We start from the raw sequence: 72,089 nt of genomic DNA, 5'->3' as shown, positions 1-72,089 counted from the left end.
TTCAGTCTTTTGCAGATATCCCACGTCATACAGCCTCTACAAAAACACCACTTAACACTCATGAGTGAATGAGCTTGAAAGAGGCCAAAAACATCTCGGTATTTGTGAAAATAGCTTTGACTTCATGGGAACCCTAAAAAGTTTCCAGGGATCCTCAGGGGACCACATTTTAATTACTGAAAACCAGAACTGCTGGTTTAATTAAAATAAAAAAGCAAAATGTATTTATTTACTCAAACATTTGTGCTTTTACACTTACCCTTCCCAACCAACCAGAGAAGAGATATGTGTATATCCCACCACGTATAAGAACGTGTTTGTTAGTAAGGACATTGGTGAATTTGTTTTTAAACATTTTGGATGCATAAGCCATGACTCAGGGTCCGTGGGAATTTTTGAGCGGACACCCAATGGCCAAAGTGATGTCATTCAAAGGTGATGGACTTACTTTAGTAAGTAGTTCTTGAATGTTCATTGGGGGCAATTCATTTGGATCCGCCACTCATTCAATAGCTTACCCCAATTCCAATCCATCTGTGTGAAGTCTAGATTCCTGTTTCAGGAAGCAAGGTATTTTATTTTGAAGACTTCTCTTTTCTTGTTTGTGTCACTTTTGGTGGGGAGACAATGCCCTAAAGTTGGCATCTGCAGAGCAAGACAATTACCATATCAGTAGTCAGCTGCACAAATATCAATTTGCACTTTTCTGAGTGCTGGAGTTGAGGGTGAAGAGGACCACGGCAAGAAATGATATGTACGGTATAAGGACTGAGGTTGTGCAGTGAGATGGAACTGGTTTCCAATCTCTTTCTGCGACTTGTGCAAGCTGCAGGATTCTGGGAGTCTCAATATCTCCCTTGGTAAAACTGGGATGACAATGCCAGTCTCCCAGGGTGGCTGGGAAGTTCCTATGGGGTGATGCATGGAACGTGCCTACCGCTGCACTTGACCCACAGGAGAGCTTCATAAATGGCAGCTGTGATGATGCAGATCGTGGTAATGACAATGCAGCAACAGCCCTGTGGTTGGCACAGCCAGTTGACTCAAGGACCCACAGAGGGGCTTCGATGCGGAAAGAAGCCTCCCTTCCCTACTATGTTCTAGCAGTGAAAGCCATCTTACAGATCCTCAATTATGCCAGGCTCCTCCCACCTCAGGGCTTTTTCCTAAACACTATTCCCCCTGCCTGGAAGCACCTGAGCCTCTCTGTACTCACAGTCACCCAGTCTGCCATGTGTGTTCCACAGGAAAGCTCATCAGGTTTTCCACAAAATCCATAAACAACTAGAAAGGTTTTCTTTGACACTCCTACCCAGTCTCCTCAAGGACACAATCACCCTGAGCTATTTGCTTGATGTCAGGTAATCTGTTTGCCCAAAAAATATGCACATGAGAGCCCCTCTTCCCAGACAACCCCCTGGGGATTTGGGCTTGGGCTTCCCTCTCTCCCTGCCCTTTTTCTTCCAAAATCTTGTTTGGGAACTTTGCTAATTAAAATGACTGATCTCTTTTGCCTACAAATAAAGAGAGTGCTAATAATCCAAGTATCTCTGTATAATTCTTGGACATTACTCTGAGGGTGATGAACTGTGGTGTGACTCGCTAATTTGTCCAAATTCCCACAGGTCACAAAGCACATCACACAGCCCTCTTCCTCTCCCTGACCCATTCGTGAGCTAAAAGTCAGCAGACTGCCATTCACTTTTGTTCTCAAGACTACTGTTTTAGTTCATTGAAGACCCCTGGCTTTGTTTCAGCATATCAAGAACTAGCCTGAAAAGGGAACAGGTGAATAGCAGACATTTAGACCACAGCCATCATTTCAAAAATAAGACAGCTCCTGTTAAACTGATAAAACCACAAGAGGGAAAACTGAATCTCCACGGTGGCTTCCACAGTGATTTTCTGATCATTGCCTCAGACTTTCCCATTTAGGTTATCCACCTCTGTCCTGCTACGTTATTTTTTTAACAAGTTTTCTTTAAGTTTATTTATTTATGTTGAGAGAGAGAGAGAGAGAGAGAGCAGAGAAGGGGCAGAGAGAGAGAGGGAGAGAGAGAATCCCAAGCAGGCTCCACACTGTCAGCCAAAGCCCAACATCGGGCTCAAACTCACAAACTGTGAGATCATGAGCCAAAATCAAAAGTCAGATGCTTAACTGACTGAGTCCCCCAGGCACCCCTAAATTACGTATTAAACACAGCTCTAAACTTGCCACTCTTCTCGAAAATGTCTAATGTGCCACCACTGCCCACAGCCTAAAATTTCAGCTCCTTACCCTGATATTTGCATCCTTCTGGCTGCATCCCACTTCATCCAATTTCTCTTTCTTTGCAACTCCACCTCCCATGTGCAAATGCCAGGTAGCCCAGTGTAAGACTGTCTTGATGAAGGGAGCAATGTGCTGATTTACATTCAAGCCAAAGCTTCTCTCATTGGTACACAGACCAGCTGCTTTGAATAGTACTGCCTCATACAGTTCTCTTCCCCTGGAATGCCTTCCACCATCAAAGGTAAGATCATCTATCCTTTAAAGCCACTCACGTGCTACAACCTCCAGGAAGTCTTCCCTATTCATCCCCACTGAAAACAGTCTGTCATTCATACTGCTTCTTATACTACTTACTATCATGTCTTATATTAAAATTCTATATACCCATATCCTAACTCTTCCAATAGGCTACTTGATGGAAAGACTATGCCTTATATGCCTCTATTTCTGCCTCCCTCTCCCCCTTAACCCATACAGGTCCTGGCATACAGTGTCAATTAATGGCCTTAAGCAAATTAATTGATAAATAGGTCAAATTTGACCATGACACTCTCCTGTCTAATCTCCTTCTGCATCAATGGCTTCCATTGCACACAGATGAAACCCTAACTCCCTAACAGCAGCTATAAAGCCAGGTATGTTTGTCCCTGTTCACTCTTCCAGGCTCATGCGGCACCACTTCTGCTTGGTGCCTACATACATGTCTCTCCCCCATATGTCCCCTGAACACATAAAATTCTCTCTGGCCTTGGGGCCTTCATACATGCTCTTCCCTCTTTCTAAAACCCACTTCCTCCCGTTAATTTTCCAGTCCATAATTTCTGACATTTCAGGTTTCAACATAAAAGCCACATCCTCAAAAAGACCCTCCTGAGTATATTTTAGTCAGGTCCCTGGCAGGAAACAAATGTCACATACCAAGTGGGTGAAATGTTAATAAAGAGCCTATATACCAAGGTATGGCCAGGGTTAAGGGACACCAAGAGATAGCACAGTTAGTCATGGCTAGTAACAGCAGCAAGCCATTACCTCACCTTGGCCTGAAGCAGAAGGGGAGGGAACATGTGCCAGAGCCTGGAGACAGCAGGTGTAAGAAGAAGGCTACCTTACAGAATTGGTGGTCTTCACTTGAGGGCCACAACTAAGTAGCAAGATCTGATAGAAAAGGAACAAAGGACATAAATACCCCAGCCTCCTGCTTCTCCCACTGTCCCAGCGGCCAATTCTCAACTGAGAGTAGAGAAGCCCTTTGAAGGCAGCCCAGCCAGGGCAGCCTCCCAGGTATGGTGGAGAAGTGTGGGAAGAAGGATGACAGAAGCTACCCAGCACACCAGCCATTCCCAGGTAGACCCTCCTGTTATTCTACCTCATAGCAACCTATTCTTCTTCTCCTTTGTCTTCAATAAAACGTTCACCCTCGTATCTTTTTGCTGAATGTCTACAAGCGCTTTCAAATTTTAAGTTCCATGGCGGTGAAAGGCATGAGTCTTATTTGATGTGCTCACTGCAGCATTCCCAGAAGCTAGCCTATCATAGGTGCTGGATAAATACTCGCTAGTAAATGTGTGAACATGCAGATCAGTCAGACATAGTAATACATGTAATTAGACACGTACACATCTCAGTTTCAAAGGGAGAAACCTCCTCTACAGAATTAAGAAATGCCAGGAAATTTCACATCAAAGTCAATTCAATGAAAACAAAATGCTGCCTAGCATAGAAAATCAAACTCTAACTTCAAAAAAAAGTTGATCATTTTCTAAGAAGAGAAGAAAAAAAGTCTTTCCTATTAACCTGCTGTGAAAACACTCTGAGCCAGACTAGATAAGCTATCGTTGTGTTATACTGAACTGTTCTCTACCCTAGTCCACACTGCACATTTAAATAAGGTCAAGTGCAAGCATTCCTCGTTGAACTCTATTTCCGGCAAAACCTTGGCAGCTCCCAAACCCAATTTATAGCTTCAAGAGAAGGAAAGTGCTAGCAAACCCTCCATTCTCTCCTCCTGGTCTTAGGTTTTCATGCATCTCCCAAAAGCCTAGAATTCTATGAGCTCTTATGGTAATATTATGAGGAATACAGATACAAAACTTTTAAATCAAATTCAACTTAAGTTTGTATTACATGGGAAGTGTATTTTATAGAAAGCTGAATTTCACACCCAACCACAAATGTCTACATTTGCTTCTCTCCTCTGTCCCCCAACACATTCGCGCTTTGTCGAGGAGGGAGAAAGTCTTCTTCCTTAGGGCATTTTACACAGTATGATTTCAAATACTTCATCTTTCTTTCAGTTCCTCAAATGTGTCATGTGCCATGTTCTCTCCAACCACAGGACTTTCGTGTTTGCTGCTCCCTTTCACTGGAAGATGCATCCCTCTTTTCTCCAACTAATTCTGCAAAAATAGACTAATATTTATACCTAGATCATAGAGTGGTTATGAGGACTCATTGGGATAATAATGTAATTAAGATAGTATACATAAGACACGTTAAACAGCTCCTGGCACATAGTATGATCTTGTTTGTTTGTTTGCTTGTTTTAGTAATCTCTACATTCAATGTGGGGCTCAAATTAACCACCCCAAGATCAAGAGCCGCATGCTCCTCCAACTAAACCAGCCAGGTGCCCCATGATCTTGATAAAAATGTAATCATCATTATCATTAGAAATTACTCCCAAATTAATCTTCAGATCTGTTATCAAACGTTACTAGCTCAGGAAGACTTTATGTCCCCCAGATTAAGTTGAGTATCCCAATCATGCTCATTCCTGTGACTGGCTACCTAATTACAACCCATAATTAGATGAGATTCAAATAATCATAAAAAGAATATATATGTCCATGACTAAGCAGAAAGAAAGAAGAAAGAAAGAAAGAAAGAAAGAAAGAAAGAAAGAAAGAAAGAAAAAGAAAGGAAGGAAGAAAAAGAAACAGAATTTATGTAGCAAGCAAATTTATTGGTCTCCACTCTATCTCTAGTTTCTAGGAAAATGTTTCACACTTAGTGGTCAAAATACAAGTTAAATGAGATGAACGGACATCATCTCCTTCTCTGACTGTGGCACAATAATCACCATAATTTTCCACACATTTCCTTCATATTCATTATTTCAAGAGTTTTAAAAGTAAGTATTTGAGGGAATGGATGTATCAAGAAGCCAAATGACCAGAGATTCAAGTTCCCAGAGTCACAGGTGGACCAGAACCCAAGTATCCATACTTCCAATCATATAACATCCTGAGTACAAGCAGAAAATGGCACAAGGTGTCTGTTATGGACTGAATTTTTATCTCTTCCCCAAATTCATATGTTGATGCCCAACCCCTAATGTGAATGTCTTTGGAAATGAGGCCTTGAGAGGTAATGAGGTTTAGACAAGGTCATGAGGGTGGCATCCTCATGATGGGATTAGTGCATTTATAAGAAGAGACCAGAGAGCTTGCTTTCCTTCTCTTGGCTACATGAGATACAGTAAGAAGGCAGCCATCTTCAATACAGGAAGGGAACTCTCACCAGAACCCAACTGTGGTTGCACCCTATCTTGGACTTCCTAACCTCCAGAGCTGTAAGAAATAAACGTTGGCTGTTTAAACCGCTTGTCTATGGTATTTTGTTATAGCAGTCTGAGCAGACTAATACAGTCTCCTGTGGAGGACAGGAGGGTGTGGTACTCTGCTGCGATCAAGAGGCCCTCAATCTTCTTTATATAGTTTCTCATACAATTGTTAGAGCCAACTGTTAAAGATTAGTTCTGAGAGAGTGTATGAAGAAAATGCTTATGTTTACCACACGATTTCTTCTTCCTGGACACACAGAAACGCTGCATTTTCCAGCCTCCCCTGTTCTTAGATTGGGGTCATATGGCTAGTTCTAGCCAATATAATTCAGGCAGTTGTGGTATAAGCCACTCCCAGGCATGAACTATAGAATATTCCATGTGCAGTCTCCCACACTCTCTTCCCTCTTCATAGCCAATTTGGAGACCACAAAGGTTACCCATTCCCTGATAGACTTCATGTAAATGAGAAATACATTTTTGTTTTCTTAAGTCCCTGATATTTCAGGGCTAATTTGTTCCTGCTGCCTATCCTAGTAGTATCCTGACTAATACAAAGAGGCAGAGTGAAAAAAAAAAAAAAGGAAATGAAGAAACCAAGAGTTTGACATCAGCTTATAATGACTTTGAAAAGTCATCTCTCTGGATCTGAATTTTTCATCCATTATACAGAGACATGAATATATCATCATGTATGGTCCTTGATTTTGCAAATTACCTACCGACTACACTCAGTACTTCATATATGCTTCTCTCCCACACATACACAACCTCTGGAACTGGTGGTAAAGCACACTGTTTTACTAAAGAATTTTTGGGGCGATAAAATGGATTATACCTAGAATGACCATATGTATATGGTTTGGGCTAGGACAGTGCCCAGTTAGACCCATTTTCCCAGTGTAATTCAGTGTAATTATTAATATAAGAGTCCCTTTGGCCTCTAAGGCATCCTGGTTTAGACAATAAATTATAAGTTAAGCTGGTTATATATTACACACAATATATAGCAACTCTTACCTGACATCTCCAAGCTGAGACTCTACCATCCCCCACACCGTTTCCTGGCGTGCTTTCCTGGATCTCCTGCACGCAGCTCATTAGCTGAGAAAGAGCTCAGAGAAATATACCAACTCATAACTCCTCATCATATTTCATTGCTTTAAACTAGTCATATGGCCCACCTTATCTACAGTCATTGTAGACTTCATGGTGATCTTATGTGCTCAGAAACAAAAACAAATAGGTAAGTATGAGTGAAGGTTTACCAAAATGCCTTTGCCTTCTCTTTGGGAAAATGACTACGGTTTAACCTCAAAGCAGTATCCCCTGATAAAGGTGGGATGACATGGCTAATGGGGGAAATGACCTCTGATTAATAAACAGCCTCTATATGGGGCAAACTGTGCCTAAATACCTGGTGGAAAGCCATAGATTTGGGACTTTGGAAGCTGTGAAAACAGATATTGGTTCCAACAGAGCTTGGGGCTTTTAAAACAGAGTGGCCCCTATACCCAATGGTATAGTCTCATTATGAGGACACCTGTGTTGTTGGGGGGAGAAGGAAAATAGACCGTAGACTGCCATGAAAATGCCCACTGAGGAGACTCTCTTGGTGCTATGGTCTTGGCCTGCTGTGTTTCCTCTGCTGTGTCCTTCTTAGGGAAGTCATGTGGGTTTGGTTATCTACTCTATGCAAATAATGGCCCTTAGAGAGACAACATCAACAGGACCTGGAACTTGTTAAAAATGCAATCAGCCCTACCCCAGACCTACTGAATTAGAATCAACATTTTCACAAGATCCACAGGCAATTTCTCGGCATGAAGGTTAAGAGGGAGTGGTATAATAGATGAACCCAGGATCAGAACTGGTGGTCACTCAGAAGGGGCATAACAGTGGACACAAGCTAATTTCTGCCACTCTTACTCATCCCCAGGTCAAATCAATATCCATGCATATTTTCCTCTTTTTGTTTCTAGTTTTTGCTTGTAATCACAAAATTACTGATTACAAGTAAGAGAGGTTAGATCCTTCTATTTTAGTTTACAATTAATCAATTAGCCTTCAATCCCAATGCAGCTGAGACAATAGCTTCCACAATGTTCTAAATGTATTAATTTTTAAACACTCACAACAGGTGTTCTAGGGTGTTTTAAACAATATCAACCCTTTAACCACACTGAAAGGGAAAACAATTGCTGTCCCATTGCCAATGACAAATGAGACAGGGGGCCAAGTAAACCCCCTCCAAATTCCTCTCCCCCCAAAATGCTATCACATTAAAGCAAGAGAAAGAGGAAAGAAAGGCAAAGCCATGTGACCTCAGGGGTAGAAGCCAGTTTTGTTCAGCCCGCTCCTTTAAGGGACATTCACAGGGAAACCAAAGACAGGCTCTCACAACAGGAGTTCCGTGCCAAGAGTACTTTGGCATGCCATGTCTGAGTGCCAGTCCCTTAAGGACAGGGGTCTCATCTTCTAAGGTTTGACCAAACAGAAGGATGAGCTCCTTGGGCTGATACCTTATGCTCTTTCAGTTCCCATTGAGGGTTTCCAGCTTGTCTGGCTATTTGTCAGCTATACTCACATTTTCTGATGTGAGGGACAGAATGGGATATCCCAGAAAGCAACTTCACAGAGGAAGGAGAAAAGGGCACACAGGGCTGTGTCAACCACTCTGTGGGCTGGTTTCAGAGGGAGAAATTTAATTTTAATTCTTATATATTCCACATTCCCTAGAAAGAGGCAGTGAAAGGTAGTACATGATATTCAGACAAGGAAATAATAGATTTTCCTATGACCTATAGGAAACTACATATATTAAAACAGAAAACAACATTATATGTGCAGTATTGCCCCACAATATTGCTTGTGGTCTCCCCTCTGCATACAGATTCTAGGTTGTTTCTAGTACCCTTCTGTACCAAAAGCAACACATATTCATTGTAAATAATTTGGGACAAAGATAAATATATATAACATGAAAATAAAAGAGTAAATATGCTTAGCAAAATTGCAGCTGGGAAGTTGCGGGAGGGAATAGAAGAAGGAAGGCAGAAATAAGAACAAATGAGCAAAGATGGAGGGAAAGAGCTTGGGAGGGGAGACAGAGGGAGAATGCAAAGGGGGAATGAGGTCTTTGATGATTTGACCCGGGATGATGGAGGAGGAGTTTGGTTGCCTAGATAAACTCAGTGGTTTATGTAACTATATTGGTGTCTAACACTTCAAGCCAACAAAAGGAAGAGTCCCGATCCCTTCGACAAATGTAAACCGAGTGCTCACCATGCACCAGGAGGTGTTCTAAGGTGTTTAAACAATATCAACCCTTTAACCACGCTGAAAGGGAAAACCATTGCTGTCCCATTGCCAATGACAAATGAGATAGGGGGCCAAGTAGACCCCCTCCAAAAAGTTTCAAGCATTTACTTCATAGTGAGTGCTCAGCAAATGTTTGCTTGAGTAGTAGGAGGTGGGAGAAATGTGAAGTCAGGCCTGTATTTCCAAGACAATGCTCTGAACCCTTCTCCACCCATGCATACTCCACTACATCTTCACTGAGGGTACATTTCCCACTGAGGTGCTCCACACATTTTTCCATTCGTTAACACCTTTTGGGTTCCCTCTCATTGATCATCTCTCTTCGGACACTCACATTTTGTTCTTTCAGTCTAACAATAACCCCCTTTCTTTGTACAGCTGAAAGTTTGATGTTAAGAAGCCAAGGTTATGTTGGGACTTTTTTGTTCTCCTTCCCAGTAAAGATAACAGCCACAAAAAGTGAATTGGTGCATTCTGTTGTGGTTGACATGTTTTCTCCCCTGCTTTTTGCTTCACAACTGCAAATACGTGGCACTGCACAGCTAACACATCTGTTCAACTTGAGATGGTTTACTCGGGGAATAAATCAATTTTTGCTTCAAAAGCAGGACCCATTGAGCTTCAAATTTCTTAGAAATAAAAAAAAAGAAAAGAAAAGAAAAGCTAGCCCACTTTAAAGAGAAAAGAAAAGGTCATTTCCTGATTTTGCTAACATCAGGAAACAACACTTTAGGACATCTTTCAGTGTTAACCTCAACCCCCAACCAAGTCCATAAATCTAGCACAACCAGAGGATAGAGGTTGTATTCTACATAAAAGAAGTCTGAGTAACTCAGAAGTGAGCCATTCTTCTCGTCAAATGAAACAGATCCTAAACTTCTGAAAAGTTTCCAAATTTCTCTTTCTCCCCCCTACCCCCTTCTTTCTATTTCTCTTTTTTTTCCAAATAACTTTTGTTTGTTGATTTCTTTGCCCACCAATTATATTCCAGTCACTCTTCCAAGAAGATACTAATTTCCTTAGACATCTATGTGTCAGTTCCATCTGTTTTTATTTTGAGACATATGTGTGCCCTTACACTTAGGGGCAAGGACCAGAGTAGGGAAAGAGACAGGAGTTTGTAGAATGGAAGGCAGCAAGAGGGGAGGCGTCAGGGAAAGGATCAGGCCTGGGATCTCTTCTCTGAAACAAGCTCATATTTAGACTTCATTTAGGAAAATGGCACGGAGTCTTAAAACAAATGGTGTTTTTTGAAGTGTTAGGTATTTGAATTGGATTTATTAGGTAAATATATAATTTAAACCTTTATCGGGAGCATGCTAGGTGTGGACACATGCAAGCTGTTTATTTATTCCAGGGACATGCTGTGTTCTCAAAGTGATTACAGTGCAGGTGGGGAGACAGAGCTATAGGTAGCTACCTAGAATACAGGCAATAGGATCTCATGGTGCTTATAGCAATTTGTTCTGCAGTCAGGCAGCCCTGGCTCAGAATGCCAGCTCATCACTCAATATCAATACGACCTTGGAACAACCATTTGGCAGCTCCAAGCCTTAGTTGTCTTATCTGCCAAAGGGGAATAATAGCACTCATGAGATAATTGTACAAATTAAGTGAAACTATGAATGTAACATGCTTGGCACACAATATGAGCTCACTAAATGTAGGTGGTGGGTGTAATCATAAAACTATTACTGTCATCATTATTGACAAGAGGTAGAAATGTGCTCTGAAATCCTAAGGAGTAAAGAGAGATAGATTTCTTTCTGAAAGTCAGGGGTGGGCGCTCAGAGAAGGGACAATATTTGAATAGCAACTTCAAAAAATATGTTTTGAATTGCCAGAGCAAGAGATGTAAGAAAGGGCATTTGATGTAATGGTGAGGATGCTGCCTGTGTGAAAGCAGAGTCAGGGAAGAGATTAGTAAGCTAGGGGTTCAGAATAAACAGTGTACGTGGAGTGGAGCTAGGCTTTTGGTGGGATCAGAGCCTGAAAATGAGTCTTAGGAGAGGGTCAGGGAGGCCATGCAAGAAAACGTGACCAGGACTCCACAGACAAGGATGGATGCTGCAAGATTTTAAACTGGAAGAGGAAGGGAGTGAAATGACCTAGTACAATTTGAGTGGGTATTTATTTATTAAACTAATGTACACATCAAATATGTCACCTTAAGGAAGCCTCCCTGGAGAATGATAGATGAGCTTGGGTTTTCCCACCATGCACATAGAATGCCCTGAATTATCTGGTGTTAATATCAATTACATTGTATTGTAATTACATATTTAATTGCCCATCTCACTCTCCTGACTGTAAGCCTCGCAAAGTCAGGGATGACGTGTGGTGTTCAATGATGTAGGACACTGCCTAGCTCATAGTAGTGCCCTCAAATGCCCAATGGGTGATGCACCGTAGAATAAGTCATCCTGTCTCTCCTCACCTATGTTTTATTGATATGGAAATATCTTTTCCCAGCTTTGCAAAAAAAAATGCAGATTCTCCTCTCTTCTCTAGATGACAACATATTTCTTAAGGACCATCTAACCTAGGAGTCTTCTAGTCCTTCAGCTCTCCTGGAAGCCCCTAGATGCCAGGAAAGTGATGTTCTTTTTTGTTGTTGTTTTGTTTTGTTTTGTTTTGTTTTTGCCTTGAATTCTCCACTGCCCTAGTGTTTGTTTATTGCTAGTTCTGCATCACTGAAAATCATAAGACTATGTTTCTTTTAAAATATTCTAGTATTTTCACTTGTTAAGATTGGCTCTTATCCTGATTCATTGTGATGCCATACATTAAATTCATAGATTACCATCAGCCATTTCAGAATATGCTATATATTTCAAAGCACCTATACAAGCAGCAAAAGGTCCATTTTTCCTTTTGAACTCATCTGCTTTTTACGATCAAAGAGAGTTATGCAACCCAGTATGTTTTCTTCTTTGCCCTGGTTACCAAGAAGCTCTGAAGTATACATGTTGTGCTCAACCGCTGAAAACTGTCATCCGCCTGGGTTTCTTAATCTCTTACTCCTTTTGCTTTACTCTACTTTACGTCTTGGCTCCTACCTTTTGCCTTGTTTTAATGGCTTCAGTTCTTATACATCTGTGCATTTAACTTGCCTCAAAACCTTTTTGAAGTGGGCAGGAATAACACGTGTGTGTGCATGTGATGTATATATTCATGTATATGGATATTACATATCATTCATGAACACACACACATATTCCCAATGCTGAAAGTATACCTGTCTACATATTTTCCAAATCTCTTCTGCCATGCCTCTCTTTCAGCTCCTGTGCCCTCTCCAATAGTCTACTTGGTCACACGCAAATGAGGGTATCTAGCTGCTTTACAATTGAATCCCAAGAAAGAAACTTTTCACATGAAAACATGAGTTAGTAATATTAACATAAGTGCAGATTTTATGGAGGAGTCTGAGGAAACACATTTCTGTTCTTTTCTTCAAATCCCTTCTTTTGTAATACTGCCTTTAGTTGAGTTTATTTTAATACTCTAAATCAGGGGTCAGCAAACTTTTTCAGCAAAGGGCTAAGTAGTAATATTTTAGATTTTGTGGGCTATAAGGCCTCTGTTGCAACTATTCAACTCTGCCATTGTAATGCAAACACAGCTATAGGGACGCATAAACAAATGGGCATGACCGTTTTTCAGTAAAACTTTATTTATAAAAATAGGCAGCAGGCTGATTTGACCCATGACCGTAGTTTTCTGTGACCCTAAACCTTCCACATTCACCGTGTCTTCAGTCACTAGATTCTCTCAGTGCAGTGTCACTCTGGCCAACACCTACGTCCAATCTACTCATGTTAACCCCTGCAAGACAGAGGGCTGTCCGGTTAATGGGACAAGATCCTTCTTGTGTGTTTTATTGCTTGAAAATACCCTGGAAGAGTTTGCCCTTCTCTCACATATACTAATAGTTTTTAAAAATATTTCTTTCTACCACATACAGTGATCACCACAAGATAACTTAAAAAAATTTTTTTTCAACGTTTATTTATTTTTGGGACAGAGAGAGACAAAGCATGAACGGGGGAGGGGCAGAGAGAGAGGGAGACACAGAATCGGAAACAGGCTCCAGGCTCTGAGCCATCAGCCCAGAGCCTGACGCGGGGCTCGAACTCACGGACCGCGAGATCGTGACCTGGCTGAAGTCGGACGCTTAACCGACTGCGCCACCCAGGCGCCCCCACAAGATAACTTTAGATAAATATTACAAATATATTTCCATCTGCAATAGTATTTTTACAGCCTACAGCCATATTTGAGTTTAGAAAGTGGACTCAATCAAAAGACAGAAAAATGAATCTTCATGTCAACATTCTCCAATGACATGACCCTGATCGCTAACTTTTCTATGCCTTGGTTTTCTCATCTGCATAATGGGGATAGGACTCCATCTGCTCAGAGGCCAGAGCTTAGACCCGATGATCCCTTATAGACTCTTCCCAGAATTTAGACAGATTATTTTCCTAAACCAATGATTTCCAAATGGTTTCAGGAATTTCAATTCCCTGGGATACTTGTTAAAACAGATTTCTGGACCCCAGACTGAGTTTCTGATTGAGTAGGTCTAGGGTGGAGCTTAAGAATCTGCACCACCAAATTCCGCTAGTGTTGGCCAAGGTACCACACTTTGGGTCTGTATGATAGAGATCTCACAGTTCTTTATACAGGAAAGCAATGATGGGGCAGGGTGGGGGTGGGCAGTCTTATAGCTGGTTCCTCTTCATCTCTCCAAAATGCGGTTCTTTCTTGAAGGGATGAGAGATTAGTTCTGTTTGTCCACTAAGTCTCAGATGCTACAGCCACACCTCAGCAACTAACTACAGGCTGAAAGGAGGCTGGTGGTGACTCTCGTGGGGCCATGCTGGAACATAAAAGCTAATGGGCAGCCAAGTAACCCTGGAGAAGGACAGGGAAATGCAGAACCATTGAGAAGTGACAGACAAATATGCCATCACACAATTCCTTTGTATAAACCAAACTTCTAGAACCTTCTCTTTCCATAAACACAATATCAACACAAGCATTGACTGAGGGTTGATCATACAAAGGTCCAACACCAAATTGTGCAGGGTGGGAGGCAAGGAATCTGGAGAAGACTGCCCTCAAGAACCCTGAGTCGTCTTATGCCAAATGCAAAAGTCACACATGTTCCCACACTTGGCAGAGGTCAAAACAAGTAGATAATTGGATATAATGTTGTGTGGCAGGACCATGGAGTATTCTGAAGAGAGGTTGTTGGCAAGAGTGGGAGACCTGGGCAGGCTTCCTTGGGAGGTGGAGGCAGGTGGCAGAGGCAAAAAGGATCTGAAGCAGCGGCAGGGGGAGGAGCCTGGCAAGCTGGTTGGAATATTAGCAGGGAGGGGATGAGAACAAGCACGTGACTTTATCTCTCTCCGTATGAACCCCCTCAGCTCATCTCCACCTCTCTGCCTCAGTTTCCTGATTTGAGGAATAAGGGTTTTGAGCTGAATCACAAGTTCACAAATTTTGTTCCATCCTGGAGGTACCCCAGGCTGTTAAAAGGTAAATGAGCATGCTGGGCCCAGCCCTCTCCCCCAGTCTTGTTGCCCCTGCATCAGCCAGAATAGCTCTGCTTTCTTACATTTCTATGCTCCCTGTACAGTTTAGCTTCCAGAATGGATTTGAAAGTCACTCAGCAAGAAACTCTATGAAAGCTCTTTCCATTTGTACATTGGGTGGCCAAATGGAAAGGAGAGAGAAGCCAGGCAGCACAAGGGATGAGACCACCAGGTTGGCCCAGCTAGAGTCTAGAGCAGTTGGGCAGCCAGAGGGGGTGAGACCAGCGGGGTGGGAACCAGGGAAGGTTGCAAAGCTTGCGTGTGGTGGAGAGGCACGAGGACAGCAGTGAGATCAGGCTCACAAGCTGCTGGAGAGGCAAACGGATCTGAAAATCTCAACTGCTCAGAAGGTTCTGAGTCAAAACAAAGGATGATTTTTTTCCCCCTTGTCAGCCTTCCCTCTCAGGACATTGTACTATATGCAAAACCTGTAACTGTAAGACAAACATTTTTTTCCGCTGCCCTTCTCAGCCCCACGGGCCTTCAGGAAGACCTGCACTTCAAGCACAGCTTTTTTATTTTTCAACACCTACAGCTTTCATTCCATAATCAGAAGTTTTCCACTTTCATCAAAGAGACTGAAGACAAGCCAAGGGAGGGCTCTGTTCTCAGCAGTGCCTGGCAGGTTATGGAGCCCCCCGCTACCCGCTCGCTGCCCATGCCCATCACTGGACACAGCTGTCTCACCAGATCAGCTGGGCATGCACCCTGAGGACACTGGCTTGCTTCATTCCTACCTCAGTGACCAAACCAGATGAACAGGTGCACCCTCTTCTCCCAAAACCAGGCCCGACTTGGGGCCCAGGGGTCATCAGCTTCCTCAATTGCAAAATAGGTATACTTTATATCATTCGAGTTGGCCCAAGAAAATAATTTACCTCTTGATGACTCTTCTATCTCCAGGATCTGTGATTTTATAGATTCACAGGGGAGGAATATTCAGGCCAATCCCTAGAGCCTGACCCAATTCAGGTGATGTTCAGAAGTCTGGGTTTTTCTGCTCACAAGTCTTCAATTGTGGCAGTGGTAATAATCCAAGCTGGGCTTTGGATACAAGACGTTTCCTTATGAGAAGCTGGGGTTTCTGCTGGCTCTCAGAGATACACTGCAGCCAAAAATGAGCAGAAAGGCAGGGGAGGGCAGGCGCTACAGAGAACTGGGTACTTCCGAATGAAGTATTCAAAGAGCTACATCTGGAGGCACCAGCTATGCAGTGATTCATATTTTAAATGGGGTGTTGAAATGGAGATCATTAGTAACTGCAGATGTGACAGCTCTGTCCCCCAGAGAATCTATTATAGCGGTCCGGAGTCTAGACTCAGCCCCAGGGGACCACTGGGAATGTTTAACCAGGATGGGCCAACACCTTTGCCAAGTCTATCCCCATTCATGGATTTCCCTTCCTAGACTATCTCATGTGATGTGTATGTCAAGGCATGGAGGGGGGGGGAGGGGCATAGGACCTGCACAAGGACCCAAGGTCAATAGTGGGCAGGGCTGAGACCAGGGCTCAAGTTTTCTGTCTTCAAGCACAGTGATGATTGAATGCTTTAGCGTGGGCCATACAAGTATGGCCCTGCACCCAGGTGATCTCACTGATCAACATTTGCCACTTCGGTGGAGACAGTTTGCATGCTCTCTGATCCTCAGTTTTCCCATCCGTAAAAAGGAAATCATAGCTGCGTCAGAGGGCAGAGGTGAGGGCGGAGTGACGCAATGTGCAGAGCACTTCTAGCAACAGCACTGTGCCTGAGATAGTAGAGGCTCAGCTGTAGCAGTCACATGCACACATACGCCACACATCACACACACCACACACACACACAACGTGCACCACACACCATATGTGCACACCACACATGCGCGGCATGCACAGACCACACGCACAATGCCACGCACACACACAGCACCCAGAACACGCCCCCCACCATCTGCACCAGGGCACTTCCCCACCCCCACCCTCACCACCAGTCCTTCCCCTTTCTGTGATTTTTTTTTCAATCCCAGGTTTATATGCAAGCTTGACACATCCCAATCCAGTCAGCAGCAATTTTTGTTTAAAAGATCAGTGTTTCCATATTCCTGTTCTCTTTGAACTTGTCCCCACATTTCATGCTGCCACGGACTTGTCCCATTTGGATAAATCTCCACTATTATGGGTCCTTCCTTCCCAGACATCTGGCAGCATTTCCAGATTTCAGGAGAAGCTGATAGGATCAAACTGAACCCTTTGGAGTCATTATACTCCAGTCCAAGGACTCCAGCTTCTCCGAGGCCCAGCAGAGACACATTTTCTGCGGAGGTCTTCTGAGCTGCAGGCCTCACTGAAGAGAATGTGCAGCTTCTCAAGCAGGAAGACCTTTTGTGGCTGAGTCTAAATGAAACAGAAGTTGCTTTGTGCACACACACACACACACACACACCCCGGAGTAGGGAAACCGTCATTTTCCTACTCGCCCTCTGACATCAACCACCTTCTCTGTAGCTACAGTTTCTCTGCACTCAAATTCATCCCTGGCAATGAAAAATGAGCCTCTCCCCTACCCTTGCTGCCGCCTTTCGCCTCACGCCCCCAGAGAAGAGTTTCTTCGTGTGGCAGCCGGTGAAGGTTTTTTTCCAAGTCACATGATCCAGGATGCAGGGGGAGAATCCTTCTTGGAACAGAGATGGGCCCAGAACCGAATGAGATGAGGAGAGATAGGGTGTGCTGTGGGAAGACTATATAAGAATGGACCCACGGCTGCAGCAAGCACTCAACCGAGTGGCCCCTTCTCAAGACACAGCCATGCATGTGCCAGAAGGCTCCGTCGCCAGCCATTTGGGAACCACGAGTCGTGGTTACTTCTATTTCACCACGACCGTGCTGGCTTTGTGTCTCGTCTTTGCTGTGGCAACCATCATGGTGTTGGTAGTTCAGAAGAAGGTAAGTGGATTTCTCTTCATCCCCTTTCCTTTCTGACTTATGTTCGGTTTTCCCCAGAGAGAGAGCCTTGAGGATAAAGTAATAAATTAGTTGAGAAGAAAAAAAGAAAAGTACATCTATCATGTAGAAAGAGGGTGAAAAGAAACAGGAACTTAAAACTCTCAGAAATGATTTGGCTTTTAAGAGAAAATGTGTTCAGCCATCATCTCAAAACTTTCCGGACTCGTATGGGCCAAAAAAAGAGAGAGGAGCTATTAGCATTAAGAAATTAAGATTTAAATTTTGCTGGGCCAGAGACGTATCAAAGAAGGAAGTGATAAGGAAATCTGATAACAGATCTGCACAACGTGTCACCATGTCTTCAAGGTCTTCTGACCAGATTGTAAGGTTCTATATTCTCAGTGCAAATGTTCCAGAGATCTCTGGGGCCTCCTCCATTGCCAAGAGCTTTCTCAACAAGGAGCTAAGTTTCAGAAGCCAAGGTGCATATGGGAAGGAGCAAGACAGAAGACCAGGCTTAGCTCCTCAGAGCTAATTAAAGCCCACAAGACAAAGCTCGCCCTGAGCACTGCTTGGAAGAACTTAGGATGTCACAAAAAACACAGAGCAGAGGAACACAATGTAGAAATGTTCTTAACACCTGTTCCCTCTGAAACTGCTCAGAATACTAAAACTACAAGCAATTATAGGTACCCACTGTAGAGGCAAACTGTCTCAAGAAATTGACTTTCTTTGGAGGAAATGGTAAGATTTGTTGTAAAAACAGAAGAAATGAAGGAGGACACTTCTTATTTTAGGAAATCGGTGTTTACAGACAGTCTGCCAGTGCACATTTTGTAGAAAATACCATATTGATGGTATATGTTGCTCATGAATTTTTTTAATGAAGTAGAGTTTAGGTCAATTTTGATAATTTGAGAATCTGATCTCTCTACACACCCTGCCAAAGTGGGACTGTTTCTGGTCCTTCCTTCATAGCTCCCATTTTTCATTACAGTCCTGCGGAATTTGTTCCGGTTTTCCTTCAATTGTCTTAGACTGAATGTTCCATAACTTATAGATTGATGAAAAGAACTAAGCTTTAAAAGATTTTGGTATCTGTGTCTCAAATGTCATCAGCTTTCAAGTTTAAATGAAGCTTTGAAGCTCATCTCTCCATAAAGGTGACAGAAAACAGAATTGCCAACATTTGATTTAAATATTACAATTTATGAAACTCATCCTTGAATGGGCTCATCTACATCTGCTAAAGAATAACACTCTTGAAAATATTCTAGAGCATTTTTTTTGGTAGAGGGTATATAATTTCTGTAATTCTAACTTGAAGTAAACCAGAAGTATATCATTTTATAGCAGTGGCCAAAAAAAAAAAAAAGAAAAGAAAAGAAATTGAGGTGGCCTTTAAGAAGTTTTTAGTTAAATGTTGCAGTTAGAACTGTTAAATAGTAGGGAGGGAAGGATGAATGGAAGTAAGGAGGGAGAAAGGAAGGAAGGGAAGGGAAGGGAAGGGAAGGGAAGGGAAGGGAGGAAGGAAGGAAGGTAGGTATTGGAGGTGATGGTGATATATAAAGATGGAGAGAGTTCTAGAAGGTCCTTATTCAAATCCATTCTTTCTAGGAAGGAACTAGAGTGGATCTTTCTGCCCCGTTTTTGTGTATGTGGAAAATCAGGAACAGAAAGGAGACAGGTCTTAACTAAGCCATCCTGAGAAAGTGATAAAATCAAGACTGCGCTTGATTGTTTAATGAGAACAGAATTCTCTTTGCCAATACAGCCAGCCACAAAAGCACTAAGAAACTTTGCTCCTGCTTTTCCCTTGGGAGCTTTATTTTCTTGTGCATCCATTTCCTTGACTTAACTCCTCACATTAGGATGTGAAAAGATTCACTTCACAATCTTATTTGTATGGTTTGGTGTGCTGTAGTTTTGTAGCCTGGGAGATGTCAGTTACTTGCTTAAAAGCTAAGGCTTGCAAGACTAATTGTGACATTAAGTGTTAAATGTTTTGCACATATCATTTTCAATAAATTATTCAAGCATTAACTATTGCAAGAACTAGAAAGAGTTATCCCCTTGAGTTAAGGCTTCTTGTAGGAAGAGGGAATGCAGGCTGACTTTACGAAAGGTAGAACTTAGATAAACAGAGAGATTCTAACAGAGACCTCTGGTAAAGAAATCAATGGGAGAGACCCAAGAAACTTAAACTCATATCCCAATTATCAAAAAATGGAATGGGTTGATGGCTATATAGCACTCTGTGTGAGGATGGATGGGGGCAGTGATGGAGTACCATGAAAATGGTTTCACTGGCCTAAGAAGTCACAGTTCTAGGTAAGAAGCACATGAACAGACAAAATTTAAAACAAGATAAGTCATAGTATATAATAAGTGTTGGAAGGTAGCCACATAGGGTTTCCATGACACCACAAGTTAAGGAGACAGAGTGTTTTCCCAGGTTTAAGAAAAACTTAATTGGAGATTGGAGTTCCAGACTAGTTTAAGATATTTAAAGCTGCTGGGGAAGTGGATGGGGATGAGAGGGCACTCCTGGCCAATGGAATAGCATGAACAAAGTGTTGGAGAGGGGAAAACACAGGGAGTGTAGGAAAACCAACAAAGATTGCCTTGAGATTTGGACTGAAGATCAAATAACTCCAAGGTCAAAGTCCTTGGGAGAGACAAAGAAGGAACTTAGGTTTCAGTCTCAAATATTTATTGGGCATCATCCGTATGTGGGACATTGTTCTAAGCAGTGGGGATATAGCTTGAACAAAGCCAATAAAATTACTGCTTTTGTGTTGCTTATGCAATGTACCATCTACTAATGTCTTTAAAGTCCCTGTGGTGGCTTTTCTTAATCTATCTTTAGGCCAGTATATTTATTTTAAAATATTATATTCCTATGGCTTAAGAAAAGTAAACAGTACATAATGGAAAAGAAATTAAAACTCACTCACACCCTTCCCACCCAACCACCAATCCCTCTTTCATGAGATCATCACCATTAACAAACTCTTCCATGTCCTTCCAAAAATACATGCATCTGTAAATGCACATGTCATTATAGTAGACTCATGATTTTGCACTTTGTTTTACTGACTTGACAGTCTATCTGGAGATCATTCCATGCCAATACATGAAAGTCTGTCTCATTCTTTGGGAGAGTCACATAGTATTCTATTGTATGACTGCTTCATAATCTATTTTATCTGTGTCTAGTGAAGGACACTTAATGTTTTTCTCTAGAAGTGTTACTCACTGTGCACGTCTGCAAGGATATCTGTGGGATAAATTCCTAGTGATGAGAATAGAATGTGTATTTTCCACTTCAATAGATATTGTCAGTCAGCCTCAAAAGATATTGTACCAATATACTCTTGAAGAAGTAAAAGTCCTACCAACAAGGAGACACCTATTGACATCCATATGGGAAGACAGAAAACTGCTTTAAAAAAATTTTTTTAACATTTATTCATTTTTGAGAGACAGAGTGTGAGTGGGAGAGATGCAGAGACAGAGAGATAGAGAGAGAGACAGAATCTGAAGTAGGCTCCAGGCTCTGAGCTGTCAGCACAGAGCCCGACGTGGAGCTCGAACTCACAGACCATGAGATCATGAGCTGAGCTGAAGTTGGACGCTTAATTGACTGAGCCACCTAGGTGCCCTGAAAACTGATTCATTATTAAGTAAACACAACAGAGTACATGCATACCTCAGGATGAACTGTTACACAATTTATATAGCAAAGCAAATGAAAAAAAAAACAATAAAATTGATCTTATCTCCTCCAGAGACAAAAGGTTATATAAGAAGATAGGCTGCAAGGTTGACAGAGGTGTCATTTCAAAAGGTTCTGAAGTCTTCAGTCTAAGGGCTATCTCTATAAACCTGGAGACTGGACTTATCCAGTCCCCGAAGTGATTTATTTACATTCTAAAGGTTAGAACAAGGGGTCAGGATCTTCAGGTTTTTAAGGAGACCCTTTCTAGAAAGAAGAGAAAGTAGCTGCCTCCTTTCCCTTTATAAGTAAAGATACTTTTAAAAAATTTTTAAAAATGTTTTTATTTATTTTTGAGAAAGAGAGAGAGAGAGCATGTGCACAAGTGGGAGGAGGGGCAGAGAGAGAAGGAGACACAGAATCAGAAGTAGGCTCCAAGCTCTGAGCTGTCAGCACAGAGCCCAACGTGGGTCTCAAACTCATAAACTGCGAGATCATGACCTGAGCTGAAGATGGGTGCTTAACAGACTGAGCCACCCAGCTGCCCTGTTTCTTTTCTTTTCTTTTCTTTTTTAATGTATCCTCCCAAAACCACTCTACCTGCCCACCAAGAGTGGACTGAGCATCTGGTTAGGAGTAGTGATTGCTGGTGGCAGTGGTATGGTTTTTTGGTTTGCTTTTATGTTCAGATACAATATAGGGATGAGTTGAAATGATTCATGATGCTTCTCTCTACCCCTGATACTGTCTCCAATGCATTCAGTTTGTCAATTAAAAAAAATCCACTGGAGATGGCTCGGAGCCTGGAGCCTGTTTCCGATTCTGTGTCTCCCTCTCTCTCTGCCCCTCCCCCGTCCATGCTCTGTCTCTCTCTGTCCCAAAAATAAATAAACGTTGAAAAAAAAAATCCACTGGAAATCTTCTAAGGGGCAAGCCCTGTGCTAGGGTTGGGTAGGGGAGGACCCAAGTGGACAGGGCAGGACCCTGGTTTCCTTGAAGTTCTCTAAATGTGGCCCAAACACCCAAGAGCTTGAGTTCAGGGCAGAGTGGCACAGAAGGCCATAGATAGAAGGAGAGGAAGTGTTTCTGCTTGGGATGAGGGCGTAGCTTGCAGAAGAGCTAGAACGGAAGCTGAACCTCTTTAACACCCATATAACCTTTCACCTAAATTGGCCATGTTAACATTTTGCCCTATTTGTGTTCTTTTTAGATGTGTGACAGTAAGGTGCAGACAGTGTGGCCTTTTACCTACACATGTCTCGGCACCCATCTCCTCCTTACTGCAATGCCATTATCACAGCCAAGAGAGTCAATGTCAACTTAGAGATACCATCTAATAATAATGCACAGTCCATATATCAATGCCCCACCCTTGTCCAAAAATATCTTTTACAGCAGTTGTGCCTTGTTTTGTTTGGGGATCCTAAATCCATACTCAGGTCACACATCACATTTGGTTATGTTTTTTTTCACTCTAGAACATTGCTGTTTAAAGGGTGATCCCTTAAACAAGCAGGTGATCCCTGCTTGTTGGAAATGCAGAATCTCAGGCCCCATTCTAAACCAACTAAATCAAAACTTGCTTTTTAACAAGCTCATATGCACACTAAAGTTTGAGAAGCAATCATGTAGCAATCCCCCCTGTGCTTTGTTGTTTGTTTCTCAAGACATTGACTTTTTCAAAGGGTCCAGGCCAGTAAGCTTGTAGAATTGGCCAAGTTTCAGATTTGTCTTAGTGTTTGCCATAATTACATTCAGATTAAACTTTAGTACAATAAACAATAGTTTGTAGGCAGTGTTACATACTTCTTACTGTGGCATGCCTAGAGGCACATTAAGTTGTCCCATTATTGGTGATGATGTTTAATTCCTTAAGGTGGTGCCCACTGGTGAACACCTTTTGCCTTCTTATTAATAAGTAATCTATGAGGTAATACTTTAAAGACCTATAAATATCTTTCACTCAGCAGTTTGGGCATTCCTTGATGATCCTTGTCTAAATCAGGGAATGCACTGAGGGTTGAAGAATGATGGTTGCCTAATTTTATCATTCTTTCTGTATTTATTAACTGGCATTCTTCAGTAAACAAGAGCTCTCCACTGGAACGATGGTGGCAGGTGGAGCTGGGGCAGGGCTTTCCAGGTGAGGCAAAAGAATGAGCAGAGGCACAGCCCAGAGGAAGGCAAGCCCAGGTTTCAGGAGAGGAGTGGCAGGGCCAGAACAGAAGTCATCCCACACTGCACAGGAGAACAGCAGGAAAAAGAGGTAGCTGGAAAGAAGCATGGATAGAAGTAGGTAAGAGAGTAGGATGCTATGTCCATCAGCAGACAAGGAAGATTTCCTAAACCCATGTATGAGCCCAGCTTCCCATGGCCATTCTCCATTCCTTGGGGAAGGAAGACCTCAGGTGTTCTGATTGCCTGTTGAGTAATGTCTTTAAGCCCTTGCTACTCAAAGTGTGGTCCACAGCCCAGGAGCACTGGCATCATCTAAAAGCTTATTAAAAGTGAAAAACCTAAGGGTCCATCCCAGAACCAGAGTCAGCATTTTAACAAGATCCCTCAGGCAAAAAACACTGCTTTAAGCCACTCTGGTCCAGTTCCCACTTATACTACCCATACCAAAACAAACACTGCTTCCCAAAATTGTCTTTCTCCTGAGGACTTTCCGTGACCTCCATCTACTTTCTCATTGACTTTCAGGAGAATTTGCTGCCCTGGCTTCATCCTGTCCTATTCTAGAAAAGCAGCATAGTATGGTATTAAAGAGCATTGCCTTCCGAGTCAACACACTTGATTTGACTCTTTTCCCTGCTATTCACCATTTGTAGAACCTTTTGAAATCATTAAGTCACTTCTCTAAGACTTCATCAATCACTAACTCTTGGGTAAAGACCAAATGAAAAAAACACATGGAAAACATTAGCCCTGGAGGACCAAACACCTTCATGAAGTGCTTACTCGTGTTGCTTGAAAGTAAAGGAGACATTCCTGAAAAAAAATCTCCAGGGCCCATCTTACAAGACAATGTGAGGCCAGTAAAGAAGGGGATATGGAATCTCCCCAGCATATTCCAATTAGTTGCCTTGGCATTTTTAATCAGAGAGGACATCTTTAATCAAAAGCACATTTGGTATCTGCCTGCCTCTGTGCAGCATTATTCATGAAAAAAATGAGCCTTTCAAGGTATTGGGGCAAATTAAGCACATCATCAGGATCAAAAGATCCAAAATAGCTATCATTTTCGAGTACTTGCCAACATTTTTTTTATACAGTGTCTTATTGTGTCTGCAACAACCCAGTAAAGGAAAGGGTGATTAGCCCTCTAATCACAATAATAAAAGGAAACAGGGAAAAAGAGTCATAGGCAGGGAACATGATTGAGATTGGGTCATTTCACCTGGGGACAAGCAGATTAAACATGACCGTTCCTCCCTCCGTCCACAGAAACATTGTTGGAAATACTAATCAGATACCTGGAGTCTGAAACTAAAGAAGTACAATGAAAGAGGGGTGCCTGGGTGGCTCAGTCAGTTGAGCGTCCGATTTGGGCTCAGGTCATGATCTCACAGCTTGTGGGTTTGAGCCCTGCATTGGGCTCTGTGATGACAGCTCAGAGCCTGGAGCCTGCTTTGGATTCTGTGTCTCCCTCTCTCTCTGCTCCCCCCCTGCTCACGCTCTGTCTCTCTCTCCTTCAAAAATAAATAAACATTAAAAGAAACAAAGAAAGAAGTACAGTGAAAGAAGTGTAACTGGTTGGTAACCATGGAGATAAAGTTTTCTGAGCTACTCAATGGAGCTGAGAATGACAGCCTGGGAGGGTCCATTAGCTTATGTCTATGTCCAGCCTATGTGCTATTGACCTGAAAGGCAAGTCGCTGGGCAAGATGGGCCACATTTCCCCAGCCAGGACCCAGAACACCAGACAAGATTTGGGAGAGAATTCTAGGACTGAGAGTCATCTTTGCCAAAGAGGAGTTGGTGGACAGCACTAGATCATGCCAAGGGCATAAACAACTCTCAGCAAATTATAAAAGTCACCATCTCTTTACACCTTGCCGTTCTACGGCAAGGATTGCTAAAGGGAGGGGAGTGTAGGGGAGAATGAGCATCTCCATCCTTAGCTTCTGAAGCTAGCATCTCTCTCGGGGCAGTGGAAAGAACACCAGAAAATTTCAACCCAAGATCTGCCTCTGACTCATGAGTATTTCAATTTCTTGTTCTATTAAATTAACTTGATGGACTGAAAGATGTCTGGGTTTGCTTCTGGCTCTGCTTCTCTGATATTTTCTACCATGGGCAGCCAGGAGAGCTATAGAGACCTCATCCCAGGAGCCCTCCAAAATAGGAATAATCATACTTCTATCTTGGATGCCCTCGGCCCTGGGTGAAGGTTTAAGCAACAAGATTCTTTCTTATACAAAGATGTGCTATTTTTGACATTCTCCTGCATAAAGTTAGGAAACCAGAAAGCCCTCAAATGACAGACAGAGGCCTCCTCTGACCCTCATATGAATGAGGTCCTCCCCCCAGATATTATCTCTTACAACCTTGTTATGTACGTGAAGTGTGTTCTGTGGATCAGGAGCCTCAGCATCACCTGGGAGTTTGTCAGAACTACAGACTACAGCCAAACCCACTGTATCAGAATCTGCATTTTAACCAGCTCTCCAGGTGATTCACATACTCATTAAAGTTTGAGAAGGGTTATCTTGAAACACTCTTCCTTCACAGCCCTTGCCTCAACTTGCAGTTCAGTTATACATTTATTTGGATATTTTAAGTGACTGCTTTAATGACTAAGCCATAAAATCCACAGGATGTCTTCAAGTGACTAACATAGTTCCTGGCACACACCAGATCAGGTGTTCATTCAACATGTGCTGAATGTATGACTCTCTGGTATTTCCCGGACTACTCGCAGAGTCTGGAAATGGCCCCAATGGTTCTACTATGCCAGTCTTCTCTCACTGTCCCTGGATACTTTCCTGGATGGCCAAGAAATTCAACTATCTTAGCATTGCATTTCAATGTAGATGTTCTTCTTTGTGCATTTGCACATCACACTAATTAATGAACATGCTTGGTAGTAAATTGGCTGTTCATTAGATTTCGAAATGTTATTTGCAACCTTGAAGAGGCAACAGAGGGGAATTTTGTGATGTCAGGTTTTCCTATGAACTGAACGCATAATTTATGAGAGACCACAAATGTACTATTGTTACTTAGGTTAAGAGCTTTCAACTAAAGCACTAAAATAATAGACTATTAGAGCCGAGAAGGAAGGCTATTCCAAGCCAAGTTCACTTCCTTTGCCCTGAAAAGCTGAAGCCCAAAAGTTTACACTGACTTCTGCCGTCTCCAAATAAGGGCTATGCCAGGGCTTTGCCTTCAGGAGTCTTCCTCCACTCACTACAACCCACTTGGAATGGAGAAGAGATCCATGTATCAGAAAATGAGCCATCAGTGGAAGGCAAAGGACAGCACCTCCAGGGAAATGATGGAATGAAAGGCAAACTCCAGATAGTCCTAGCTGTTCAGACAGAACACTAAGGAAGTAAGATGTGCACAGCTGCTAACTTCTTGCTCTGGACAAGGTTGGGGAGTTATTTTCACCCATGTCAATGTCACACTTCTGTAGGTCTGTATTAATATTTCAGTCCAGTGCACTACAGGAGACCCCCACCCTGACAGTTCAAAAGAGAAATAAGATACCTTATACCTTCTTGGCAAGACACCTGAGGTGTGGCTCCATGGGTGAGAGGGGCGGGGAGAGAGCCTAGGGTGGGAATGTCAGTCTCTAAGGAATTTATTAGGGGTGAAAAATTTTGCCCCTCTGCTTCTGTTCTCTGCTTGCTCAGAGCACCCCAACAAGAACTCCCTATCATTCCCTCCATTCCCCCAGGTTGGAGGCCCCTCCTTCAGAACACAACCTGCTTCTATCAACCTCTTACTTACCTGTATAAATATTTATGTATATATTTATGTTTATTATACAATAAATAATCCAAAATATAATGTGAATTTATAAATATATAATATTCCTATGTGTTTGCTTTGTTCTATCATTATAAATATTTGGATATTATAATCATGTATAAATTTATAATAAAGTCATGAGGGCAGGGAACCAATTTAATTATTTATGGTATCATCACAATGCTTGGCATATAAACATTCAATTAATTCAGAATTTCCAACCACAGGAAATATAGAGATGTACCTTCCTAGGTATGTTTACAGCATACTTTCACTATTTGGTGAATCAAATACGGAAAAAAACCCACATGTATTTATACATTAGACTTGCTTGTTCTTTTATTGACCAAAGGGGGGAAAATATCAAATGCAGAGGTGAAAACAAAAGCCCTGGACAGGGTGATGAGTTACAGATTCTGGATCCTGACCTGCCATAAACTTTTCATTTTACCCTGCTCAGCCCTGACTTCCTCACCTGTGAAATGTAGACAGTAAACCCTGGCCTCACCTTGTGTTTCTAGTAGGCAAGCTATCAAGCAAATGGGTGAGTTTTCAATGTAAATTAGGCCTGTGAATTAATTTTTTTAACTCAAGAGTCAAGTGGAACACAAATTCTAAATTGCACAGCACTTTGAGGACCAGAACGGAAAAGAAAAAGATAAGTTCTTTCCATTGAATGACAATCTCACACTGCCTCTCTTTTTCTTTCTTCTCTTCCAGGATTCCATTCCCAACCCACCTGGAAAATTCCCCCTTAAAGGAGGTAAGACCTTGGAATTAGGAGTAAATGTGTAGTGAATCATCCATGTGACATCATAGTGGAGTAACAACCAGAAGCATCATAATATTGCCCAACAGAAAAGTGGGTGGAGACAAAGGTGGAGGCTGCTCAGATCTGAGCTGGTGCATCTGGATTCATCCTAGCAGCCTCTGGCAGTCTGGTGCCTACAGCTCTCCCACTAATGAAAGTTCTACCAGTGACCTAGATTATCTCGTGGACATGGATAGGAATGCAAAGCAGTGTTGTGTTAAGAGCTTGATATCTGGACTCAGACAAGTGTGGGTATGGATCTTGGCTCTACATCTCACTGGGAACCTTAGCTTTTCATCTATAAAATGGGAATAATAATATCTACCTCATGAAAGTATTAGAGAAGCCAATCAGATCTCATCCATAAATTGCTTGTGGTGGCTACTGGCATATAGTAATCATTAAATAACTGGTAGTAGCCAAAATGCATAATGAAGGTAGGATTGTAAAAATAAACTTTCTCCTCACCCCATATGTTTCCTATCATTGAAGTCACTAATCAATGCATTGTCTCTATGAGTCCCAGAGTTAGCTTAACACTGAGGATGAAAAGCTTTGAGATCATCAGGCAAACATTTTGCTTGCACAGAAGAGGAAAAGTAAGACTCTGTGAAGTGTCATATCCAAGGTCATTTGGAGCCAAACCCAGAACCCCGATGTCCTCATCTTTCATCCAATGTTTTATCCACCCCAGAACATGAACCCATCTCAGTTCTGTAAACTCTAGAACCTAGATAGTAACTACAGCTGGATAACCAGACAGATCAGAAAAAAAAGGTAAAAGAGAAAGGGTGGGACAACATAGGCACCCAGCTAGAGACAGCAGAGCATCGTGGGATGAGAGAACACAAGGGCGTGAACGCAGCCCAAAATCCCAACACCATCCCACTAGGAGTTTGGTTTAGGATGCCTCAGTCATGCCCTTCCTTCTATCTGTCACAGAGAAATTTAGACAATAGAAGCAAGTGCCCCAAACAGACAAGCATTCTGGACCTTTCAAGGAAGACTAATAATTATAGCTTTGTCAACAATAAGTTAACTTTGGCTGGAATTACTTCGCAAGTGACCACAACTCGCCTATTGCCTCTGTAGTGCAGAAGCAGCCATAGACTGTACAAATGAGCAGAGAGCTGTGGGGCCATAAAACTTTATTTACAGAATGAGGTGCTAGGCTGGATTTGACCCACAGACCCTGTTACGGAAACAGCACAGGCTTTAGCATCAGAACATGTAATGCATGCTCTCATGGAACCTTGCCAAAAAAAAAAAAAACAGGCACACTGACTCAGTGTCATTTTTCCTTCTCTGCTCCCACCACCCCACCACCACATCTACCCGGATCCTCTAAGGAAGACTAGAACTTCTCATTTCTTGAGAGAGAGAAGTCATCTGTAACAGGAACATACTTCAATGATGAGGATAGTATTGATTAGGCAATGGGACCTCAACCATTCTGGACCTTGGTTTCTGTACCTGTAGAGCACTGCCCATCATGGGTTTGCCAAGCACAGGGGGCTCTAACTGCTGGTTTTGTCCCTATGATGTTTTTCACCAGTCCAGAGTGAAATAGGAAGAAGAAGGACAAGGTAGCTCCTTTTTATCATAGCCAACTATTTTTAATGTAAGGGGCACTATTTTCTCTAAGAGTACATCCTTCCCTAAAGCATTAAAATGTTCTTTCTTATACAATACGAAGCTGATATGGATGCAAGTTGAGTTATTTTGTTTTGTTTTAGTGGGCACAATAGACAAAATCAAAAGCTGTCTACTCTACACTGGTCACTGAATTTTCATTTGGGGGTAATATTCTTTAGTCCATGAAACACAAAATTGTGGGAGCCATGAACTAGGTCACTTACCAAATCCCTTCTTATCTTAGCCATCACTGTGTCAGAATATACACTAATCCAAAACCACCCTCAGCTGACAATTCCATATTTCTGCAACCAGATTTTAGAAATGATAATAATAATCCCCACCAGGGCTATGAAACTTTTGTTAAAGATCTTCCCATGCCTCCCCTGGATTGACTTAGCCTCACTCCTGTGAGCAAACCACACGGGGGTTAGTATTTCTATATTGCAGGTGAGAAGCTGAGGTCCAAGCCATCAAGGTGACTCACTTAAGGTCATCCAAGGAGCTGATGGCAGAGCAGGGATCAGAATCCAGGACTCTTCTGTGTTCCCTGTATGATGTGCTTTGGCCATGAAATGTTAGTGACCAGCTATGTGTGGTCCCTGGCTGTCTCCTATTTATAATGCACATCTACATTTCTCTTCACTTGGCAGACTGTAGACACAGTAGTAGGGTGAGGTGGAAAGCATATTACTTGGGCTCCAGAACTGATTTTCATCCCAACAGTCTGTGTGTCTCTGGGCATCTGTGTGCTAAAATGTGTGTATCTCTGTGTATCTATGTGCTAAAATGAAATTAATGGGTCGTTCCAGCTTTGACACTTCATGATGCTTTGATTCAGTATATAAATATAGAAGAAAAAAAAAAGTCTAACAATAATCTTGAGGAAATCTGTAGCCACAACCTCCTTTCCCCAATAAGCCTCTCTTAAACAGATACAAGCAGCACTTTTCTCCTTTTGAAAAGCCATTGCAAGACATCCAGCAGGGGGGAGCCATCTCCCAGAAACCCCTAGAAGGAAGCTCCAGAAGTAGCATGTGGTTTGTCACTGGGGTGGACAACGGCAGAAGCTAGACACTTTCCAGAATGCCCTCTGCCGGCTAATGCAAATCATACATCATGAGCAGGAAACCAGCAGCAGCCCAGAGCCTAGGAAGCAGGGCTAAGGTACCTTAACACACAGTGACACTTAGCTGCAGATTAACCACAGGAAATCAAGCCTCTTTGTAATGAAGGGATTTCTGAGTCCCAACACAAGCTTCCCATTCCAGTCAGGAGATTGGTCACTAGCAGAGTTCCAGCTCACACTGATTCCACTGTGCTTAGGACACAGTGGACCATTCTGGGGGTTCAGCAGGAAGCCCCATTCCTGTGGGCCAGGAAGAGCACAGGGAGGAGAACCTTGCCCCACATCCTTCTCCTCTCATCTAGAAAATAGTTAATAAGAAACCACACACAGAGCCACCAAGAGGGTGACATGGGACAGCAAACACGACCCTTGTCTGTCCCCTGGCTGGGCCTATGTCCTTTGGACACAGAGTCCACTCTGTTCTTTCATCCCCAAATAAAATTACTCTGTCCCATCTCACTAGGGTAAGGAACCAAGGTAGGGCTCTGGGGAGAGCCCTGGGCTTCTGGGCTTTTTCTCCTCATTTCTTGTTCCAATTTTCTGCTCCTGCCACATTTTGAATCTCACACATGCTCATGTAATGTGGCATATTTGCCCAAATCACAACACAGGCACCTTTGCCTTCCGTTCCAACAGCACCCCACCTCTGTGGATAACTATGTTTGCCACACCATTTAGGGTACACAGAGAAGTTGGTGGGGCAGTGCTTTCCATCACAGAGATGATGCACATTGAGTACTAGGTGCCTCTGTTCTTGTAAGACCTCTGCCACTCCAGCCACTGGGAATTTCTCAAGGGACAGCTTCCCGCCCTGGGGTTCAGCCCTCCACCACCTGTGTACTAACCTTCTTTACTTCTGTTTTTTCCTCCTGTTTTCACTTCCACCCTCCCCTTTTCTCCTCACAAACTCTGCCTTTATTTTATAGAATGTTTTTGGATACCTTGGTATCAGCCACAGGCTTTCCCAATATCCCAACATATAAGTGACAGTTCTTTCCACACCAGAGAAATTCTGTAGACAACTTTTCAACCAGTTTTTCTTTTATTCCCACACTACATACATAGGAGGCTCTGGCAGAGTGAAAACAGTGGACACTGATGGGGCACCCACCTTGTGCCAAGCACAGGGCTGAGTGTTTCACCACTCACCAGGCGGTCCTCACAACATGCCCCAAGGATGTTACTATGCCTGTTTTATAGGGATGGAATCTGGAGCAGAGCGGTTTACTCACTTGCCTAAGATTGCACAGCTAGTGAGGAGTGGGGCAAGACCTCAAAATCCAGGCTGCCTCACCTTGCACTTTTGCTTACGCAGGATTACATTGCCAGATGCTTAGTAGAACATCACTGTGCTTCCTTCCGGTGCCCCACCAGTTCTCTAAGGTTGGGCTCCCTTCCAATACTATGGCTTCCTTGGCACCTGTTCCCACAGCTGTTTGTTCTCTTGTTATGGAGCTCTGGAGTGGTGGGGGACATACAGAGCCCATGACAGGGAATCTACAAGCCATATTGAACCCCTAGCTTTGTGGCTGAGATGATATGGGACCCAGAGGATTCCTTCCCTCCCCACACCCTCCAGTTAGAAGTTGGCCTCTCCTGTGAGTGTCATGGGCCCCTCATATCCAGAGGTTCCTAGGGGCCCTGAGGAAGGGGAAACAGTGGATATACCACGTGTGGGTCTTGACAGCCCCTTTAGCGCCTTCCCCACCCTCATCTGAATACCCTCTCCTTAATCCTGTCCCCAGCTGGAGATGGGCAAAGACAGAGAACAGGGTTGGGCTTTGGAATACCCACATTCCAGTCCGGGGACTTGAAGCAACACACTTTCCCTCTTGGGAGCTGGAGTTTCCTGTTGTTGAAAATATCAGGAGTGAGGGGAGAGAGCCAGATGACCTGACCCTGGCATGGATTTTACTTTGAGGGTGACATTGCTGGGATTAGACAAATTGACTATTTACCATTCTAACAACTTACAATTTTACATGGCTTGGCAGACTACCCTCCTCCCCATTCCCTCTGCTAAAAAGAAAGTGTGGGCCTTAAAAAAAGAATGAAGTAAGTTTGGCTCTTTAATTGTACCTAGTAAACCCACCCACAGAAACAATAAAAACCTCCCATTTGGGGGCAATGAAACCAAATCACGGAGGCTGGCTATTCACCGATCCCCAGCTGTCCCTGATGTCATAAGGCTCTCTGTGATCCAGGTGGTCACAGCCACACCAGGACACCACACTGGTAGCAAGAGGCAGGTAGAGAAGCAGCACCGTCCCCCATCACCCAGAATGACTGAAAACAGCAGAGACCTTACTTCCATCAGATAGATTGAACTGGTTCTCAATTGCCCAATTCAGCAGTTGTGGTGTACTTTTTTGTTTGGTTTTGTTTTAACTTTTCACAGCAAGATGGGGCACTTCTGCTCAGGGGGAAAATTGCTTTTCAGATAGCCATAGTCCTCAAAGATCCTATTTATTCCTCCATTTACTTTAAACACACGCAAAACCCACTCTTACGCTGTCTTTTTCTCAAGGCAGAGACAATGGGGATCGGGAATCTGTCTACAAGAAATAAACTAGAAAATGGGCCACTCAGAATAAAGTGGAATAGGATCCTACAGAGGCAATCCAGAGTGCTAAAGCAACTTATATGTAATCTCTACCTCCTCCCACCAAGAAAAGGGAGCGGGGGGAGAGAGGAGTTCCAGGGGAGGTGAGGAGAGGGGTAGAAACAAGAGGAGAGAAGAGGGGAAAATATTCACATCACTAAGAAACATATTAAAATTTATACTTGAATTTAGTGCATACAAATTGCAAGGCTCTAAATCTAGAGGAAATCCTCATCTTTCCAATACTTCAGAGAAGGAGAAAAGGAAAGAAAAAGAAGAAAAGGAAGGAAAGAGGGATAGAGGGAAGAAAGGAAGGAGAGAGGGAAAGCAGGACTTGGATGATATAGCCCATCCAAGCTCTCTGGATGCCACCTGTGCTGGCTTGAATTTCTACAAGTCCAGCAGCGCAAGCCCTTGACCAGGGAACGGGAGCCAACCATCACCTAGCATCCCTTGGGCGGTGAACGCCAAGCTCATGGCTATGCATTATCTCGTCTGACCTTCCAGCAATTCTTAAAGGGAGATTGTAATTATTCTCACTTTGAGGAGAATTCAAGGAAGCTGAACGACTTATGCAAAGCCACACAACTTAGTAAAGTAGTCGAGGTAGAATTTGAACCCAAGCCTGTTTGGGTTCCTAAGTGTGCTGTCTAACTTCCTAACTTCCTAACTTCCTAAGTATGCTGTCATACTTCTGCATCTAGAATAGCTAGGAGATGTTTTTAAAGTTATTTGAAATGTTAGCAGAGTTCACCATGTGACTTCAGATTCACCTTGCCTTTAAAAATATTTTTTATAATGTTTATTTTTAAGAGAGACAGACAGGCATGAGCAGAGGAGGGACAGAGAGCAAAGGAGATACAGAATCTGAAGCAGGATCCACACTCTGAGCTGTCAGCATGTAGCTTCACACAGGGCTCAAACCCACAGACCGCAGGATCATGACCTGAGCCAAAGTCGGAGGCTCAACTGATTGAGCCACCCAGGCACCTCTCAGCTTGCCTTTTAAAATCTAGACTTTAAAGATGCTTCTTAAATACACCTCAATAACATCAATTCCACCTGCATTTAAATTAAGTGAATTCCAAGCCCACACAGATAGTCAGATAGGTTTAGCTTAAATACTGCCACAGGATTAAAAAGACACCAAAATTCCAAAAAACTGTCAAGAAATTCAAATGGATTTCAGCTTGATCTCAATTTGTGTCTACTGGTCACTCTTTATGGGCTTAACACAGAGCATGCCATGCCAGGATGAGTATTCTCCAAATGATGTTGTAAATCCAGAGTTATCTAGTTGTCCTCTGTTTAAGAAATAACCCATCTTGGACCTTTTCCACTACTAGTTGGCTTTGTGGCATTAGGGAAATGGTCAAGTTAAAGCCAGTTGAAATGACCCATAGGTTAAGGATCCACTTCAATTCCAAATTGTACTGATAATGGAGAGACTCTCCCCTAGATGTCACTGTTGGGACCCCCCTGGATATTCCGCCAGATGGAGGGACTACCAGGACATGGTAGATGCAGTCATTAAGATAATGCCTCTCCTTCTTGGAAGGCTTAAAATATTTTCAACAGATGGAAGGAGCATTCTACACGCTTTTCTGGAAGTGTCAGATGGTCTCAAACATTTATGCACATAGTTGAGAAACTTCAATCCACCATCTAATGCCATGAGCTTTGCTTTAATGAGCATTTCATCAGCCAGCTCACTCTGCCAAGTGGCATTGCTAAGCTGTCTACTATAACCAGGAAAAGGGGAGTAGGGGAGGAAGGGACTACCATTTCCTGAATGTCTCCTCTAAGCCACATGCTGCACTGGCCACTTGACTCTCATTGCATCTTTGCAACAGCCATTGGGGTTGATTATCATCCGATTTTACAGATGCAGTAACTGAGGGTCAGTAAGGAAGGTGACAGTTAAAAGCCTTGACCAGAGCCCAGATGCTCTTTTTGAGATGCACTGTGTTTGTCTCATCCTAATATCAAACTGGAAGGTGCCTGGCACTCTGACCACATACCATCTGGCTGGAATGGTTGGCATGGTTTCTTTTTCCACCTTGGGCTTTGTTACATCTTGATGGAAGCCTCATCAAGACTTTTGACTTATGGCTTGGCAGGGTTCAGCACATGGGCCTGAAGGCATCTGTTGGCATTCCTCTGCAAGAGGGAGCTCATCAGTGCTCTTTTCCCAGTACCTCCAGCTTTTTCCTCAGTTTTAGTCCAGTGTGTATGGTGGCTGCAAACCCACTTCTTCCTACATTTAACCCTCACTCTTCCATGGAAAGACATATAAACAGAGGACATAGCCCTAGACTAGGAGTAAGGAGACTTGTGCTCTGGACTCAGCTCTGCCACTAATCTATGGTGACATCTTGGGCCAGACCCTCAGTTCCTCTGGGTTCAATGACCCCAGTCATAGAACTAGGGTCTTGGTTAAGTTGGCATCAAATGGCCCTTTCAAGTCCGACATTTTGAGATCTCAAGGGGGGGGGGGGGGGGTGGGCCAGTCTTTAGGCTGCCATTATTCTGATTTCTAGAACATGATCCTTTCAACCACCTTAAGCAACATCTCTGTCTCCCTAGCTCTGTCTTCTGTGAAACTAGCCTAGAGGGTTTCATTGGCACTTACTTCTCTCCAGGCTTCCAAACAATGTCCAGAAAAGTTCCATGATCCTGGAGGAGGCCAAGCTTGGGCTTATAAATCTTGCCCATCTAAAGGCCTTGGTCTTCAGAAAAATTTACAGAGTGCTTAAGTTGTTTGAAAGAGGGAATGCTCCACAGAAAGAGTAAGATGCTCAGGCTCTGGTTCTGCCTCTGTAATTAACTCAAGGAGTGACCTAGGACAAGTGTGCCATGGGAGTGACATTGTGGAACACATGTATTATATGATTACCAAGCCTGGACCAAGTGACCTCTCAAGGAACTTGTATTTTTACAAACCACGCAAATCCTTACAGATCCTGGCTGTATATAACTTAAGATTGTACCCAGACCTGAAATGTTCTGTTCTACCACTGCAGGTGTTTGGAAATCTAAATGTGTGAACATAGCTGCCTGTATGGGGTAGAGCAACATGCCCACAAAGACAGACAGCCAAAACTGGGACTGAATTTCTCCCTGCTGCAGCAAGCCTGGCCATGCATAGCAGAGTCTACACAGTTTGCAAGGATAAACTAGAAGGGCCCTTCTAGATCATCAAACCCATACTGCTCTTCACTTAGCTAAGGACAGTAGAGCCCAAAGAGAGGAAATTCCAAGATTCTAACTCCCAGGTCATCAACTCAGCCATGACTTACAGACAATTCTCATTTCTCCGACCCGAGTGGTCAGTTCTTCACACGAAACCCCTCCAGACATCACATTCATCTAGGAAATAAATGAAACAGTGGTGTGTTCTCTCAGCATTCAAAATTCCAGGGATATCACAGGGTTCCCACTACAGGAAACACCACCTGTTTGTAAGTCACTCCTTCTTGTCTTCATAATCAAAACAGAAAGTCATATCATGGACTCATAAGGTGACACATGGCTGGTGACCCATGAAATGTCCATTTGGCTCTTGACAAGACACTCATGACCCTCAAATCAGCCCAACATGTCTTTGAATAGCACTAACTGGTCACATATTTGAGCTACCAGCCCTGTGATTTACAATGTGATGTGTGTGTCTTTAGAGAAGGTCTTCCCATAGCCTTATCTGAGAAATAGGGACAAGGACAGTGTTTGTTGTTAGCCAAGTGCATCATCTCTTCAAACTTCCACATGGAGCCTTAGTGTTTGGGCCCCCACAGAGCAGGCTGCACTGCCTTCCTGCTGACAGCCTATCAGATGTAAAAGGCCAAGAGCTGCCTTCCTCTGGGCTCCTCTCCACATTCAAAATCCCCTTCCACCAACAGCTTCCCCAGTGTCCTGTTCCCAGTCCCCTTATTCAGGTGGCTCCAGCAATGCCAATCTTGAAGAGGGTTGCCTATGTTTTTCCTTTTGTTGGAAGCCATGTAAAAGATTCGTAAAGAAAAACTAAAATACACCTTGCCTTTTGACTTCAGGAAATGCAAATGCTTCAGAATGAGGTGTGTGTGTTTTTTTTCCATCCTTGGGTTTCTCAGAATTACAGCTGAGGTCAACCAACCAAACACACAAAGACTGAAGGGGAAAGGAAAAACAGAACGTGCATGTGTGAGAGGCCAGCCCAGACTTGTACTTCTCCAGCCACTTGTTTACAGAAGTTTCCCTGATAGATGCCACCGCAAGTGACATGATGTCAGGGGGCCTCTGACCAATGAGCAGAGCCTGTTTTTGTAATTCTGATTCTCATGATGTGTGTTGGCCTCAGCCCAAACCCAGGGCATGAGTCTTTTAATGAGTCTCTATCCTCCCATTTAATCTAAGCTCACCTGAAGAACTATGGGAGAATGAGGTTGGTATTCCAGCCCCAAGGGGAAAGCAAGCCAAGCATCCCCATTCACCTCACTCATGCCAGAACTCACCTGATATCCATGGAGGGAAGTAAGAGGGACAGAGTAGATGACTCAATTCAACAAACATTTACAGAGCATCTTCGGGGTGAGCAGTGGGGATATATAAGTAGCTGTCTCTGCCCTGAGGGTTCACAGTCTAATGGAGGAGGCAAATAGGCAAACAGGGAAGGTCAGAGATGACTTCCAGGCTATGCATTAAATAAGGAGTAAAACTCCAGTGAAGGGAGATTCCAGGTGATGAGGCAAATTAACCAGTACGGTCATCAACGATCTACCTGGGTGTTAGAGTCAGACAGCCTAGGTTTGAATCTCACTCCACCACTGACTAGCTGTGCAAATGTGAACAAGTCATTAACCTTTTAAAGCCTTGGATTCCTTGTATACGGGACAGAAATCATTGTAGTACCTTTCTCATGGGGTGGTGGTGAGAAGTAAGTGAAAGACAGAATGTAACACACTTAGCAGAGTACCTGGAAAATAGCCAGCACTCATTTTGTACTAGCTGTTATTTTGTCTACTACTGCTACTGGGATTGAGAGTCTGAGGGAAAGAGGGAAGGTGGGGTGTGAGACTGGAAAATGCAGTAGGGACAGAATGCTAGGAACCATGAACTCCTGTGGAGGATCTTGGCCCTGATCCTGCAGGCACAGCAAAGTCAGAAAGGGATTCAAGCAGAGAAGAGACACAGGCAGGTATGCCTCACTGCAACTTTTTCTGACTTGATGTTCCACATACTGGCCAGAGGGACCCTTAACACCATTCACAGTTCATTAGAAAATAAGCAGGCCTCACATTGTAATTTTGATTCTAACACCTCAAGAGTGTGGGCTGTGGTGGAAACAGGTAAGAGGTGGGATCAAAAGAATGGCAGCTGGCCTACCAGTCCTCATCACCAAGGAGACCTTTGGGCCAGAGCATCTTTATGGGTTGAGGGCAGACAAGGATGAAAACTGTTCCCTGCTTTTCTGGAGGTTGTGGTGATGTGGCAGGGGTGAGGGTAGGGGGGAGTTGTTGTTGGCAGTGAGCTTGTTCAGACAGCAGAGGGAACTCTTCACTTAACTTTCAACTTTTCCAAGGCTCCATGGGGAAATGAGGAGGCCAGAAGGGATTTCCTCAAGCCTGGGGCAGAGAGGGAAACCTGAAAGATTGTGAGCCCAACAGATACCAATCAGAGATCCAGGGAGCAAACACATCAGGGTATGACTGCTTCAACTGAACCGGCCCATGGCTATCTAGTCTCTGATGGACAGAATGAATGGTCACTCCAGAGACACCATCAAAAAGAGGTCAGTGTCAGGGCTTAGATCTCCCAGATTTATAGATGGGAAACCAAGATCCAAAGACAAGAAGGAATTTACACAGAGTACGTCGAATTCATGAGTCATTGCAGGAAATGTATAACTTGGTTCTTTGCATATAAAATAGTTTCTATAATAAGAAGCTGCTAAGCCAGCATCACCAGTGAATATATTAAAAATATTTTTATTTCTTAAATACCAAGATGACATAAACACTGTCATTTTCCCCTGCCAAGGAAACTCCAGATAGCAGGCTTCCTGCTTAGATCTCTTTAATCCTATATCCTCTTAAAATTGAGCACAAGAATGTGTTTATTGCCACTGTCCAGCAAATGATTTTGAGGAGGAAACCTGGTCTCTGGAATCAAACATGGGGATAAATCTCAACGTTATCACTAACCTCCTTGACCTTGTATCATTGACTATGTCTAGGCATCAGGATCAATCTTGCAGAGTTATTCTGAGAATTACATCAGCAGAAATATATAAAAGTACACAGACCAGTATCTGGTGCACTCTCAAAAGAAGGATAGCAGTAATTACTATCAGTCTTATCATTCTGACCATCCCTGCCTGACTGAGTGGTGTGGGACAATGTGCTTAATCTGTCTGGTCCCTAGGCTTTTTTCCATCTGTAAAAGGGACTTAATAATACCACTCTAATAGAGTTGCTACAAAGATTAAGTGAATTGAAGTATGTAAACCGACAGGAATGGCACCTGGCACTTAGGGGAATTCAGGTCATTAGTTTTCTTCCCCCAATTTCCAGTCTTTTGTAAATGTCCAAGTGGAAGCAACCAATTGAAAATAACCTTAAGATACTTGGTGGCAAAAATGATAAACAGGTTTCCTTTTAGACCTCCAAATGGAAACAGAATACTAATTGTCTCTATCAAAGGGTCATGAAAAAAGATCTGGTGTCTCCAGTTCCCAGAGTAGAGTAAGACATTTAATGTGTGATCTCCTTATTTTTAGGAAATTGCTCAGAAGACATCTCATGTATACTGGAAAAGGCTCCATTCAAGAAGTCATGGGCCTACCTCCAAGGTCAGTAACTGAATCTAGGAACTCCATCCATATGAGGGCCACTTCCTGTGGCCTTTCTGAAACCTCTAACCCAGAGGTCACAAGTAGAAGCCCATGGCTAAATGTGACCTGCAGATATGGTCTATAGCCTGCATGCTATTTTTTATAATTTGATTTTAAAAGCCTTAGGGGGAGAGGAACCTGGGTGGCTCAGTCAGTTGAGCATCTGACTCTTGGCCTCCACTCAGGTCATGATCTCACTATTCATGAGGTCGAGTCCTGTATCGGGCTCTACGCACTGACAGTGCAGAGCCTACCTGGGATTCTCTCTCTCCCTCCCCATCTGCCCCTTCCCTGCTCACTCTCTCTCTCTCTCTCAAATAAATAAATGTACATTTAAAAAAATATATTTTAAAAAGGCCTTAGGGGTAAAGGGGAGAACTCACAAGACTCTTCCTTCCTCAGCCTCCTTCCCAATTTTGCATTACCAACCTGGTCTCTGAAGGCATTTGTGTCCCACCCCCATGCTCTCTCTCTATTCAGCCACATACAAGTTTTGGGCCAAGTGTACAGTACTTTTCCTCATGAAAGAGAAGCAGGCTTTTAGTCTTTGTCTCTGTCAAGTTATTCACAAGGGAACCACAAAATTGCCTTGTCCCCCGATTGACAGCTTAATGAACATGCTGGCACATAGCCTATTTGCATATTGCAGCATGCATCAGGTAAGAGGCCCCTTATAAAGGAAACAATACAAGGCACTTACACTGCGAAAGCTGAGATATGGAGAGGATGGCCAAGATTCTCTGAATAGCCATTCTGCCCATTTTAAAAATTCAATTTTGCAGCTAGATTAGTTCTCACTCTTCAGTTGAATCGCAATGAGGTCTAAAGGGAAGGCAATTAAAACGAATGCCAGCTTTCCAGTTCTGAAAGGCACCCTGACTAATCAGTGCTGATTTTCACTTGTTAGGACTCAGAGAGACTTGGCTTTCCACACGAAAATGTCTGCCACATCGTCTGCTTTTCTATAAATCCCAGCTGGGAAGAGCTCTTTATTGTACACTTGTGTGATCTATACAATTATGTTTGGCTGCCCTTTTAAAGAGAGGACTACTTTAAAAAATTCAGACAATGAGTTGTTAAGGACACATCTTAATATGAAAATCAACAGACTGCAGTTCTGCTGGACACTCGATGCCTAAATTGGTTACTAAATTGAAAAAAACTAAATATCATATCTCAGATACTTTATGCAATGTCTACCAAATAGTACTCCCTTATTGATGAAGCATTCATTGATTGATTGAATAAATCAACATGATGGTCCAGAACTTATGGGGGAATACAGTACAAGAGCTCGCAGTCTCAAGAGGGAAAGATAGTAATAATAATAATATAATGTAATATAATATAATATAATATATAATTAAGTGGAAAATGATTCTATAAGAGGTAGCAGTCCATTACCATGTATGTTCTGACCCTTCAGCTTTAAGCATTAGAGAAAAAGGAAGAGGGGTGTTTTGCACCTGTCCCTTGAATGTTAAGCAGTGCCTAGGATGAGTAACATGTAAGATATTCCAGATGGTTGGAACAGCAGGCAATACTATAGAAAACACGAGTCTCAGATGGGAAACCTTGAATAAAAACTTCACATTTCCAATCTGCCCCTGAAATATGCCCAATAATTCTGTCTTCTTATCCTTCTCTTTCTAGTGTCAAAGCATATAAACAAATCCAAGTTGTCTTGGAACAAAGATGGCATTGTCCATGGAGTCAGCTATCAGGATGGGAATCTGGTAATCCAGTTCCCAGGTTGGTACTTCATCATTTGCCAACTGCAATTTCTCGTGAAATGCCCAGAACATTCTGTTGACCTAAAGTTGGAGCTTCTCATCAACAAAGATGTCAAAAAGCAGGCGCTGGTGACGGTGTGTGAATCTGGAGTGCAAAACAAAAACATATACCAAAATCTCTCTCAGTTCTTGCTGGAGCATCTGCAGGTCAATACCACCATATCAGTCAAAGTGGATAAATTCCAGTATGTGGATACAAACACCTTTCCTCTTGAGAATGTGTTGTCCATCTTCTTATATAGTAGTTTAGACTGAACCATTTCTCCTGGCCTTCAGGAAGAAAGCAACTCTCTACCATACAGTATTCATCCATCAAACAGTTGGGCAAAAAGAAAACTCAAGACCAAGACTAAAACCACAAAGGGTATTAAATAACACGCTTCTCCTTCTTGTCTCTTGGGAAGATACAGCTCCAGGGTTAAAAAAAAAAAAAAAGAACAGTTTTGAATGAAGTATCTTTCAAATAGAAGGCAGGGAAGCAAGGCAGTGTGGTGGGAAAAGCCTCACATAGGTATCAGAAGGGATGGATTCGTGCCCTGGCCCAATCACTAACTCACTGTATGACCTGGAGCTATTCCTTTCCCCTCCCTGGAACTCTGGATCCATGTCTGAGAAGTGAAGGGGCTGGATTTGAATCTATCCAAAGTCTCTACCATCTCAGAAGACCAGGATCTCTCATCCCAGACCTGTGAACCAAGATCCCAAGCAGTGTTCTAGAAGCCCCGTAACCAAAGGAAAGGCCCTCACACCAATATAAATCCAATGATACTAGTAGTATCTGGCTGCATGTCACCTCAGCACAGTCAGAATTTGGGGACAAGACTCAAGGTACCTTGCCAAATGATGTGAACAGTGGGATCTAAAATCTATAAAAGAAAGGACTGCCCAACTGACCATCCTGAATCTAAGAGGCCTCCTGGTATTTGGAAAACCACCTGAGCAGGCTTAACTCCATTCAAGTTAAGATTAACAGTAAGTCAATAGCAGACACCTTTTGTTTCTTGTGGGGAAGGGCTGTGCATTCTGCAAATGCTCCATCAGTGTGCAGTGGTTATGGTGATGCAGCCATTTGGTCAGGCAATAGCTGCCACCATTTCTCACATGATCTCTCTTAGGGAACCATTTCTGTGGAGGGTTATTAAGGCCCCAAAGTGTTGTTGATAAATGATTATGGCCCTGTAAATGGTGAGAAGGACTTCTGAACAATGGTAAACTCCTCTCCTGAGTTGGGTAACCATGAGATTTCTCTAGCTCCATCAACCTACCTTTACATCCATCCATCATTTCCAAGGAGCACCTTATCTGTTTGAAAGAAGGACCATTCAGCTTGAAGTATAAATCCTCAGAATTTATGCTTCAGAAGAAAAAAGGGACCCTTAACTGCCATGCCAAAGACTGGAGCAAAATTTGCATTTTTCTCAAAAAAAGAGGAGGGAAAAGAAAAATGTAGGAAGTCGGGTGCATTTGTCAGAGAAAGACTAGAAAAAAGTGTAAAAGAAGAAAGAAAAAAAAAAGACCCAGTCTTGTTGGTATGGATGAGAAAGAATTGGAAAAACAAAATAGCTAGGGAAAAAATTTAAGTCATTTGCTGAGCAGCATAGTATGTTAACCTCCTCTTCAGCCTCCTCTATGAAATATTCAGTAAAGTCTACATTTCTCATAACACTTTCTATGAGTAGATTCTTTGGGAGGAGCGGGCATTAGAAGTTTTGAATTGAGCAAGCCAAGTATGTTGCAAACACAGAGACAGGTTTCGAGGACCCAAAACTAGCAAGTAAGGGGGTATGTGGCATTTGAGTTATACTCTAACTCAGAAGGACAAATGAATCTTGTTTAAGCCAACTCATGCATTCTTGAAAAGGTATCTCCAATCTAAGCTTGTATAAACTAAGGAAATTTTCTACTGTCTCATACTCAAACTTCAGAAAGAATCCCATTCCTTCTCTGAGCAGAAACACCTGACTTTTGCACTTGAGTGATTCCTGCTCTCAATCTCTGTCAAGCAATGCTCTGAAAGCCAACAGCTGAAGACACAGGACATTTAAAGCAGTTCTGTAGCAAGACAGAAAAAAAAGGTAATCATTAGCAACTCAACTGAAAATAATAGGGAGTGGATAACCTGGAAAGTTTAAAACTAGATTCTCTTACTCTTTGAGGGTTAACCAGCCCTTGGGAATGTGATAGTATCTATGCAAATAAAATAAATAATTTCTCTAACTGGGAACCCAAGCTACCCAAAACATATGTCCCCTTGGGCAAAACCCAACTGGAGCTCACACACACACACACACACACACAGTATACATGCGGAACTTGTATAGAAGGATGATGTGTGAGTTGATAAGAAACTATCAGTGTAGATGTGTTCCTACCCTTGAGAAATTTATAAGACTTTCTTTCTCCAAAAAGTTTGGTAACTTTTTCTTCACCTAGTCTGTCTATCACCCACTGATGCCTCCTCAACTTACCCCAGTTCCCTCTTAAATTCCCCAGTCACACAAAGGTTGGCTCAGAGGAGGGCACAGCACGCCCAGGAGGGTTGATAGGAACAATCTGTAGAGGGAGGAAATACCGAAGGAAATTGGGTAGAATTTACCAAACAAGGGAGCCTTCCAGAATCCCTGGAATACCACTGATTATTCTGGCATGGGGGGACAAAGCCCTTAAGTTAAGAGGATTGAGAAGTCAGTCCCTGTCATGTCTGGAAAAAATCCTGAGAGATGAGCTAAGCCAAAGTTTGAATCCAAGCCCACTAGAGGGCAGAGACATCAAGTCCTCACATGTGGTTAGCAGCAGAGCTGGGATTTGAGCTAGCTGGTGAGCCCAGACTCCTGACTCCCCTCTCCATTATTTCCCACCAGCCTTTTTTGGCTTTGTCCTGTAGTCTTTCTGTAATTCCTCAGGTCATATCTTTCCAGCCCTCCACCATGGTGGTCCCCAGCATTCAGGGACTTCCTTTGTTCTTCTTTGCACCACTTGGATCCTCCAGGATCATCATTCAAAATGAGACACAGATAGTCTGTAGATTCATGGTCAAATCACAGAAAAAGGTCAGGGTCCCATATAGAAAAGTATAATCTCTCAGAAACTGAAGAAATAATTTAAAAATTAAAAGCTTACTGTTTTAATTTGAAGTTATGCTTGTGTGTATATATGTGTGTGTATAATGTATGTATACATGTACACGTATGTGTATGTATGTGTATTATATATACACATGTTTGTGTTATATATGTGTGTGTTTTATATACACGTGTGTGTGTGTGTGTGTGTGTGCTCTAGTAGTTGTTTTACAGGTCACCTGCTTAACCTGTTATCAGGGGAGGAAGCTTGATTCTTGCTCTGGGCATTGCAAAATGTATATACACTTGTATTTATTTTTAATTATGAAAAGAACAGAAAATAATTTCTTCCAATGCCTCACTGCTTATTTAATAACTATTAATATTTTGCCATATTTGCTTCTGCTTCTTTTTAAAAAGAAAACACTGCAGATAGAACAAAGTCTCATTCCTCCATCCATTTCCCTGTAGCCTCCCCCAAGAGAGCCACTGCCCAGAAGTTTGCACACCCCCTTCACTTACATAATTTTTTAGTTTTTTTTCCCATAGGTATGTATAGTACAATTTTGTGTGGCTTTAAAATTTTTAATAAATGATATCATACTTCATATTACATTATGTGACTTGAAATTTTTCATGTAATGTTAACTTTTTGATATTTATACAGATTGACACACGTAGATCTGGCTCACCTATTTAACTGCTTTATCCTATTTCATTGTTTGACTATGCCAGGTGGTCCATGTTTCTATGGATGAACATTTAGTTTGCCTCTTGATATTGCTACAATGAACATATCTCCCTGAACAGCTCCTTCTATTCTTCTATATAGCAAAAATACTCTTTGAAAATTATAAATAGTACCCTGACACTACTGAGTCAACCTTGACTGATGAGGTTAGACCCGTCTGTGGTCACAGCTCATGAGCTGGAGCTTTGGAATCTAAAAAGCTCTTTCCATCTTTCCTAGAACTTATGTGCTCTGAACATCCATTCCACACACAACTCCTGAATGCCAGTGTGGTGTGCTCCTAGGACCCCATGCCAGGTGCTGGTTCATGACCCAGCACGGTATGAGCCATGGCTCCACCAGGCTGCTACAGAATCAGCTCCAATTAACATGGGGTCACAAGGCACTCTGGAGCTTCCCTGGATCCAGTTCTTTCTCTAGAGAGTAAATAAAAAACACCAGAAAGCATGAAGGATGAGCACAACCCCAGGAGGAAAATTCTCCCCCAAAACCAAATGTCCGTATTCCTTGTGGTCTATTCCAGACCTCTTTTCTCTTCACACTCCATGCTATCTCCCTGCATGGCTTAATCAACTCCCCCTGGTTTCAGTGGCATCTTCTTGCCAATGACTGCATAATTGGTCTCTCCAGCTTTGCTTTGCTCCTAAAATTCAACCCCACATATTCAGTAGCCACTGGGCTCTACCCATTAGTTATTTCTGAGACCTTACAATGGAAGATTGGCACTCCACATCTAGTGTAGTGTGTGTTTACCATGACTCAGGAGAAGAAATGCTCTACTCTGCAAACAAAATGTGTACACACACACACAACTCTAAGACCAAGGATACATTAAGCAATACTTACCCTAACTGCTCATGACTAAGAAAAAAAAATCTTGTTGTGACCACCTGAATAGATTTGATGATGCTGTCATGAGTCACAACCCACAGTCTACAAATACTGTTGTAGTGTGACTTTCCCTGCTCCACAAGTTGGAAGATTCAAAATACACTTTGCTAATTCTATTGCAGCTTGGGTTCTAGAACAGTTTAGTCCAAGATGGACAAGATTTTAGAACGTTGTCCACTTTTCTAGCAAGCCCACTTCTGTGAAAGTGTTGGGTTTTCTGCAGGTGGCATTTGCAGAGGCTCCGGTGTTCAGATATGAGGTTGGTGGGTGCAGTGAGTCTGAGCGTAGGGACAGGAACATCCACTCTGCTGACATGTCTGTTGCAGATTAGCAGTGGTTCTAGATCTGGCAGCAGTAGCTGCTTCCTGATTATGGTGGTTTCCTGTTTGAAACAGTGGTGTTGTGGCTCTAGAGGGGCAGCTTCCTGATTGCAAGATTGTTGAAAAGACAGCAGCCAACCAAGCAGCCCTGTTCTGTGGGACAGCATTAGAGGTTGCTCCTGAAAGCCCAACCTAGATTCTGTGTCTTCAGCCCTCTTGGCAAGTCTGTGATAAATGCTTTCCTGCTAAACAAGCTGGCATGACGTCTGTTCTCTGTAAATGATCCCTGATGGATACAATCTCAACATGTAAAACTGACTTCAAAGTACTCACCCCAAACTTGTCACTATTCCTATGTCCTAAATCTCAAGGATGATCTGAGTCTTTCACAACCCTTCTTTCCTATTATTTATCCAATCAATATCTGTCTAGTTCATCAAGTTCTCTTGTCCTCACCAGCACCATCTCACCTGTGTCACCCTTGTCACCTCCTAACTCACACCCTGGCTCCTATCTTACCTCTTACAAATCCCATTTCTAGATACCACCATCATTCTGGGGACTGAGTAGTAATGACCACCTATCAAGCTCTTCCATGTCCTGCACTTTTCACAACACACTCACTGAATCCTCAAAACAGCCCTGTGAGGCAGGTATTGTTATCCCCACATTGTGCACAGTGACATTGAGACTCTGAGACATTGAGTAGCACGGCCAACATCACACAGCCACTGGGTCATAGAGCTGGAATTCAAGTCCTGATGTGTGAACATCTCCCACTCCAACATTCCATTCTCCAACCACTGTGGACCCAGCAGCCTTCCTAAAATCTAAGCTCTCTAAACCAGCTCCCTCCACATCAAGATCTTTCTTTCCTCTCTCACTTCATGCCACCTCCCACCTTGTGCTTGATACTCAAATCACATTGAACTTCTCCCAGTTCCTCAAACCTTTCATGTTCAGTCTTGCCACCAGGTGTTTGGAAGTGTTCTTCCTTCTGCCTGGAATATTCACTTCACTCTCTCTCTCTGGCTAACTCTCATCATTGTTCTGATCTCCTTAGAGAAGCCTTCTTGACTCTTCTGGCCTCACCTAATTCCCTTCTGTCTTCTTCCCTATTTGTCCTGTCCTTATGGGCATGATGCTATTTACCCTGGCTCTCTTTATGTACTTCCTCCCTGGCATCTAAACTCCTAGAAGGCAGGAATCCTGTCAATCTTATTCAGCACTGGGTCCTCGCAGCCCAGCCCAACCCCTGGGACATAATAGCCGTTCAATAACTATTTCTTAAATGAATAATCAAAGAAAATCTCTAAAAACACAGACCATATTCTAGGGAAAAGATACCAAACAAGCCATCCAAAAGAGAAAAAAAAGACTAAAAATTCTCTAAAAAGTATAGAAATGTGAATTGAAAGCCACCTTTTCTCCTAGAATGTTTCTCAGCACTCAAGAGAGTAAGAAAGCTATTAAAGAAAGGGGAAATGTCCAGACGCCAGAACCCGTCTGTGCCATCTGAGAATTTGGAAGGCAAAAACAAAAACAAAACAAAACAAAACAACAAAAAACAAAACAAACAAACAAAAACCCTTCACTTGGATTATTGAACCCTCTCTATGAGCTAGGTGTACCATATTCGCTATATAATCCATTTCCCTTCCTGTCCTTTTAAGATAGTTATATACTATTATAATCATTGTATAGGTGGGTATACCCACACTAGAATTTAAATCAAATTTTTCTGCACCTTAGAATTAACTGAAAGACTTAAAAGAATTTTTTTAATGCTTATTTGTTTTTGAGAGAAAGAGAGAGCACGAGCAGGGTAGGGGAAGAGTGGGGGGACAGAGGATCCAAAGCAGGCTCTGAACTGACAGCAGAGAGTCCAATGCAGGGCTCGAACCCACAAACCATGAGATCATGACCAGAACCAAAATCCGAGACTTAACTGACAAAGCCACCCAGGCACCCTTCAACTAAAAGACTTTTTAATGCCTGATCCCCAGCCCACAGCCCAGACCAATAAAATTAGAATCTCTGGGGTTACTACCCAGGCATCAGGATTAATTTAAACTCCCAAACTTTAAGTTAAGTTTGAGAGTTAGTGGTTTAAATCCTCACTATCTGTGTTGTGCCCTGAACCCATGCCAGAGAGCTTGCAAAAAATACAGAATTTCACATCCACCCAGAACTACTAAATTTTGATAAAATCTATGAGATTGTCATTCAGGAACACTGAACAGTTTGAGGACTGCTGGTTCAGATGACTTTCCCTAGTAAGCATAGAAGAGTTCTCTGAATCCATTATGCTTCCCCGTTTCCCCCCAGATGATTTTGGGAAATGGATTCTCCCTCCCCTTCTGCCATTTATGCAAATATGAGGGTCTAGACACTACCAAAAGCAACATTAAGTCACAATGATGGTATTCAGTTGTAATTATCACTGAGTTTTAAAAAATTGCTTTTGGTCCAGATCTTTACCTTGGGCAGCTTGGGCAAGAGCTGGGACAAGATTGTAACCAATATGTTGAAAGCTTGGGATGTAGTCCAATGTAGGGGATGTACTTGCCCTATAGTGGAGGAAAGAGAGAACCAAGTCTGGGGGTGGCACATGGGAATGGACGGTTTGGAAACCTGAGTTTGAATCCTAACTCATACAGTGATTAACATGAGAATCTTTATGAGTCACAGACACTCTCTAAGGTTCCTCAACTGTAAAATAAGAAGCATAATCCTTTCCAAAGCTGTGGGAAGAACATACAAAAGCTTGGAAAATGTACAAATGTGAGGTCTTTTATTACATTCAGTATCTTCAAAGGAGTTTCACTGTGGGAGAGGAGCAGGAAAAATCTCAAGGGCAAATATGAGGGCAATGATATTTCCTCAAACTCACTGAAGTCATCTCCATCTGCCTCTGGAAAAACCAGCCATTGGACCAACAAAGGTGTTCATGAGGCAAACACCCAATGAATGCTTTCATACTATTGGGAAAACTAGCCTGGATAAGCCTATTGAATATTTGAGAGATGGAGTACTGGGGGTCACCTCCCTGTGTCTCCCTCATGGCAACACTATTCACATACTGGAGTGTTGGTGTTTGTGTGTCTTTTTTTTTCCACTTAGGATTGAGCGTCTAGGGGCAAGAATTCACCCCAAGCCCCAGCATTTAGATCAGTGTCTAGCACAAAGTCAACACTCAAGAAATGTGTAGATTCATTTTCAGTGAGATAGGGAATTACCAGCTGAGGGTATCAGCTCAACTAATCAAAAACATGCTGCATTACAGTCTGATCCAGCTGCACGAACAGAAAGCTCCAAGTGAAAACCAGCTGACATATCTCATCATTTTGTTCCCACTGCTGGGGGCCAAGGAAACATAATGGCCGTGACCTTTCTGACTTTGCCTTCTGCTATCACAACTAGTTCCATTTTAACAGCTGGCCTGGTGCTCTCAGCACCAGGGGCCGAAGTAGTCAAGGGAAGAAAGGCCACCACCCATCATGGGATTGACACATCAAGATGAAGAAAAGTCAAGAAAATGCTTAAGGAAGCTTCATTCCTACTGCCAAAGTGACTTTCATGCACTCAAATATACAGCCCTCAACTGAATCTGACATTTTCATGCTTCTTTTTCATTAATTACGGTGTGTTTACTTAAATAGCTTTATATCACATAAGTGTATATCATCACTGACACTGAGTGCCTGCTTGCCAGGTTCCAGGCATCATTATTTAGGCCCTTGATACTGTTGTCTATTTCATTCTTACGCTGTTTTATGAGATAAAGGTTGCCATTCCCATGTTACAGATGAAGAAATGGAGGCTCAGAGAAATGCATACATATGTCTAAGTAGCTCAGAAGCCAGGGTGTAAATGCTCACAGTCTGACTCCAGAATCACATCCCTAATGACATTGCACTACTCCCTCTGAAGCCACCTGATTTTGCATATGCTGATCCCTTTATCTACATGGTTCTTGCCCTCCTTTCTCTGCTTGGTTAACCTGACCTCATTCATAAAATCTTAACTCAGACCTTATTTATCAAGAACCATTCCCAGGCTAAGTTAGGCATCCAATTTCTTCCTTGACATCCTCACTTCTATCTGAATACTTACCATCCTGTACTACAATTATTTGGTTGCAAGAACAACATTTAAATATAATTCTCTTTCTGCCAGTATCTACAAAATAAAGTACTTCTTGCTTCCAAATTGTTTCGGTTTGATCCTGCACTATTCACATCCTACTCTGGATTCTGGAAGGGACCTTGCTTTTTTGAGGCCAGTGACCCTACAACCCTGAGTCTTCATGCTGGCTGCTCCAGAAATGCTGGCTGCTTCTCCTCTTGGTCTCTGGCCCCTCTAAGTGGGAAATCATGAACTTGATGACACCAATCACTGTATGCCTACTTCCACATAGCTAAGAAACATCTCACTCCCCACAACCAGAATTACCTAGGCCTTTTCATGACTTAGAATCTTGGCCCAACTCTTCCTGGTCCCAGAGAGAGAAAGAAGTGTGACCACCCCCAACCCAAAGTGCCAACTCATTTCCTTCCCAGAATTAACCACTTCCCAAAACGAGTGACTATATGAACATCAATTCCCTTCAGGGGAAACCCCCCCCCTTCCCACTAGGCTGTCACCTTACCTTATGACCCCAACCTGACAATCACCCAACAGCCTGACATTGGTACCCTCCCCAAAGTTTATGTGACTCATCCTTACCTACTATCACCTTGTTGTTCTGGGACAGTTCTTGACACATGGTAGGCATTTGATATACATATTTGTTGAATAGATGAATGATTGAATGAATACCATATTAGATGTCTGCATAGTACTTTAGAGCTTATAAAACTATTCTTTCAACTGACATGAGAGAATTAAGCCATGCACTCAGCTGGTAAGGGGCAGAGCTGGGATCCCCTGGCATTATAATTTCTTGTCCAGACTATACTATATTTTGAGGTCAGAAAACTATAGCCTCTGGGGTGTCTGCATGTTTTTGTGAATAAAGTTTTATTGGAACACAGCTGTCTCCTTTCATTTATTTACAGTCTATGGCTGCTTTTGTGTTATGATGACTACAAGTTAAGTAATTGTGCCAGAATGAAGGACAGCCCCTATAACTTGCAAAGCCTAAAATTCTTACTATTTGGCTCTTTATAGAAAATATTTGTGGGGCACCTGTGTGGCTCAGTCAGTTAAGCGTCCGACTTCAGCTCAGGTCATGATCTCATGGTTCGTGAGTTTGAGCCCCAATATCGTGCTCTGTGCCGACAGCGCAGAGCCTAGAGCCTGTGGCTTCTGTATCTCTCTCTCTACCCCTCCCCTGTCCACACTCTGTCTCTCTGTCTTTCTTTCTCTCTCTCAAAAAATAAACATTTAAAAATTTGTAAAGAAAAGGAAAATATTTGTGGACTCTACTATGTATTACTGATGGCTCCATATGTGTTCAGATATGCACACTTGTACACCATACATCAAAAATTTGCCCACAAAGAGTACCATTTGGCCACTGCCTTTACCTGAACTTCTCAATGTTGTCTATGAGAGGGGAATGTGAAGTGTTTTGGCATCATATAAAGACCATGTCTGTAAGTGCTGAGTGAGAGGTTCTATGGACAAATGCATGGGCTTTGACCATGGTAGTATCAATCCTAACAATATGAAGAAGTGACAAACTAAAATAAGGTCTTAGATTCAAGTCCACCCAAAACAGTGACAAGGGGTCACTTCCAATAAGAGAGGACAGAAGAACCATGAAAAACAGAATAATTTTAAAATCACAACTTGGACGCCTTAGCTTGAGGAAATTCCTACACACCATTGTAATGACCCAATTCAGTCTAGTTGTAGATAATACAGTAGCTGACTATGAAACAGGGTTCTTGTTGTAGTAATAATAGTAGTAACAGTAGCAGTAGCGATAGTATATAATCTTGATGAAAGTTGCCAGGAGCTTTCTAATCTCAGAAGCTTAAATTAAATTTTGAGCACAAAAAAGGTTTTTCTTTGTTTTTTTTAAAAAAAACACATTAATAGACCTCTTAGTTACACACAAAAAAAGTGAAGATCATATTTTACATAAAAGTGGTTTGAGATGTGAGGAGCTGCGCTTCTTTATAATCGTGAAGACATTTTTAATGGAAATGTCCCCTTCTAAAATAGGGATTCAAAATGTACTGCTCCAGGACAATTTTTGGTTCTTAGATTTGTATAGTTTTCTTCCATCAGCTACCCAGGGGAGTTTGGAAGCAGAGGCAAGATGGTAACTGAAAGGTCTTCCATTTACATTAGTAAAGGGAACTTAAGTAACTATCTTTGAATTATGGAACCTCATATATGGCTATTTTCTTTTTTTTTTTATGAAATTTATTGTCAAATTGGTTTCCATACAACACCCAGTGCTCATCCCAAAAGGTGCCCTCCTCAATACCCATCACCCACCCTCTCCTCCCTCCCACCCCCCATCAACCCTCAGTTTGTTCTCAGTTTTTAACAGTCTTTTATGCTTTGGCTGTCTCCCACTCTAACCTCTTTTTTTTTTTCTTCCCCTCCCCCATGGGTTCCTGTTAAGTTTCTCAAGATCCACATAAGAGTGAAACCATATGGTATCTGTCTTTCTCTGTATGGCTTATTTCACTTAGCATCACACTCTCCAGTTCCATCCACGTTGCTACAAAAGGCCATATTTCATTTTTTCTCATTGCCACGTAGTACTCCATTGTGTATATAAACCACAATTTCTTTATCCATTCATCAGTTGGTGGACATTTAGGCTCTTTCCATAATTTGGCTATTGTTGAGTATATGGCTATTTTCTAGACTAAATTATCTATACTTCCAGAAATATACTGTCAGGCACGGGATTCTATGCAAACATGGGGCCAAACCCAACACCATGGATGGTAGAACATTGTAAGTGCCCAAAAGACAAGGTACCATTCTTGTTCTTTGAATCAGATGGTCGGTACTATATTTATTGATTTGAATAGAAACTAAAATCACCTTTTAAAGAATTTCCTATATTGAAGTTTTCCCTTGTAGTTCAATATCTTTCCATCTGGAGATGTTCTATATTCATTAAATGAGCTATCAGTGCATATATTTTTTAAATAATTAACCCAAGGCTCCTTTTACATCTTTTAGGTTTTTTTAATCTTTATTTATTTTAGAGAGAGAGAGAGAGGCAGAGCACGATCAGGAGAGGGCAGAGAGAAAGGGAGACACAGAATTTGAAGCAGGCTCCAGGCTCTGAGCTGTCCACACAGAGCCTGATGCAGGACTCAAACTCATGAACTGCAAGATCATGACCTGAGCCAAAGTTGGACATTCAACCCACTGAGCCACCTAGGCGCCCCTTAAAGCTCTTTTCAAATAAAGGACTAGCGAACAGAGCTTTCTGTTTGAGAAGACATGTGGTATCGGGAAAAATTGTGAAAGACTGAACTTTAAACAGAGTACTGACTAGCTCATGAATTCAGATTATTTTAAGCTTTCATTGTCTCTGAGATTTTTTACCACGCTGAAATTGTAGAAAATTGATAGTAATGCAAATAATTCTCGTCCATAAAGATGCAAATTTTGTCCCATGCATTGTAATTGATTATAATTCTGTGGAAACTGACCAGTTTTTGCAAGTTTTTCATTTATTTGTAACTCCCTCCCTGACCCAGAAGCATCTATTAGCATCTCCAGAGAAACTTCTTTGATAAACATTGGTCTATAACTTTTCTGCAACTAACTCAACAATGCCAGATATAGATAGATGATGATGATGATGATGATGATAGATAGATGATATAATACACACACAGTAGTGAGTGCAGTACAGATTTACAGTATTCTAGTGGTTCAGCTACTTTTAAATATTTTTGTTGGAGAAATATTATTTTGGTATTTCAATCCAAATATTGAAATACTGAATGAAGGTAAATATTGCATTAAAAAGGAAGTATTACTAGGCTCATTTTATTGACACAGAGAAATCGAGACTCAGAGATGAAAATCACCCAGCTAATAAATAAATGGAAAGACCAGGACTCCAACCCAGATATTCAGGAACAAATTAGTTTTTATTCTATTTCCTGAAAGTTTTCTTCATCTTTCTCTGAATACTTAAAGAAAGTAAAATTTCTGCATATTAGAGACACATCCATAATATCACAACTTCAAAAAAGATTAGGCCAGTGCTATTTCAGAAATATAGTAGGAAAAGATCCCAATATTAATATTTTACTGTGCTATTGCAGACAGTAAATTTGATTAGCACAAAGGAAATGTGAGGAAAGTACAAGACCCAGATTTGCTTTTATAGAGCTTAAAAACTAATTTGGAAAATAAGCTATATGTCCCCAAAACATCCTGATTAAAGTATAAAATGATATACTGAAAAGCCCAACAAATGCAATAAAATCAGCTAATAATAATAACTAACACATAATAAAGTCTTACTATGAGCCAGACATTAGTGTTAGTGCTTTTACGTTCAAATAACTCTTTTAATCTTCATAGGTATCCTATGCGGGTGGCCCTCATTGTATTTCTCATTTAAAGATTTGGAAACAAAGTCCTGAGAGGTTCATTTACTCTAGGGTCTCTCTGGAAATGTCCAACTAATGGATGGAACACCTATGATAGCTGTGAGGTTTGGCTTTGCAGAACCTCACTCTTGGCCCTTCAGGGAAGAAAGGGGATCCAGAGGACAAGTTAGATGTGCATACATGGTGGTGCTGAGAGAAAAGCTAATGCCTTCAAGAAGGGAATGGTGTTGGACAGCTTCCTGTTGGAGGATGAAGCCTGGCTAAAGCACAGCAGGAAGATTGTGGCCAGGGCAATGATAATAGAAAGAAGGCCAGGATAAGCAGAATGGCTCATGAAGACTATACCTTGAAAATATCTTGCTTTAACAGAATTTCTTTCATTCTTTGTGACAAATTTGTTTTATTTAAAAATAATGCAACAAATGGTATGGTGACAAATGGTAGCTACACTTGTGATGAGCATAGAGTAATGTATAGAGATGGTGAATCACTATGCTGTGCACCTGAAACTAATGTAAGATTGTGTGTCAACTATATTCAAATTTAAAAAATTAATAGAAATGCAAATGATAAAAAACAATGCAATAAAAAAGTAAAAGTATTGCTTGCTACCACTATTGACATTTTAAGGTACAGAAAGATAAAAAGTAGCAAGCCTTTTTTTCTTCTGCATCCAGGCTCTGAAACAAATTGAAAATTAAAGCAAAGATTAAGGTAGATAGGAAATTAAAATATCAACTTCGTTATTCTGAAGGGCCAGGTTGGGGGATGTAGCTTAGCTTGAGAGCCAAATGGGCCAACCCTGCTAGCTAGGCTAGCTGAATCCCTGATCTAGACATACTGGCCTGTCATAGCCAGTATGAATCCTGGACAAGAGCAGGGGTCCCCCAAGAGGAAGATGAAGAGAGCAGTCAAGAGGAATATACCCACAGTAGTCTTCCCAGACCTACCAAGCAGATAAGCTACTCCACCAATCCTCATGGCAGGATAAGCAAAGAGAGACATGAAGTTGTACTAACTGAGCTTCCTTCATGAGAAACATCTGGAAAAGAGATGAAGCGTTCCTCACTGATACCCATAATTCTTTAAAAAATTTCATACTAAAACACAAAAGAAATATATTTACAAATGCCTACAATTAAAATCACACTCAGTGGTGAAATAGCAAAATTTGTCCACCGGTTGGTAACAAGGCAAGGAGGCCCATTATTACCACTTCTATGCAATACTGAACTGGAGTCCTAGCCAGAACAATAAGTGAAGAAAATGTATAAATAAGTATACACACACACACACACACACACACACACTGTAAAACCTTGGTTTAAGAGCATAATTCATTCTGGAAACATGCTTGTAATCAAAAGCACTCATATATCAAAGTGAATTTTGAGAACCACTGGCTCATTTGTGATCATGTGACATTCAGTGTCACATACTACTCATGTTGCAAGACATCGCTCACTTATCAAGTTAAAATTTATTAGAAATGTTTGCTTATCTTGTGTAACACTCACAGAACAAGTTACTCACAATCCAAGCTTTTACTGTATATATATATATATATATGTGTGTGTGTGTGTGTGTGTGTGTGTATACACATATATATATTTTAAATGTCTTTAAATGTTATTATTAAAATTTTTTCTATAGTATATCAAAGACACAACCATAAAAGAATGATAAATTGTCATTAATCTAAATTAAGAACTTCTGTTAATGAATAGACACCATAGTGGATAAAAAAGCCACAAATATTTGGGACGATTCATAACATACATGTTATATATTATATTATATATAGTATATATAGTATATGTAATATATTATATTATATATATAATTTATATATGACAAAGGATTCACATCCAGAATATATAAAAACTTCCATAAGTCAACTAAAAAAACAAACCAATCTAATTTTCAAATGAGCAAAACAGGACTTCAAAAAAGAGAATATCTGTATGGCCAATAAGGATATGAAAGGTGTTTGATATCATTAGTAGTCAGAGAAATGGAAATTAAAACCACCATAAGATAATACTACACATGCTCCAGAATTGCTAAAATTAGGATGACAGACAATATCAAGTGTCGATGATGGTGTGAAGCAACTGGAAATCTGATAAATTGCAGGGGGAAGTGAAAATGGTAAAACCACTTTGGAAAATTATTTGGCAATATCTACTAAGGCTAAACATATGCTTGCCCTATGATCTAACCATTCTACTGCCATGCAGTCAGTCCTAAGAGAATTAAGGTCATATGTCCAGAAAAAGACAGGTACATGAATGCAACAGCTTTATTTTGTAATAGTCCCAAAGCAAAGATACCTCAAATGTCCCAACAGAATAATGGATAAATAAAGAATGGTATAATTACACAATGTAATCCTAGGCAACAAGGAAAGAAAAGCTACTGCCACGCAAATAATGTGAATTAAACTCAAAGACATCGTGTTAAGTGAAAGAAGAGCCAGACACGAAAGAGAACATCTCATTTTATTCCATTTGACGAATGGAATGCATAAATGTATGATTACATTTATTTAATGTCCAGAACTGGTGAATTAATCTGTGTTGATAGAAGGCAATAGAGTTTATGGGGAGGAGGGGTGACTATTGATTGATTGGGTATGAAGGAGATTTCTGGGAAGATGAAAATATTCTAAATCTATTCTGAGTGATGGTTACACGGGTCATATACATCCATGAAAACTCATCAAAGTGTTCCTTAAGATTTGGTCATTTTTACCACAAATGAAAATTTTAATTAAATTCAGAAATTTTTTAAAATTTACATCCAAGTTAGTTAGCATATAGTATAATAATGATTTCAGGAGTAGAATCCATTGATTCATCCCCTACGTATAATACCCACTGCTCATCACAACAAGTGTCCTCCTTAATGTCCCTTGCCCATTTAGCCCATCCCTCCACCCACAACCCTTCCAGCAACCCTCAGCTTGTTCTCTATATTTAAGAGCCTCTTGTGTTTTGTCCCCCTCCCTGTTTTTATATTATTTTTGCTTCCCTTCCCTTATGTTCATCTGTTTTGTATCTTAAATTCCACAAATGAGTGAAGTCATAAGATATTTGTCTTTCTCTGACTAATTTCACGTAGCATAATACACTCTAGTTCCATCCACGTTGTTGCAAATGGCAAGATTTCATTCTTTTTGATTGCCGAGTAATACTCAATTGTATACACCTATATGACATCTTCTTTATCTATTCATCAGTCAATGGACATTTGGGCTCTTTCCATACTTTGGCTATTGTTGATACTGCTGCTATAAACATTGGGGTGCATATTGAAACAACCCAACGGTATCCTTTGGATAAATACTTAGTAGTACAATTGCTAGGTCATAGGGTAGTTCTATTTTTAGTTTTTTGAGGAACCCCCACACTGTTTTCCAGAGTGGCTACACCAGCTTGCATTCCCACTAGCAGTGCAAAAGAGTTCTTCTTTCTCTACATCCTCGCCAACATCTGTCATTGCCTGAGTTGTTAATTTTAGTCATTCTGACAGGGTAAGGTGATATCTCATTGTGGTTTTCATTTGTATTTCCCTGATGATGAGTGAGGTTGAGCATTTTTCATGTGTCTGTTAACCATCTGGGTGTCTTCTTTGGAAAAGTGTCTATTCATGTCTTGTCCATTTCTTCACTGTATTATTTGTTTTTTGGGTGTTAAGTTTGATAAGTTCTTTATAGATTTTGGATACTAACCCTTTATCTGATATGTTTTTTGCAAATATCTTCTCCCGTTCTGTCAGTTGCGTTTTAGTTTTGCTGATTGTCTCCTTCGCTGTGCAGAAGCTTTTTATTTTGATGAGGTCCCAACAGTTCATTTTTGCTTTTGTTTCCCTTGCCTCTGGAGACGTATTAAATAAGAAGTTGCTGCAGCCAAGATAAAAGAGGTTTTTGCCTGCTTTCTCCTCGAGGATTTTGATGGCTTCCTGTCTTACATTTAGGTCTTTCCTCCATTTTGAGTTTATTTTTGTGTATGGTGTAAGAAAGTGGTCCAGGTTCATTCTTCTGCATGTCGCTGTCCAGATTTCCCAACACCATTTGCTGAAGAGACTGTCTTTATTCCATCGGATATTCTTTCCTGCTTTGTCAAAGATTAGTTGGCCATATGTCTGTGGGTCCATTTCTGGGTTCTCTATTCTATTCCATTGATCTAAGTGTCTGTTTTTGTGCCAGTACCATACTGTCTTGATGATTACAGTTTCGTAATACATCTTAAAGTCCAGGATTGTGATGTAAGAAACATCCTAATTTCAGAGACATGAAAATATGAAAAATGTAAGTCTTAGAATTGGTAATATACATATACACACACACATATAGCACATACACACTTTCTTTTACAAAACGCAGTCCTGCTATACATACTGGTCTATGATTTGCTTTTTTGCTTATGCGTATAGCAAAGATATCCTTTCATGTTAGTGCCTGCAGATCTGTCTTTGCTGTCATTGTTCTTTATTCTTTTAAATTACTGTCTAGTATTTCTTTGTGCAAAGGTAATTTTCAAACCATTTCTCCATTGATGAACAGATTGTTGAAGCTCTTGCTATTTCAATAAACCTGCCATCAACATCCCTGAAAAATACATTATGTACCTAAAATACAGTGAGAATTTTTTTATGCATTAGGTTACTAAAAGTGGAATTTAATGTCAATGGATATGGGCATTTAAGATTTTGAGATATCATAAGTTATCATTCACAAATTTTAAACAAATTCACTCTCTATCCAATAGTGTAATGTGGTACCCACCTCCCTCACTTCAACAGCCATGAGTACTACCAATATTTATTATCTTTGCTAATCTAAGGGGGATTATATGACCTTCTATTGACATTTTATTTGGCATTTAAAAATAACTTACGGGTGCTGGGTGGCTCAGTTGGTTAAGTGTCTGACTTCAGCTCAAATCATGATCTAACGATTCATGGGTTTGAGCCCCACATCAGGTTCTGCTCTGACAGCTTGGAGCCTGGAGCCTGCTTCAGATTCTGTGTCTCTCTCTCTGCCCCTACCCTACTCACATTCTGTTTCTCTCTCTCTCTCTCTCTCTCTCTCTCTCTCTCTCTCTCTCTCAAAAAAATTAATAAAACATTAAAAAAATAACTTAGGTACATGTCTATGCTAATATGAACTAGACTTTAGAAATATTGCCATATTAATTAAACATATTTGAACATAAGCTACTGACTGTGCTGTAGAGAAGGCTTCTGTCTTGAAAAGTGGTTATGATTGGATAAGGTTTTCTATGGGAATTCGTTGCCCTCAGAGTACTTGCCCTGTCCTTACCCTTTGCTGAGGGACATAGTTCTAGGTACCTTCTTAAGTACAGGAAGCTACATTCAGTACCCAAGTCATTGCCATTTGGCTTTAGGGAATTTGAGTAGAGACAGGTTACCCCTTATTGAGCCTATACAAAGGCTGGTTACCTATAGTGCAAATTTGGCTCTGCAGAGACAACAGGGAGTAGATGGGTACACATCTCTATACTGCTTTGTACATCTCCTAATCTCGCTCAATCCCTCTCCCAACAAACCCTTCCATGACAACCCTCTAAAAATCCTACTCTGGGGTCAGCAAATATTCATAAATCATCAACTTTTCTTGGTAAGTTCTCTTTGCCTTAGCTGAAATCTGGCTGTTCTCTGAGACACTATTTCTCCTATAGTCTCTTGAATGGAAGGTGCTTTGTTCTCTCATACCCCACACCATCAGAGTCTTAAGATGGGGAAGGTGTCCTCCTTGTTCCCCATTTCTTCTTCCAAACCCTCCTCCCCCTTACTCATAAAACAGTCTCTGGTGAACACACATCCTTGTTGATATTATCTCTTGACCTCCTGACCACTCCCTTAACCCTTAAAGAACTGAGCCTCTGACTGTTTCCTCTTCATTCCAATTTCTGTATCATTCTCACTGGTATCAACATCCACACATAAACCTGTCCAGCACTTTGGTCTCCTGCTCCTTCACGTTTTCCTTCCCCCTATCTAGGCTACCCACTGCCATGGTCACATCCTCAATTTTTCCACCAATAGAAACGATATTATATGTAAAATATCAATGTGGGGCACCTGGGTGGCTCAGTTGGTTGAGCGTCTGACTCTTCATTTCGGCTTAGGCCATGATCTCATGGTTTGTGAGATCAAGCCCCACCATGTCAGACTCTATGCTGACAGCATGGAGCCCACTTAGGATTCTCTCTCTCTCTCTCTCTCTCTCTCTCTCTCTCTCTCTCTTTCCCCTCATCCACTCGTGCTCTCTCTCCCTCTCAAAATAAATGAATAAACATTTTTTAAAATAAAAAATAGGGGCACCTGGTGGCTCTGTCAGTTAAGCATCTGACTTTGGCTCAGGTCATGATCTGGTGGTTCGTGAGTTCAAGTCCCACATCAGACTCTGTAATGGCAGTTCAGAGCCTGGAGCCTGCTTCAGATTCTGTGTCTCCCTCTCTCTGTGCCCCTCCCCCACTCACACTGTTTTTCTCTCTCTCTCTCAAAAATAAAAATAAACATAAAAAAATTTTAAAAATAATAAAAAGTAAATAAAAATTAAATAAAATATAAATGTATACACTTCAAACTCTGACCACCCCATTCCATTGTTCCAAATCATATGCTCTAGAACAGCCCCCCCACCCTACCACAATTCTTTGAGTTTATCCTCCAATCCCTACCATTTTCTCAGCACCCCTTAGTCTCTCCTGACTTTCTCTTCTTGCCCATCCTAGATTGCATGAGCATTTGTTTTAATTACTTCCTGGCAAATCTCCTCAAATTCCTTGCCCATGGCCCATCCATCATTCTGGCCTTCACATACCTAATATCCACTTCCTCTGAGGTATCACCCAGCAGCTATATGTTACTGGAGAAAACAATCACACAACTGGACTGACAGGGTTCACATTAATGTAATGGTCCCAGGTATCAATGGGGTTTCACAACTGCCCAGAGGGCTGACCATCTTTCTCTCACAGGCTGACTTTCCCACTCACTGAGGTGAATAATTTCTCTCTCCTCATGTCTCCCACACCTCTTCCTCCAACCAGTTTCAGCTTATGACCTTGCCTCATACTTAGTTGAGAAAAATACAAATTACCAGGAGCAAACTCCCTCAACTTCTCACCACCCATGCTCAAGCCTAAAGTATTTGTACTCATTCTCTCCTTCTTTTAGGCTATTATGATGAAGGAAGTGTCATCAAGCCTACTAAAAGCCTCTTGGGCTCTGAATTCCATCCTATGACTTCTCTCTCAGCTTCCATAACACCACAATCACCTGGGTTTTTTCTTCCACCTCACTGGGACATTTTATTCAGTCCCTGGCTGCTCCTCCTCAACCCCCTGAGCTTAGAATTCTTTGGAGGATCTTTCTTATTTCCTTCTATAGTCTTTCCCTCCATTATTTCTTCTGTGACCATGGCTACAAGTGCCAGCTGTATGCTGTGACTACCAAATTTATATCTCCACTTCAGTTAACTAACTCCTCTGAGATCCACTCTTACAAATTCAACTATTTGACATATTCTCCCTGATATTTCAAATATAAAACGTTTCAAACTCCACATCTTCTATTCTCCATACCACTTCCCACTCTCTGGACTTCCTCAGAGTTATCCCATCAACTCAATTGCTCAAATAGAAAATTTACCCTTTCGCTAACATCCAACATCCAAGCAACCAATAAGTGTCTTGTGCTACTCCCTAATGAGTGCTCTCATTTTCCCTCTTTCTTCATCTCTACTATCAGCACTGTAATCCAAGCATCATTCTCACCTGGATTACTAGAATAGCCTCCTGCCTCCCCTCACCTCTCCCTTGCTGCCTTCTCACCACCCCAATGCATCTTCCACCCATGAAAAATGATCTTTTTAAGATTAAAATTGGATTGTGTTGGTTTATTAGGCTCTCTCTCTCTCTCTCTCTCTCTGTCACACACACACACACACACACACACACACTTTAGGACCCATGCTATCTCATTAAATTTGGAAACTCCAGAACCTAGCTCAATACTGGCACTTAACAGAGGGACCATAAATTGGATGAATCAGGGAAGTGGAGCTATCAAGGAAGTCTATAATCATCTGAAATCCAGGCACAGTGAGCTGAGACATTTATAACAGAATCAGAAACCAAAGCGCAAATGTAAAGGAAGAACAGTCCAGAAGTAGCAGACAATATGAAATAGAGAAATCATCAGAATTGGAAAGTGTTTGGCATAGTGCCTGACATTTAACAGACATGATTATCATTAAAGAGAAATTTGTACATGGCAGCTGAAACAGTGGCAGTAGTCAAGTGCCATTCTGGGAAGCTCCTGAACTTTCCAGTACTTTCATGATGAGCCAGTCTTTTGGGAGTCAGCTGTGTTACTGAGATTCTTCTTCCTTATTCCTATGCATATCGTTGCATCAGGCTGAGGGATCTCTTGAGTTTCCTGAGTTTGAATTGCCTATCCAAGTATTACTCTAAGATTGAGCATCTCCTGAGTTGACCTGGGAAAATTTCCAGTTATAACTGAAAAAATAACACACGAATAAAATCTATATGGTCCTTCCTGGAGTTACTGTTCTGTCTTTTTCACAACTCTGTCCCTGGTGTCAATGCACATTAGGAGCCTGGAAAGTATATGTTGAAGTGGATTCAACTGACTAGAATGTTCCAAGAAATTTGTTAATTCTGGATTTTCATATGATTTCCCCCTTTCTCTTAAAATAAAAGATGGAAATGAATTCTGGCAGTTTATTTTGTAGCTAATGAAGCTTTAACTGCAATGTGTCCAAATGTGAAGTCACTATTAGAATGTTACTTGGACAGACAACCCAAACTCCAGGGAACTCTTAATAGGACACATGTCAGGAGTGCCCCCTACATGTGACTGCATGCAGTACCATGATACGAGGGCTTTTCTAGCAGAAACCAATAATACCCACCACATACTAGAAAAGCTGACTTGTCCGAAGTACCTCTCATTGCTACTTTCTGAAAGGGGCCTTAAACAATCACCTACTGTTGTCTTATAAAGTTGAAGTTCCCAATACTAAACCAAGATATGCCAACCAAATCAAAGCAAATGTGATGGTTTAGGTTTTTCAATTCTCTCACCTCCAAATTCCTATCTTATAACCTGTGGACTTTCAATCATGTAGCTGAACATTGGAACCAGTTTCATGAACTGGAAACAGCATGGACATCAGAGCCAGAATCCCAATCACGCATTTACTGCTTTGCTTTGAGGTCTTAAACAAAGCCACTTAACATGGCTGAGTTTGTTTAGTTATCTAATAAGTGGGTATAATTATGCTAACCTTGTAGTGGGTTTGAAAGGATTACAGGTAATGTGAGATCCTGCAACCTGGCTCACAATACGCACTCAATATTAAGAACAATTAGATATCCATTGCACAGGGGTAGGTTTCTTTCACCAACTTGACTGTAGACCTCTAAGACAACATAGTTTTTTTATTTTTCTAATTTCCTTATTTTCTACAATGTAAGCGCTCAATAGCCAGATATGAATCATGGCTACTATATTGGACAGCCCGGGTCAATACTATCTTTCTTTGAAGAAATTATTAGGATATTTTTAGGTTTAAAATATTGGTGAGGATTTGTTCCATAGATGCTTTTTAAAAGATTTTTTTCTTTGTTTGTAGGGTTCTTTGTACACTGATACTAAAAATATTTCCTAAATTATGTCCATGTCCTCTTTACCTTTGCATCTGCTGGATCTGCCAAAGATCCAAAGAGGTGTAACAATTTTCCCCCTATAAATTTGAGTCTGTAAGAGTTCTTCCTTCCTTCCTTCCTTTATCTTTCTTTCTTTCTTTCTTTCTTTCTTTCTTTCTCCTCTTCCTCTTCCTCCCCTCCTCCACCTCATTCTTGCTCCTTCTCCTCCTCCTCCTCCTCCTCCTCCTCCACTTCTTCTTTTTCTTCTTCTTCTTCTTCTTCTTCTTCTTCTTCTTCCTCTTATTCTTATTCTTATTCCATGGATTTTTTGAAGATTTTTTTTTCTGTATTTTACTATTATGTTATTTGATGCATAACTATTCATGACAGTGTATTCCCTATGGACCGCATACTCTATCATTTCAAAAGGTTCCTTTTTGACCTATTCAACATCTTCGGCCTTGAATTACACTTTCCTAATATTAATACTGAGATCTCTCTATATTATTTTGGATGGCCTTGGCTTTTACGCCTCTGCTCAGCCTTATAATTTCAATTCCCCATGTCCCTTTATTTTAAGTCTGTTCTCTGAATCACTTTAAAGTGAGTTCAGTAGTGAATCTGTGAGGCTAGAGACTCTGATGAAAGAATCTTCTTTTCTACAGCCACATTATCTATTGAGTTTTGAAGAACCATGAAGCTCCTTAGCATATTCTTAATAACATTAATTCCCTATATATTTATAGCACACTGCAGCCTAGAAATAACTTTTTATTTATTATATTTATAATCTTCACAACCACCTTTGGAGTAGAAAAAGAAGATGTCACTCATGGTGATTCTAAACATAAGGTAGTACAAGCTGCTCAAGCATTATGAGTATAAATTAGCTCAGGTATTTCCAGGACAAACTAATTCAGTGAAGGAAAGTAGATCAGACAGACATGCAGATCAGGGGAATGGGGTAACTCTTGGAGAGTTGTGCCTTTGCACTTTTTTGTTAAGTATAGGGGTTTGGCCTTTTATTTATTCAAAAAATATTTATTGACCATACCATATACTAGAAATTTTGTCAAACAGTGGGAATATAAAGTTGAATAAGTCATAATCCCTGCTCCATGACACCCACAGTCTAGTTTAGTGGTTCTCAAATTTGGCTGATTACCAAAATTGACCAGAAACAATTTTTTTATTACAGATTCTCTTGGTCCCCCATCCAGGCACGCTCAGCAATCATAAGGCTGAAATCCAGTACACGTTAAAGCTCCACAGTTTCGACCAGAAAGAATTTTTTCATTACAGATTTCCCTGGTCCTCCCTCCAGGCACACTCTGCAATCATAGGGCTGCAATCCAGTACGGGTTAAACCTCCACAGCTCCAGATGGAGTTGAGAACATTAGACCTTCAAGTAAACAATAAACTATTGGTGCACTTAGCAATTCCTACAACATTTTGGCTCATACCATTTCATTTAAGTCTCAGTGCAACACGGTAAATCAGAACTTGGTTATATCCACTTGATAAGGATGATAATTGAGAAGCAGAGTGGTTTTCCAAGTCCACAGTGAGGGAATGACAAAGCTTAGTCTGGAACTAAAATTTATTTCTCTAAGTCCTATCCTCTTCGATCTCCATCCACACATCATGAAACCAAAGAAAGGAATGGCAGTACCAAATAAACTCACCTGTCTTTGTCTAAGACTTTGCTTTCAGAGGGGGGTGGGGCAAACTTCTAATACTAGATTCTTGGCAAGTAGCTCTTAATAATATACAAAAATATCAACTTATGGAAATTTGTGTCATTCACTTCCAAAATGTAAAGAAAGGACTCACATGTGTTTCTTTCTGAGGCCTTCAGACAGATCCTCATGGCTCACTGGAGACCTATAGACCACACTTGGAGAGCCACAAGCCTGAGTGACAATCCTGTGAAAAAGAAAACTTGCTTGAGTTCTTCGTATCCCAATAGGTGGGTGAGTCATGCCACATACCATAAATGGAAGACACCTAGGATTTTATGTGCAGGTACCTTGGGTTAGAGGCAGTGATTCACAAGAACAACTCACCTTTGGCTTTTCTGAACCAAAACCTCTGGGAGTGAGGTCTGGACCTGTGTGTTTGTAACAAAATGCCCTTAGCTACGTCTGTGCATCCGTTGAAACCTGCCCATTTAAAGGTGCAGATCCTGAGAGAGGCAAGAGATCCCTTCAAGGATCCATGGGGAATAAGAAGCTGAAGAACTAGGACTAGATCCCAAGTCTGGAGCCCCAGGCCTGACACATAACAGCTGTGTTGCAGCTGTGGACTCCTCAGCACCATTGCTCCACTTCAAAGGACTGTGCTGGGCGGGTGAAAGGTGGAGGGAAAAAAATGGAAAGCCTTGATTGTTGCCCTACTCTGGGAAGCTGCCTTCCAGAGAACCTGAATGTCCTTTAACTCATGCCAGTGATTTAAACAGGAAGTTCCTAATCAGGAAATGATAATCATAAAGCACAGTGCTGGGGGTGGAGTGAGGGGGCTGGGTAACACTTCATCCAGAAACCTGCTTCCCTTCACAAACCTTGGACTCTACCTCCATCTTTGACAGAATAAAATAATGGTAGTTTGTCACCTGCTTTGACTCTTACCATCAGGTATGTTATTTTTCTTTAAAAATTGACTCCTGGGGCACCTGGGTGGCTCAGTCGGTTGAGCGTCCAACTTCAGCTCAGGTCATGATCTCACAGTCTGTGAGTTTGAGCCCCATGTTGGGCTCTGTGCTGACAGCTCAGAGCCTGGAGCCTGCTTCAGATTCTGTGTCTCCCTCTCTCTCTGCCCCTCCCCCACTCACGCCCTGTCTCTCTCTGTCTCAAAAATAAATAAAAACATTAAAAAAATTTTTTTTAAATTGACTCCTTAAGGGACGCCTGGGTGGCTCAGTTGGTTAAGTGTCCAACTCTGATTCAGGCCATGATCTCATGGCTCGTGAGTTTCAGCCCTATGTCAGGCTCTGTGCTGACAGCTCCGAGCCCAGATTCTGCTTCAGATTCTATGTCTCCCTCTCTCTCTGCTCCTTCCCTGCTCATGCTCTGTCTCTCTCTCTCTCTCGAAAATAAGTAAACATTTAAAAAATTAACTACTTAAGAAATATTTCCTTTCTTCTTTCCCTTAGGTGAACTAAGCCTAAATATTAGAATAGAAAGGCAATAAAGATGCATTAACAGAATGAATTTATAACAGTACCAAAGGACACACCAAGGAAAGGAGAAAACACCCATTAGGACCAAAATTATAAGAGGAAAATAAGGATATCTAATTGTTATTGAAACCTGAAGTATATTATCTACTTGTCAGAACAACTTCATGAGACAGATATTATTATTATTATTATTATCCCCATTTTGTGAATGAAGAAGATAGATTCCATGAGAATAATTCACAAGCCCAAGACCGTACAACTCAATAAGGTGTTTAATCCAGAAGGCCAAGTTTCAGACCCTTTCTTTCTTCAGAGTATCAGAAAAGGTTTTCTGAATGCTAAGAGTGTTTTTAGGTCTCTGAGTAGATCCTGTTCAATTTGGCCCACATAACAAATATAGTTCTTTCTAGATGCCATGGAACATCTATAAACGAGGTGTCCTTTGTCTAGGAAAGTGCCAGAACAATGTCACAATAGAGTCTTATATTTTTGCAAAGTCCCAGCTGGAAGAGCTCAACAAACTAAAGTACATCTTTCTTTGGACAAATGGGGAAGCTGAGGCTTAGAAAAGATGAGGAGCTTGCCCCAAATCACACGGCAAGCCAGTGCCAGAGGCAGCTCAAAGTTCACATCTCCTGGTACCCAGTCCTGGTTATATGAGGAAGGAGAGAGAGAGAGAGAGTAAGCAGTAGAGCCAAGTGGCCTCTCAAATGCCTTCTGGCTCAGGAACTTCCCAAAACTTGGAGTCCATGATTTCATAAATGGAAAAATACAAACCTTTTCCCCAGTAAAAACAGAATTGATTTTCCTGTGGGATGAAACAGCACATGCTTTGCATTTATTCAGAAAGTATTCAGGAACAATGAGAATTCTAGTGCAATTTTTGTTCTTCTGCTTCATCCCATAGGTTCCAGCTAAGTGGAACCAGGAAGATTATTTCCCACATGGTCTCAGTGGGCTACTCTTAACATTTGCTGCGATCTGAACAGATACTGAGAGCCCAGGGGAACAATAAATGTTCTTTTATTTTTCTCCAAAGTAAGCTATGTCCCTCCCCACCTACACCACCACCAGCAATCACACCCTAGTTTGAAATGCCATATTCTTAGCATCTTAGAACAAGAAAAAACATGTTTAATGGAGCCAGATATGATTTTCCTAGCTGATTCTGGGGCTATGGAGAATATAGTGCAATTGAAGGAACAATTATAGACAAAAATTGCGCATAACTTCATCTGGTTATTGTTAGTTATCTTCATTTTTACCTTTATTATTATTATTAATTATTAAATTAGGTCACTGAGAGTAAGACCTGAGCCTTACTAAGGTTTTTGTTGTTGTGTGTTTTTGTTTTGTTTTGTTTGAGTTTCCCAGTTTGCAGCTTCAGGATTAGAACCATTGGTAATGGGTTGAGTTACATTTTCCAAACTTACCTATAATAAAAAAGGAAAAGACAATCACCTGACATGACTGATAATGGTAAAAAACAAACAAACAAACAAACGAAAAACCTCAGGCCCCTCCCTGGATAAGTATACTTTGGGTGGAACCCTGGAATCTGTTTCCTTAGCTAGTATTTCCAAATAATTCTTGTTATTTGGGAAAGTTTAAGATCTGGCAAGTTTGGGAAACACAGAATGATGGCATGAACTTTTAATCACACCCAAGAGAGACATCCATTGACCAATAGTTTAGAAGACATAGGAGCTTTCCATCAGTACAGAAGAAAACCCAGTCTTGGACCAAGAGTTCACACCATAAGACTCTTTCTCCATAGAGACAGGCCCTTGCCCTTCCCTACATCCTACGCAGTGAGCGATGACCTAACTCTGCAAGCCTGCTCATCTCTTCTTCCCCCACCCATTCTGGCCCCTTCCACTCAACTCAGCTGTCTTAAGTCTATCTATCCTTCAGGGTTTAAGTCCAGTACAAGAATCCCTTGTCCCACCATCTGACATTGATTGATCCCTCCTCTGAGCTCTTGCTTCTTGAGAACTGCTAATGGTGACATCTTAATTTCTATTCATTCTGATTTTCTTGAAGATTCCACACAGGCATCTTGCCTGCCTGAATTACAAGCTCTTTCGATGTTGTGCACAGACTGAGTATAGCTGCTAAAGGGAAACCTGCAGGAATGAATGCCAAGATTAGGTTCTGGGAGAGGAGGCTGCCTCCCCAGCAATGTACCCCAGTGCTTTACCCAGCAGCTGGCACACAACAACTCTTCAATATACATTCTTTGAATACATGAATAAACATATATATATATATATATATATATATTTCAAGCTATAAATAATTTAGCAAACACAAAGTTAAAATTAAGATCCTAGAAACTAACCTAGATACAACTCATGATTTGGGTTTGTTCTAGTGTCTCTACCAGAGGTTCTCACAATTTTTGGTACCAGAAGCTCTTTTCATTCTTAAAAATTATTGAGGATCTTAAAAAGTTTCTGTTTATGGGGGTTAAACCTATTGGTATGGACTCTATTAAAAATTAAAACTGATCATTTAAAAGTATTTCTCTTAAAATAACAGTAATAAACCCACTGCATGTTAATGAATTAACACAAATAATATACTTTGATGAAAAAAAATTTTTCCAAAACAAAAATAAATTAATGAGAAGAGTGCCACTGTTTTACATCTTGCAAATCTCTTTAATGGAATCCCAATGGAAGTCAACTGGATTTTCAGGTCTGTTTGCATTCCTGTTGCTTATGGAAAACTCCACCGTGTACAATGTGTCACTGAGAGTGACAAAGGACAATGATATCTTAATGTCATTATGGAAATAGCCTTGGCCTTGTGGGCCTCTTAAAGGGTCTTATGGACCCCCAGGAATCCCCAGACCACACTTTGAGAACCATTTCTCCACACATTTCCTAGTGTGTACAAATTCTACACACAGGAGGGAAAATTGATCAAAGGATCTGTTACCGTGCTTCGAAAGAGATATAAAGGTTTATCTCACTAAGATAAATCCTTATTCACGAGGGTGTCATAGCAGAGAGACTCAAATGCACATTCTCATTAAATGACTAAAATACCATAGATGATAAAATTCACAAAAAGCTTATCTTCATGAAACAGAATATTCATAGCAGCAGCACGAAACCATAGATTCTACAATGGCTCTTCTAACTTATACCTTACCATCTTTCTGTGTCTTTTCCTGAGCCTTCCAAATGATCAGGTGTTTTAGCAAGGAAACCAAGTGCGGCATAAGATGGCAGATGATTATGGTTTTTAATTCCCATAAATGCAGATGGATCCCAGAATTTTCACCATCTAGCTCTTCTCTGTTCTGTCCTCCCGTCCCTTATAGCCTAAGGTTGTTAAAAAGTAAATTTGTATTGAATGGCCTCACATGGATTACTTACCTCATGGGTGGTCAGTTAAAATATAGCTTAA

The 72,089-nt window shown here is 41.5% G+C and overlaps 1 protein-coding gene across 1 annotated transcript; it reads left to right on the top strand.

Annotated features, from left to right (window-relative positions):
• Positions 1-16,815: 16,815 nt before the first annotated feature.
• On the top strand, positions 16,816-42,635 carry TNFSF8 (TNF superfamily member 8). Its single transcript, XM_043565411.1, has 4 exons — positions 16,816-17,681; positions 28,099-28,141; positions 40,310-40,381; positions 42,077-42,635. The coding sequence occupies exons 1-4, from the start codon at positions 17,487-17,489 to the stop codon at positions 42,469-42,471; spliced, it is 705 nt and encodes a 234-aa protein (XP_043421346.1). The 5' UTR covers positions 16,816-17,486; the 3' UTR covers positions 42,472-42,635.
• Positions 42,636-72,089: the final 29,454 nt, after the last annotated feature.

This window comes from Prionailurus bengalensis, chromosome D4, assembly GCF_016509475.1.
Source record: "Prionailurus bengalensis isolate Pbe53 chromosome D4, Fcat_Pben_1.1_paternal_pri, whole genome shotgun sequence".
NCBI lineage: Eukaryota > Metazoa > Chordata > Mammalia > Carnivora > Felidae > Prionailurus > Prionailurus bengalensis.
Note: the sequence above shows the minus strand (reverse complement) of the source record. Positions and strands in the feature narration are given on the sequence as shown.

Bases quoted from the DNA above. Each gene is read 5' to 3' on its own strand.
- TNFSF8 (XM_043565411.1), top strand. From the start codon at position 17,487: ATGGACCCACGGCTGCAGCAAGCACTCAACCGAGTGGCCCCTTCTCAA. The intron at 17,682-28,098 runs GTAAGTGGATTT...CTTCTCTTCCAG, and splicing joins TGTTGGTAGTTCAGAAGAAG to GATTCCATTCCCAACCCACC. The intron at 28,142-40,309 runs GTAAGACCTTGG...CCTTATTTTTAG, and splicing joins AAAATTCCCCCTTAAAGGAG to GAAATTGCTCAGAAGACATC.